Here is a 72,089-nt window from a genome sequence, read left to right as displayed (position 1 = left end):
GTGCTACATTCATTCTAGTATAAAACAGAACAGAAAGCAATTGTAATATATAAATACAAATTTTGTCGGCATTTCATATAATCAGATAAAAAATTTAGACACTTTGTTTTGTCCAAAAATATTGGTAAAATTTATAGAAACTTACTTTACATATATTTTTGTATATAATTAATTGTTTAATTATTTTTATATATGACTAATTGATAACTAAAAAACTTTGAAAAAAGAATCGCTGATGGAATAATGTTGTGGTAAGTAACAATGGTAGCTTTTCTTTAAAAAAAAAAAAAAAAAAATACACATAATTGAACAATATCTGTAAGAGATATGTAGATGAAGTAATGTGAAACTTAGAATACGACCTAGAATGTCAATTATTATGGCAGAAAAATTTTGATCTTGGAGTAAAAAATTAAATAAATCTTAAATCGTAAAATTAAAATATTTTGTTGTCAAAAAAATTAATAGATCTTGATTTTTTTTGTCCCATAGTGTATTTAAGTAATTGAAAAAAGCATATTTGTATATTTTTAATATTGACATAAAAAAAAAAAACATGAACATATATATGCAAAAGTTCTGTGGCGCCATCGTTATTAATTACATCAATCAGTCATCTCAGAGGGGGGTTGGGATAGTTGTGCCGAAAAACTAGGGCGATAAAACAGAACTTAAGTTGAATAACTACAAGAGAGAAATGTGCATGAAATATTACGAGAGTTGGCACCGTGGTGTAAAGAATGATGTTGGTAAAAAGGAATTTGATATAATGAGTAAGCTTAAAAAATAATACATAGTGCGCTAAATTTGAAGCATAGCTTATAACTTTTTTACGCTTACTCATTGTTTCGATTTCTTCCTTACCAACATCATCTTTTATACCACAGCGCCAACTATCGTTCCATTCTATGCACATTTCCCTCTTGTAGTTATTCGACTTAGGCTCTGTTTTATCGTTTTATTGTGTGGCAAAATTCTTTTCAATTGCCAAGTATTGAGATAAATAGATTCATATATATCATTCGAATTACATTTGAATTGAGCGAGAAAAATGACAATCGTATTTATTTTCTTTAAATATATTAATACTTTCATTATTCCGTGACTAAACATGACAGAATGTCACTGAATATAAAGCCGTAAAATTTATATGGCGTTACTTATTCCAAAATGACAGATTTTTATACTTCCTTTTGGTTTTAGGAAGCTTCTCAAAGCCAAAAAAGTGTGCATAGAAAAAAAAAGAATTCATTGACACAGAAATCTTTAGTCGCCTAAAGATAATTTTTACTTACCCCAAGAAATTGTTTGGATTGTGGATTGAAAACAAAAATTCATTTAGAACTAGAAAAAATTAGTTGGTGCAAGGAATTATTTCTTGACTAAAAAAATCTTTTCTTGCTCCAAGACAACTTTTGTATTTAATTGATAATGCATAAAATGTCTTGGTGCAAATTAAAATTTTTCGCGGCAAGAAATCTTTTTTTTCTGCGTATTTTATAAATTTTGTAGTGATTTTTGGACAGTCACGTGCTCGTCTAACTTAATCATTATAAACATTCTATAATTTGATCTTTTGAATCCTTATATGAAAAATCCCTTCTACACTTATTGTTTTATGGTTAAAAGAATTTTTTTTTTTTAATTGCCAGCATCTGTCCAAAAATGGACCAAGCGAAAACTTTTTTTTTTTGTTTTCTTCGTCTTTGAATGTAGTTTTCAGAAAAAAAAAACGAAAAAATTATTCAGAAGGTCCTTCTATTTTTTAACTGGATTTTTCGAATAAAGTTAGAATTATTTCGATAATTACCATTTAAATTTATTGTTTTCATTTTTTTTTATCAAAATTTAAAAGGTCTCTGAAGACTCTCAAAAATTTTAAGCATCGTGTTATGAGGAATAAGGCTAGATATAAAAATTATTTTTTTCAATTGGAAAAAAAATATAAATCGAAAAAAAACCACTCTGAAAAAATTTGAGGATTTGCAGAAAATGTCAAAGTTTTATATAACAAAAAAAATCAAAATTCAAAAATGGTAAACATCAAAACTGTTACGACCTGATCGTAAAATATTCGCCTTTTCTCTCTATGTTTTCGGATATCGATAGATTCCGGGGTTTCCCTATTCTAGTTGCTCGCTTACCTTTTAATCTAGTTGAATTATTGGAATCCCTGTAATCCACTCCTCCAATTGGTCTACCAGGCTCTGGAACGGGGTCTGAATCCCGTGGTGATTTTCTGGCAGTTGAATTAATTTATTTAATTCGCGGAGAAATTCCGGGACTTACTGACTGAAGAGTGAGTACCTCCGTTGATCTGCGACGTTCATATATATTAACAATGCCCGATCAGATTACATCCGGTGGACCAAAGGTGGGATATAGCGACAGTAAACTTACACTTCTTTGATAACGTACCGTGTGAAGATGCTGACTTTATTGTTTTGAATTGTTTAAACTTTTAGAATTTCTTAGTATCTTTATTTGAATAATAATTCTTATTTCTGCTGACGTCGGTACCTCATCCTTGATTCACCATCGAACCTGGTCATGTATTCGTAATAATGTGTAAGTGTATATATGCGTTAATAATAATAATTGTATATGTATATGCATGTACACACACATATATATATATATATTCATATATATATATATATATATGCATATACACATGAACATACATATGTACTATAATAACTAAAAGATAATTATGTATGAATATATAATAATTTTGTGTAATCATATATAATAGTTATGTATGAATGTATAATAATTTGTATAAGGATAATATATAATAATTATGTATGAATAATTTTTCGGGAGTCAGTCAGTTAAGCTTCCACACTCTGGGCCTGCCGGTGAGTAACGGGGAAACTCGTCAGCAGGGCAACTCCCTTTTTTTAACAGGTCTGGAAGGGGTTGAGATCGTAACACCCCCGCCCTTAGTAAAAAACCCCACAGTGACTTAAGGCTGTGTGGTTTTTTGGAGACGTTAAAGTAAGACGGGATCAACGCCTTTCAGTTCAACTGTTGCTGTTTGTAGTTGGTTGCTTGCCTCATCATATAAGTTCCTTGATCTTGGTTTTGGTTGTTTCGTGATGACTTCTTCTGATACAGGATTCAATTGGTTTACTTGTTGTAGATTTTTCAGATGTTTGTGTAAAAGGATTCCTGCCAAGGTGTTCCAGAGAGCCCCGAGTAAGTGCAGGCTCCATCCGTAGACTTGATGTAATGCGTACCCATGCAGTATTGTGTCTGCTACCATCTTCACAAGTTTTATGATTATCATAATCGTCATTAATCCAGCGCTGATACTTCCAAATTGCACAAAACCAAACCAAATTTTCGCTGCTGTGGATTCAGCCAATTTTGTTAGTGCTTCTTCATCCAGTAGGCCAATAATTGAAACCTGTTTGTCAGCCGTTGACTTCCCTGACATTCCCCTAGCGATCGAATTCAAAAGAGCTACTTTTTCCACTGGGAACATGATTTTATCCCGGAGCCGCTCCAAATCTTCCTGCGAATATATACCACTTTTCGCCAAGTGTTCTGGCGTCTCGTAGCTCCACGTTGGCTCGTTGTTTGGCTTCAAGGTCTGCGGTGGTGGTGCTAGTGACGACTTTGGATCTAACTGGTACCACAGACCATCCACATTATATTGAATCGGGAGATATTCGTTACATTCAACCATCGTCCCCTTTCTTACCAACGTTCTTGATTTTGGCATTAGGAAAAAGCTTTGATTCTTGAAGGTGACGGGAAGTTCCTGATAGCATTCTTCTGTTTGTCTCCTTCGAACAGGTACTCCGGTGCACTTAACTACATGGACTACTTCTCCTGCGACAACTGTGTGATATCCCGGTGCTTTCATAAGGGCATATCCAAACTGGTCTGGATCTAGTGCAGATAAAGCTAGACTGTTCATCAGTACGTTACGTTCCATTTCACAGCGATGCATTACGATATCATGATATAGATCTTGAATCTGAGTTCGTATGTGCCTTTCTACGTAGACAAATTTGGAATTAATATAAGCAAAAATGTCCATGTTATTGACTGCTAGCTTTTTTGTCGCTATTGACATTTCGCCTACTACAATAAATATCTTTGGATGTTCTGTGCTTATTACAGTGACTCCACATTTGCTGTGTTCCTTTGATTTTGCCAATGCGAAAGTCACATCCTCGGTTGTGAGTGTAAAGATTTCCGGTTCAGTATCGGTGGCTTGAATATGAGTTGCCAACCCTTCATATAATACCCCAAACTTGTTTCCCCCACATGGGTCGGAGGGTATGTCTTCCCAAACTGCTGTAAATCCATCACCATCTATACAGACACGGTGTTTCAGGTTGCAGCGATGATTTGATCGTAACGTGACTAACCCTGTTTTTACATCAACTAGTGCTGAATATCGGTTTATCGTAATTTGAAGATTAGCGTCTACGACTACTCCCGACCAATCTTCGAATGGATCTGTGTAAGTTGCCCCGTGACATGAGCCTCCAGTGTCTAATGTTCCCGCCAACATGACGTGACGGTGGTTGGTTGCATTCCTCTTGAGCCCAAAGACGTTGATCGTTGAGCCTAGACTGACTGCTCCCATGTTATACATCATTAAACATTGTGATGAATTTATGTCTAACAAGTAATTCTTTCTATAATTTAATACTACTGAGCTGTGGGAGTGCATGCCGCAGTGATGAATTTGCCTGTCTATTTCTATCCGACATTCAGTTACTTCCACCTCGGTGAAATCAATAGTTTGTAATAATTGCAACTTTACGGTTTTTGCTCTAAATTAATTACTCGGCACACCACACTCCTCTACTCCCAATAAAGATATTGTTGTCATGTTGAGCGATCCACCGCTGCAGTCATAGCCGATCAGACAATTGGCGAGCGGAAGAAGTACCACCCACCATAAGATTGTCCTCATTTTGCCGGGTTTCCTGTAACAATTTAGAATCGCGTTTTTCTCAGTCTGTTTATATGGACTGTTTTAGTCATTTGATCTATTTTAATTTTACAATTTTGATTTGGTAACACTTCTAAAACCTCGTAAGGACCCGTATAGTGTGAATCTCCCTTTCCTCGCCTCGCTTCTTTACTCATATAAACTAGATCCCCTATTTTTAGATTTTCGGCATGTACTTTCTTATCATAATATTCTTTAGATTTCAACTTAGATTTATATAAGTTGTCCGCCGCAATTTTCTCTGCTCTATGTATTTTTTTAAACAAATTTTCTAAATAATTAGCGTACGTCTGATTTGGCTCTTCCGTCGGTGGGAGGCTCGAAGGTACCCTAGCAAGCTTACCAAATACTAATTGAAACGGTGTAAAACCCGTCCCCTCATGCTGAGTCGTATTATATGAGAAACATGCTAACCCTAATAAGTCGTCCCAGTCCGTACAGCCAGTCGTATACTGTCTTAGATATTCTGTAAATGTATGATGCGAACGTTCAACCGAGCCATTACTCTGCGGGTGATACGCAGTTGTATGATAGTGCTTGATTTGAAATTTCTTTGCAACCGCTCGCATCAAACTAGATAAAAAGTTAGTGCCTTGGTCAGTCAGTATGGCTTTGGGTGCACTGAAGTAGCAAATCCAGTTGGTTATCAATGCATTTGCCACGTCAACGGCCGTAGCCTGTGCCAGGGGCATCGCTATCGAGTACTTTGTTAGCAAGTCCTGAATTGTTAAGATGTAATGATTGCCAGAGGGAGCACGATCCAGACCCCACATGATATCCAGAGCTATCTTATCAAACGATGAGGTTGGCGTGTCTGTTATTACCATAGGCTGTCTAGTTTTTACCCGTACTAATTTCTTTAATTGGCAATCACTACATCTATTAACGTAATTCGTAATGTCTTGTTTCATATTTTGCCAGAAATAGCTCTGTCTTATGCGTCTGTACGTTTTCCCTATACCCTTATGTCCAGCTGTCGGTACCGCATGTCCTTCGTTCAATATACTATCAATGTCATTTTTCTGAGGTATTTTAATTTCCTGTAAGTGTATTGTAATCCTAGTCCTAGTCTCAAGAAATTGTTCTACTAATGCATTCTGTATAGAAGTCCACGGTATTTCATCAATTTTGTCTGTCTTTGCTATACTAAATGAATTTAAATTTAATTCACATACTACATTATACAATGCTCCAATAGTCTGCTTAACGTCTTCCTCGGTAATTGGATACCATTGTCTATACTTCAAAACACCAATCAAACATTTCTTTGACGTTTTGTAATTTATCCGGTGTACTTTTTGGAACGTTAGTTCCTTCGGTAATCGTATTAATGGCAGTATCTCGAGACTACCCTCATCACATGGTTCACCTGCGGCCGTTACAAAGATAACGATATTGTCTTTGCACATTACTAATCGATCACGAGTCTCTATTGTATTCTTCCCAATCTGCCTTGACAACGAGTTGTCTTTAAACTCCCAATCCGATTCGATATCACTTAATTCATCCGACCCGTTATTATGATCGCCCGACCCGCTTTCTTCCGAGGTATCCATTGGTGATTCCCCCTCCTTCCTTACTTCTTTTCGCGGTTCGTCGTTAGTTTCTTTAATAGATCGCGTATTTGCCCTTCGAGACGTTATTTCATTTTTTCCTTTCGATGCTGGCTTGCATGCTTCGCCTTCGTCATTACTAAAAATCTCGCGCAGGTTTACAACGATTTCTTTCTGTTTTTTTTCTTTATTTTTAAGGCGTTCCGATCGTCTGAGTATCGGTCGGGATTGTATATTTATCGGCCGTGTTTCCTCGAGTGGCTTTTTCCGCACGCGATCTTCTTCTGAGGTCTCTTCCGATTCCGTGGTAGTACTATCATATAATTCTAGTTTGGCGCGTTTCTTGGGTCGTGCCACAAATACTTCGGCAGACCCGACCTCCTCGACCACCAGGATACGGGACAGTGCATCCGCGTTCGAGTTGCTCCGCCCTGGTTTATATATTACCCGGTAATTGTAGTCGGACATACTAATTCTCCATCTCACTATTCGGGAGTTGGGAGACGAAACCGAATTGATCCACACTAGCGGCCGGTGGTCGGTTACCAGCGTAAACCGGTTCCCATAAATATATTGGCGAAATTGTCCGACTGAGGAGACTATCACGAGCATCTCTTTTTCTATTGTAGAGTAATTTCTTTCCGCCGCGTTTAGAACACGTGACACATACGCTATCGGCTTATCCTTGTTAACTTCCCCTTGGCTGAGACATCCGGCGATTCCATAATCACACGCGTCTGTAGTGATTATGAATTCACTTGTAAAGTCTGGATATTGTAACACCGGCGGATTACATAACTGGTCGCGCAGTGTGATAAATGCATTCATCTGTTCTCGACCGAAAACGAATGGGGTATCTTTTAATAACAACCGAGTTAGTGGTTTGGCAATTTTGGCGTAATTATCAATGAATCTTCGATAGTAACCTGTAAGACCTAAAAATTGTCTGACTTTTTTTACGTTTTTCGGAACGGGAAATTCTTTGACTGCTTTTACTTTCCGAAAATCTGGTTTCACGCCATCCCTCGATATTACGTGACCCAAATAATTCACTTCGGACTGAAAAAGCTTACATTTTTCCGGTTGTAGTTGCATCCCTGCCTTCCGCAAACGATCGAAAAGCATTCTTATTTTTCTTATCTGATCCTCAAACGTTACCGAATATACTACGATATCATCAATATAAGTGAATAAAATTACCCCCTGCAATCCAACGAGCACTCTGTCCATAGTGCGTTGGTATGTCGGCGGCGCATTTTTTAATCCGAAAGGCATTCTTACGAATTCATAGTGCTGAAACGGTGTTGAGAATGCAGTTTTATGCCGATCATCAGGATGGATCTTTACCTGGTGAAAACCGCTAGCACAGTCGAATGTAGAGAATATTTCCGCCTTACCGACTTGGTCCAGAATCTCCCTAATGTTAGGAAGTGGACACGCGTCATTTATTGTTTTTTCATTTAACGCGCGATAATCAAGGACCATGCGCCATTTCTTATTTCCCTCAGCGTCAGGTGCCTTAGGCACCACCCAAATGGGTGCGCTATAACCCGATTCTGAGGGGACAATTATTCCTGCCTCCTCAAGTTCGCGGACTTGCTTCATAATTTCCTCCTTATGTATTGGAGGGAACCTATACTGCTTCTTGAATACTGGAACGTCGTCCACAGTGTTTATTCTGTGCATGAGCACATTCGTGCAACTTAATTTTTCACCCTTTAAATGGAATATGTCTTGATATTCCTGAATAAGTGATTTGGCTTTTCCAAGATTTTCCTGATTTAGTTCAGAGGAAAATTGAACTAGTAAAATGACTTAGTTTGCTCTATCGATATCTAATGCTTTTGTCGAAATTTGAAAAATTGATCTGTCGGGCAGCTCATCTATGGCCATTCGGATGACCGGATCCTTTGGCATCATTGCTAGGCCTACCATACGAACGCTTCGTGAATCGACTGAATCGGGGGTGTTCCTGCTAGCGGTACGCCGACATGCACCTTGGAACTGTTCTACCGACTCCGATAGCCATGGACATTCTGAAATTTGGACGACGGGCAGATAGATCTGGACGTCCTTATGAGAATTGTTAATTGCCCTGACAAAGGTTTTATTGTTTGGGAGAGCAATTTCGACGGTTCCCCCGGCTGTAACACCAGGTGAAATTCGTATGGGTGGTATCAGTCCCACAGTTTCTGAATTACTAGCGATTCTAACTAATAATGACGTCACCGATTTTGCAGGGACCGTTACTGATTCCGCGATGAAAAATGGAATTTCAACGTCCATAAATTTAAACATGTTGTCCTCATATCGTAATGAGGCCTTGTATAACTTGAAAAATTCTGATCCAAGTATTGCATTGTATTGTGTTGGAAAGTCGTCGTTGACCACATGAAATAAGCATGTTTTCCCCAAAATGTTTATGTTAATAGTTCCCAAAGTCATTACAGGTAAAGCACTTATGCCTACCAGTTTTAATTTCATGTTTGAATTTATATTTTTAGGATTTACCAATGTGTTCATTTTTATTAAATTGACTTCTGATCCTGTGTCGAGCATTACTACTGCTGTTGTTTTAAAGTCTACTGATTTTACTAAGACTGACGGAATGCATGCTTTTTTCATGTGGACAGTCGCCGTTCCCACTACTCGTTCTGGGCACTCAACTCGTCTTCTGGTTCCAGTGGGGCCGACGGAACTATTGTGTTCACCCGGAAATCCGTCACATTTTCCCGAGTGCCTGTCGCGTTTCCCGACATCGGTTGCAGTTTTTGTTGACGCGTGCGATATAGCCTTTCGAATCGACGGCATACCGTGAGGTCATGTGTATCGACTTTACAAAAATCGCAATAAGTTTTAAATGGTTTGATTTGGTCATTCGACTTATGCATTAGTTCAGTTTGTTTTTGGTTAGTATTAACGTTGTTTTTCTTCCAACAACGTTCGACTGTGTGCCCGATTTTACCACAAAAATCACATTTCAATTTCGGCCTAGCACCGTTAGATGGACCTTGTATAGCCATAACTGCTGCTGAATTGCATGCGAAACGCATATCATCTTTATCACTTAGCTTGTAAACCGTGGTTGCAGCTTGGAATGTTTTTTCCAAAGTGTCGTGCGATTTTAATCGGCATTCGATTCTTTTCAATGGGGGAAGGCCATTTAAAAATGCATTTATAGTATTACCTTCTAATTTCTGTTTTTCGCTCGAAAGTAATTTACCTTTTTCACATAATTCCGCATGTATGATATCCTGATGCAATGCCTGGACTCTACTAATGTAACTAAGAATTGATTCTCCGGAGTTTATAGAAATATTCTCCAACTCGGCTTTATATTGGCTCACCGTACGTTGTGGATCAAAAATGCTTCGCAATAAGGCCTCGAGTTCGTTAAGTGATTCGTATTCGCTATTTTCTACAACCAGCCGCGCTTCCTCCGAAAATTTTTGCCGCATCAATTCTAGAAAAGTTTTTTCCGTTCCCGGCGGTAACATGCCTACGGCCCGTTTACAAGTTCTAGCAAATTGAGAAACGTTCATGTTTTTGCCATCAAAATTTGGAACGTACGCAAGTGCATCTTTTATTGAAATTCTGACCGTCGTCGTAATGTTGGGGTCAGCGGCAAGCCCGAGTTTCAGATTCTGTATTTCCTCAGACAGTCGTTCTAATCGCGATATGGTAGATGCTCCATCTTCCATATTTTCTGACTGAGCAGCTAACGTCTCATCCAGTTCTCTATTTTTCTCAATAGTTAATTTTTCCCGTTCTTTAATAGATTTAATTATGGCTTCAATATTTCCGTCACCGATCGCGGATTCGCGCTCTCTAAGTTCAATTTCCCACTCATCAAGTCTTTTTTGTTGGTTCGTTAATTGCGTTTGTAGCTCGAGTAAATCCTCCGGGCTTAGTTTTGTAAGGTCAGGCATTTTGAATTAATTAAAAAAAAAAAAAAAAAAAAAATCCAAATAAAAGGAAGAGAGACTAGTATAGGAGAACCGCTGTCACCACTTTTGTTACGACCTGATCGTAAAGTATTCGCCTTTCCTCTCTATGTTTTCGGATATCGATAGATTCCGGGGTTTCCCTATTCTAGTTGCTCGCTTACCTTTTAATCTAGTTGAATTATTGGAATCCCTGTAATCCACTCCTCCAATTGGTCTACCAGGCTCTGGAACGGGGTCTGAATCCCGTGGTGATTTTCGGGCAGTTGAATTCGTCGGGCCTTAAGTTGGTCGTACAATCCCTCGGGAGCTGGGACGTCGGAAATGACTCGTGGTTTGCTGAGTTTCGAAAGAATCGCTTGATCCAATACGGTTGAATTTAGAGATTGCCCGGGTATCGGAAGGTCGTCTGATTCCCAATACCGAGTCTCAATTAACGGACGGTGGTAAATTCGCCCGTTCACGTAATCGGAGTGAATTTTCCTCAGTTGGAACCGTAGACCCGACCGACGAGATTTTTTTACCATTCACAGAAACTTGCCCAAGGACTGGTGCTAGACAAAGCACACACTCCTGATTTTGGGTAAGATTGAGTGATAACAGAAGTGTGTCCGAATGAAACACAACTTCTGTGGGTCAAGATCTTTTGGAAGTTCACAGGTTCCACTGATAACCACCACTGTACCGTTGATTAGACGGCCCGTTAAACTACCTTATCTTATTTAGTTAATTTATATTTTATGGAAAGTATTCACTACACAAGGTTTGTCACAATCACCATATATTTTATTGATTAAAATCTTATTTAGAAATTTTACAGTTTAACTTTAACACAAATTTTACAATAAGCACTAATTGGTGGCTTACACTAATAATTTCCGTTTAGGAAGATATATTAATTTTGTTTTACGGTAAATTTTATCGAAAATTTGGATTTATAATAGATTCCGCTAGATTTACTCAATTGTTCCAATGGTGAACTGATTTTTATAATTATAGATATGGTTTACGAAATTTTTATCTTCGTTAACGACGAAGGTCAACGGAAGAATTATTCGCGGAGAAATTCCGGGACTTACTGACTGAAGAGTGAGTACCTCCGTTGATCTGCGACGTTCATATATATTAACAATGCCCGATCAGATTACATCCGGTGGACCAAAGGTGGGATATAGCGACAGTAAACTTACACTTCTTTGATAACGTACCGTGTGAAGATGCTGACTTTATTGTTTTGAATTGTTTAAACTTTTAGAATTTCTTAGTATCTTTATTTAAATAATAATTCTTATTTCTGCTGACGTCGGTACCTCATCCTTGATTCACCATCGAACCTGGTCATGTATTCGTAATAATGTGTAAGTGTATATATGCGTTAATAATAATAATTATATATGTATATGCATGTACACACACATATATATATATATATATATATGTGTGTGTACATGCATATATATATATATATATATATATATGCATATACACATGAACATACATATGTACTATAATAACTAAAAGATAATTACGTATGAATATATAATAATTTTGTGTAATCATATATAATAGTTATGTATGAATGTATAATAATTTGTATAAGGATAATATATAATAATTATGTATGAATAATTTTTCGGGAGTCAGTCAGTTAAGCTTCCACACTCTGGGCCTGCCGGTGAGTAACGAGGAAACTCGTCAGCAGGGCAACTCCCTTATTTTAACAGGTCTGGAAGGGAATGAGATCGTAACAAACTCAAGATTTTAATGGGTTGCGCCGTTTTATTTTTAGGAATAAACTAACTGGTGAATGAATATCGACCACTGGGCGTCTTACAACAATATGTTTATAATAATACTAAAAAAAATAAATACAAAGGTAGGATACGAAATAAAAATGTGAAATAAAAATAAATAAAGAATGGGGTAATAGTGGTGGCACTCCACCCGCCGACTCTTCTAAGCCGCCTCCAAGTTAGCCATCTTGGGATCACTAGGACCCATCTGGTCCAAGCAGTAAACCCGGCGTAAGCGGTCATCATTGGTCAGCCATCCCAACCACGGTAGCTCGCTCAATTGGTCCCCTACGTTTCCATGACCATTTGGGCATGTGCCAAACTGCAATTTTTGGGCACATACCATGTAGCGTCCGCGTGCAGCCAAATGGATCCTGCCATGTGCCCCTCGGCACTCTCCGGTGTAGAAGCACAAACATTCTTCGCAGAATGGGCGATCCTCCAGAGGTTGGTTTATGCACAGTCTCGCCGGGTGTCCAGGTTGACCACATCTGGCACAACCAGGTCTAAGATCCGCCCGGCGTGCTGGACGGCTCGTTATGGCCTTAATTTTCTGTTGAACTAGAAGGGTAAGATGTGCCTTCCAGGTGGCTGAACCTCGGGGTATCATGCCGATACCCATCTCTTCATGGTACGTCTCCACGTACCGCATCATCTGTTGTTTGGATAGCGCCATTCCTATTTAATAAGATCCTTTATTATACCAATTCTTCTGGGTGTATTAATACAATATACACAAGCGACAGTTATAGTCGTAGATAGCAGTAGCGCAATAGTAGACAGTAACAGAGCAGCAATAGTGATAGATAGTAGATAAGCGTATAGGAGAGTCAAGTAGTAGATATAGATAGAACATTTAACCATGCGACTGCGTCGACCTGCCTCTGACGGACATTTTCAGCTCGTTTTACTAATTTTAAAAATTTTACGTGGCTGCGTCCAATATATTTGCCCTCGAGAGTCTCCATCTCAACAATAACTGGAGTTACCACCTTCGAAATGACAAATGGGCCCGCATATCACGGTGCAAGTTTACCCACAACCTGCTCACTCTTTTTCGACAAGACGTGAGTAGGTTTATAGACTTGATCGCCTATCTCGAACAAAATATTTCGACGTTTACTATTGTAGTAAATCGCGTATCGTTCAGACGATCGGCGGATACGCTGATTTACGATATCGCGCAACTCTACCATACGATCCATTCGTTGGATCCAACCACTGCGGTCAGCTTCATTATCAATAACGACGTCATTATCGTCTGTACGCCGAAAATTTCGTATCGGGCATGGGTCCCGGCCCAAATTTAAATATGCCGGACTCACTCCGAGTGATTCATGAATCGCGGTATTATACGCGAACTGGAATTCATGAATATTTACATCCCAGTCGCGATGATCATCACCCAAGTAACTCATGATCATGGTTTTTAAATTACGGTTGACCCTTTCAACCGGATTAGCTTGGGCATGATACGGTGGGGTGGTAGTATGCTGAATACCACACTCTTGAACGAGCTCTACGACGTCTCGATTCAGATATTCACGTCCGTTATCGGTCCAAAACACGCGCGGTACGCCTCAACGGTTAATAACGAACTGTCGAAAACTTTTAGCAACCGTTTTTCCGTTTGCAGCTCGAATCGGTACGCACTCGATCTATCGCGTGTATAAATCCTCGAAAACAAGTAAATAACAATACCCCGCGCGAGAACGCGTAAACGACATAGTAGCAGCGGCCACGACTTCCCAAGGTTCACCTGGTATTCTCGGTGACATGAAACCAATCGGCTTTCGTTGAACCGGCTTCGACTCAAGACAACGTTCACAATTTTTAACATAATCTTGTATGTCACGAAACATTCCAGGCCAATAATATCTCAATATCGCCCGTGCGTATGTCTTTTGGACACCCAAGTGACCTGCTTGCGCGTCATCATGTACTGCCTGCAGTATACGCTCTCGTTGGTCAGCTGGTATGACTAGTTTCCGGTCATGGTCATTTTCCCCGAGTATCTGCCTCATTGAATCAGGTCGTCTTCGATACAGTCTACCGTTCTCGTAATGATAGTCAGGTAGTGCCTCTGGGTCAGATATTAACAGACGGCATTTTTGTCCGTACCACTCGTCATTACCGGCCTCGCCCAGCGCGTTAACTTGACTCACGACGAGTTCCTGGTCTTCACAAATACGAGAGAGAGCATCTGGAGCCTCGTTCTCCGCCCCTTTTCGATACTCTATTTTCATATCGTACTCAGAGAGCTCCATAGCCCACCTGGCTAATTTTCCCGTCGGATCGCGCGCGTTCATAAGCCACCGGAGACTAGCATGATCAGTCACGACTGTAAATTTAAAACCATCGAGGTAATGTCTAAATTTACGTACGGCCCACACTACCGCTAGACATTCCTTCTCAGTCGTACTGTAATTAGCTTCCGCGCTGCTGAGTGCTTTACTTGCACACGCAATCAAATACTCGCGATCACCGTTGCGTTGAACTAGAACCGCACCGAGTCCACACTGACTTGCATCCGTATATAGTGTGAACGGTAATGTATAGTCCAGTGTCGACAAGACTGGAGCTTCTGCGAGTGCTTTCTTTAAAGACTGGAAAGACTCTTCCTCAGCTTCCGTCCATCTCCACGGTACATCTTTACGCGTTAAACGATACAACGGACCGGCTACGCACGCGACGTTTTTTAAATGACGGTGATACCAATTAATCATGCCGTTAAAACGTCGGATTTGTTTAACATTTTTCGGCCGCGGGTAATTCAAAATAGGTTCAGTTTTCTCAGGGTCTGGCCTGAGTCCATCTTTATCCAGTAAAAAGCCCAAAAATCGTACTTGGGGCTGACAAAATTTACTTTTATCGAAATTTAAAGTAAACCCGGCGTTGCGTAATCGACTCAAGACAACATCTAACATCTCAAGATGTTTCTGAAACGTCGGGGTGACAATAATTACGTCATCCAGATATGCAAACACATATGGGGATAAATCTGGTGTAATTATTTTGTCCATTACGCGTTGAAAACTCGCCGGTGCGTTGCATAAACCCATCGGCATACGTTTATACTGAAAAAGATCGCGACCGGGGACCCAAAAGGCAGTATATTTGCGACTGTTTGGATTCATTAAAATTTGCCAGAACGCCGAGTTCATGTCGAGTGTCGTAATATAGTGAGCATCACGACATTTCTCAAGTATTTCAATCATACCAGGCGGTCGATACGTGTCTTTTTCGGTCACCGTATTCACGTCGCGAAAATCAACGCACATGCGGTATGATCCATCAGGCTTTTTAACCATAATCGGCTGACTGGACCATTCCGATGCTGGAGCAGGCTCAATTATGTCATCGGCAAGCATTTTATCAATAGCCTCGTGTAATGCCTGTAAAACCACTGGTGATCGGCGATATACACGTTGTTTAATAGGTCGCTCGTCTTTGAGTCTTATCTCATGCTCAACTAGCGAGGTCAAACCCAAACCCGGTGGCATTAATTTACGTTGCGCGTCCAAAAATTCACGTAACTGCGCAGTCTCAGTTTGCGTGAGCTCGTGTACCGCTGCGACGTTTTCAATACGCGGATGACTTTCAGGTTCGAACGTTAAATTATGCCAGGTACCGCCACGTATACGCCATAATCGGTTTTGTAAATCTAATCCCATATTAAAATAATTTATGAAATTTGTACCGATTAAATTTAAACTTGCCAACCGAGGAATATAATGGACCGGAAATATGACCTCCTCAACGTCATCGAGAGTCATTTTAACATTCACCACGCCCCCACTCACGTCAATCGTTCGATTTGCCATCCCGAAACGTGTCGGCCGAGCTTCAAAGAGACATGGGAACCCGTCATACATTAATTCTCTCGCGAAGTCGCCAAAAGCGGTCGTTTTTGCTCCGGTGTCAATAATTGCGACCTTTTTACGAGTACCAGCGCTAATAACGACTTGTGGGCGGGGTTTACCGTGACGTAACCGCCAAAAATCGCCATTTTCATCACCCGGCTGATTTATCAGTGACATTACAGTGGCTGTTTGATCCCCTACCGCGGTAATTTCATCAAGTGTGGCATCATCTTCACACTTGGCCTCGCACGGTGGATCAGAAACAGCATGAATATCAGCCTAAACAACCATATGACGTAAATTCATCAAAACCCGCTCCCTGGTGATAGTTATTGGAGGGATCGATGAACGCCCAGCACCGCCACCCTCTACTGGCGGGCTGCTTCGTCGTTTTTTGGTAATAGAAACGCGTTGGGACGACTATCTACGTTACACACGCAAGTAACGGCCGTCTTTCCGATTATTCCGCATCTCATGCAGATATCCCGGCGTGGCTGTTGACAATAATACCCCAAATGTTCAAGCGAGCCACAATTATAGCAAAATCGCGGACGCGCGGGTCTATTTTGCCCCATTTGCCCCAAATTACGAGCAAAAGACGAGTTATTATTATTATTATACCCCGGAGGCATTTGATTGACCCGGTTCACGTTCATTGAACCTCTCGGAGGATTATTCGGAAGCAAATTTGACGTCCTCGGAGGTTGTTGTGGCATTCCCGAGTTATTTTTCGGGATTGCGCCGCGGTTCTGCGCACCTGGATTCTGTTGTCGGTCCGGTGGCGGGTTTTGTACGTTCCCGCGTTGATTCGAGAGTTTCACTGCTCCATCAGTGACCACTTTCACCGACTGATCAGATCCGGCGAGTGTGACAGGTGCCAAAGTCTGATCAGCAACTCTCTGTCGGCGAGATCTGCGTGGTTTACGTTTCTTTTTCTTCCCCTGGGCAGACTGTGAACCACTAGTCGAGTCGGTGTGTTCTGCCGTGGTGTCAACCGCATGCATAACGGCTCGATTATCCCTCGGAGGCCGAATGCCAGCAGAATATGAGCATTCTTTTATATTCGCTTCTTCTCTCGGTGGTGGTTGACGGTGGTTTCTCGCTGCTTTCCATCTTTCTTCAACCTGTGTGGCTTTCGTCAACAGCGAATGATAAGTATTAAACTCACCGAGTGGACAATGGTCCCAGTAAGCGGGTAACAACCCTTTTGTTGCCCGTTTGACTTGCGAACGCTCCGATGGTGGATGTCTCAGACGTGAGTATAAATTCTGGAGGCAGATTAAGTAATCCCGAGCCGTTTCCTTCTGGCCCTGATTACGCGCTCGAATATCAGCCCGAATTCCACGTTGACGACCGCCACTTTTAAACCACGTCAAAAATTCGGACTTAAACGAGTCCCAACTTGACCATCGGTGGCAATTGGCGCTGAACCAAACTTCAGCTTTGCCTTTGAAGACTTCTGGCAGCACAGCAAGCCGGTCAGTGCGACGAATTCCAGCACTGCGCGTTAGTACGACCAGACGTCTCAAAAATTCATCGCTGGTCATACTACCATCACCAGAAAATGATAATTTCCAGTTTCTGGCGATTGCACCATGATCTCGAGCAAACACGCGTGATGAATGGCGTTTTTCGCGACCCGAGCTACGGTGGGAGTGGTATTCAGATGAGGAAGACGTATAACTATCGTCTGAATCCGACTCACTCGACGAACTGCTGGGGTGTCGATCCGAATCTCGGCCACGGTGTTGATTCAGCGGTGTTTGGAAGTGGACATGTGACTGAGTAGAAGTGGGAGGGGCACCAGACCTGGTATTTTGCCGTGGTGGTTGATTTGTGTTGCCACCAGGTTGTGTTGCCAGCGGATTCATCGCCTGATGATGTACGCGGGTGTCGTGTATGTTGGCAGACCTCGCGTTGCGTCTAGAACTCGTGGTTTGAGTTACAGCAGGTATTGCACTGAGCTCTGGCAATGTTGCAGGTACAGGTGGGCCACCGTGTGGTGAAGACGCGCGAATTGAGTCAGTTCTCGCGGGTTGACTCAACATCTCGATCAACTGCTGCTGTCCGCGTTCCATCTTTTCTTCCAGCATGCGCAGTGCCTGCACGAGTGTCGCCCCGGTGACATAACCATTCATGCCATTAGGAAATTCAGGTACCTCCGGGCCAACTGGGATCAACTCATCCGTAGCGAGACTCCAGGGTGCCTCGTAATCTCCGTCTTCGCGTCGCAACAACCGTTGAAAACGATCCTGAATTACCTCACGGGTACCTGCTGGATTCACTTGCTGTAACAACAGGTATCGACGAATCTCCTCGTCGGTCAATTCAGTCGCCCGCGCGTCTATATTGCTGGACAACTCGTCTCGAGTTGGATCCCAGGGTATATTCGGAATTCCCAGAGCCCGTTTATGATGACGGTTTAACCGATCGCGTCGTTTATTTCTACCCCCGGCGGTTGATAACCCTAAACCGAATAATACCATACGAATTTCATCATCCGGTCGCAGTAACATCCACGTGAGCTCAGATTCTGGCAGTGGAGTAGAGGGGTCATGTGATTCCACACTTCGGGCCGTCCGTAACGCTCTCCCGCGCCCCCGGCCACGCCTATGCCCAGGGTCAGTCGCATAGGCAAGGGAAGTGTGTTCACCCACGATCTCTACCTCCCGACCAGATCGGTTCGCTCGACTTGGGATGATCGTTGGTATCATATGTTGGGGTGCGAGTCCACGACTGTTTTCGAGTCTTGCGCTCGAAATATCGTCATCGGTTCCACTCACGTGAGAATCCCGTTTCTCATCCACATTCATGTTTTTATCATTACCCGCTTTATCCGCGTACACGTTAATTACCGCGTTATCGTTATTAATCGCGTCGTTATTATTACTCGCGGTAGACTCATCATCCGTAGCGCCACCACGTACCAGTATCGACGACATTAATTTAATTAACCGGTCAGATTCGGCAAAAATTTCTTCCCACGATTCCATTTTAAATGTGAAAATATATAAACAGATTAAATGTGGTAAATGCGTATAAAAATTCAAAATAATATATAATTAATATAAATGAAATAAAACAAATCTTCGAATATTATTTTATCGCCCGATAAAATTTTTATTTAACCCACTCCTCCGTGGAAACTCGCAAATTTTATTTTACTCAAAAATTTTAATTATCAAATTAATGACCCCCTGGCCCCACGTTGGGCGCCATATAACAAATACTAGTTTAAATTTCGCGACGGAGACGCGAATTATCCCAGTACTGTATGCGGTCACCCACGTGTAAATCAAAAAAATTAAATTATAAACTCAAAAGTCCGGAAAAATAAAACGTTGATAAATTTCACTTTAATTAAATTTTAAATTTATAAATAAATAATAGTGTTATTAAGTTGCAGAATAAAAATAGGGTGTGCCTGGACCAGCCCCTCAGGCTGGGTTAGTGCACGTAGGCGCCAGACCGTTTCTCAAAAACGGACAAAATTTTTATCAGGGGGAAATTTGCAAGGGAAAATCCGAGCGATTACAGCCAGTAACAAGGCGGATAAAATCGAAAGAAATAATAAAGAGAGAAATAATCAAGAAAAGAAAATAATATGCACAGTTGAAAACATATATATAAATAATAAATTAAATTAAATAGAGCAGGAAAAGATCCAGGAAAATAAATATAGAGTATTTCCCCGAGAATTGTTGGATACGATTATTTATAAAAATTATCAAAAATTTTTTTTGATACAATATTTCACTGATTACAAATTATAATCTTTACTAAACCCCTGGGGGCTGAATCTATATAATGCAAAAAGAAATTCTGAATTTAAATCCAATATAAAATATAAATTATATTACAATAATGATTTACTTAAACAAAATAAATAAAATGTCGATACAAAAAAAATTATCACCTCCTCGAACCTTGGGTTACCCCTTTACACCTTATAGGGGGAGAAAGATACGGCACACTCACTCTCAATATAAATTTCCATAAATCCTTACATAAATTATTTTACATAAATAATTATCCCTCCGTTTGTAATTATTTATAAATAATATATAATTTAAATTGCTGGACCACTGGGGTAAATAAAAAGAAAAACATAAATAATAATTCGGGGTTAATTAATTAAATAATAATAATAACTGTAATAGATTATAATATAAATAATAAATTAATAATAATAATAATTCCACTTAATAATTATTATTATTTGCCCAGGAATTTTTCCTGTGAACTATTGCGTCGCCGGCTTAGGAATTTATTTCCTTAGCCGGTGTATAGCTATAGCTATAAGTATACAGATATAGGTAGCTATCGATATACGCAGCTATCGATACATCTATATAGCGGACTACCGCAACCGCGCAATTTCCAATATTAAGTCGCAAATTAAACAAAATACGCTTAATTTAGCGTCCCCAACTCCTTTTATATGTAAAAATGTACCATTCAGGGGTGGTAAAATATCAAATCCGTCAAATTATTAGGCTCGCGAATTCCAACAATTCCCGGGGAGGTTACAGGTAACAATGCATGGAGAGAAATCAAAGTACTTACTAATTACTGCTTCACTTCCAAAAAAGCCTCGTAACCACGCACACGGTGAATAAGACAATCTAACAATCTTTACTAGATTGATCACAAGCAATGTTAAACAAAACTTAATTAAGTTGAATTCAAAACGTATCAGCAACGTATTAGTGACACAGCGTCTGCTCAGTTGTACTCTCCGTACCTTTCTGAGTACTTTTTGGGCCCGCCACTTGTTGGCCACCCACGTGGCGCAACAATCGCCCTTAATTATAATTATCATTGTTACCTAGCCCCGGGCCTTTGAATTAATTAAATAAATTATAAAAGCATTTTTACCCCACCTGAATGATACAAAATAAATTAAATACATATATTTAGTATGCATTTATACCAAAATGATAATTGTAAAATATATATATAATTAAATAATAATTATTTAACACTGTATGTTATCCGTCGATATTGGAGGGGAAAATATCGATTTTTCCCCTCCTCTATGGTGACTATTTTCATTTCCACAATACCTGGATATGCAATTAAATCGAAATAAAATAAAGATAATAATTGGGGCATAATGTGACCACACATTATGTCCCCTGAATAACGCCAAATCATAAATATTCCCTTATAAATAATAAATAATAAGTGTAATTATTTTTAAATTGAAATTTAAAATATTAGCACACACGTGCTCTCAGTCATACCGCGCGCATGCGCGAGCAAACGCTGTCTCACCGGCGTGGCAACGAAATGCCCGCGCAACCATTCAAATTTAAACTTAAATACTAATTCGTTACTTATTCCTAATTAATTATTAATTAATTTGAATGGTTACGTGACAAATTGCGTCACTCACGGACGACTAAATCAAAAAGATAACCACCAGAATCTCGGCACAATTCGTCGTAATCGTATTTGAATTAACTTTTATTCGACTGAGCACAAGAACGAAATTTCAATTTTTAATAAGTTAACACGTGTACGTGACAACAAGGTACGATCCAGAATGGCGTCGGTCGTTCTTTTTCCCTCCTGGTAGATCGTAGTTCAGGGCTTCCCCAGTTGGCGGCGCTTTGATCGCTCCTAACGCAGAGCTCGGTTATGCGTGGCGCGGGCAATTGCTCCCCGAATCCCTCGACGTCGGTTCAGTTTCCAATAATAAATCAGTTGTGCATGTATACTATATGTCGTACAAATCTTTGTTACGACTGTTCGTGGACATTGGCCCGTTCGTTCGGGTGTGTTAGTCGTCATACAGGCTAATTCGCTAGACGATGTCAACTTCCAAAACTTTCCGCTGGCGGAATTATATACTCTCCGTACTTCGGGTATTGTCGGCCGTTGTCGTCGGGTCGGGCATGTGGATCGTAGCAGCGAATCCTCTTGGGCTCTGGTGACCAGCAAACGAGTACCTAAATAGGCCTTTTCATCACAAAAATTTTTTGTGTGCATGCGTCAGTGTCAGCCATCTTTTTCGTACTGTTTTTTGTAAATAACCATGCTTAAGTGCGCGCTATTCGTGTATTAAAAATTAAAATATAAATTAAAGTTAATTAATTGTAAAAAAAGTGAAAAAAAAAAAAAGTAGTAACCCAGTAAACACATTGACGTAAATTTGACGTCAGAGTGACGTTACGCTATGTCATCATTTACGTAAGATATAAGTCACGAATGAGTCAGGTGTGACTCATTATTTCCCACTTTTTTACGTAAGATTATGATGTAAAACTAATGACGTATGCATGATGTAAATGTGATGTCTGTGTGACCTTCTATGACGTCAATATGACATATGGGTGATGTCAAAATTATCAATTCGGAAAAAATATTTTGAAAAATAAAAAAATAAAATGAAATACCGAATTTTTGATTTGATTATTACTGCGCGAATGCATTGTGAATTCTGAAACAAGATTAGATAACGTTAAATGATGAAAAAATCCTGGGCGTCTGCTGGGTTCGAACACGGCTCCTCTTGGCTGGTAGTCCTGAACGTTGCTCACTGGTCCACATCACGAGAGTTCAGATCTCGTGCTTAATTGATGTATTTAGAGTGAAATGCCGGAAAAGACAGAGTTAATAAGTTTTCGTGATGGATTTTTACAAAATTTAAAAAACTCCATGAACTTATATGAAATTTTATAGAAGCAATATTTGTCGACCTCGATGATAATTGTATAAAATTTCATTAAGTTTCATCAAATTTTTAAATTTTTTGTTGTGATGTGAAATTTAAAAAATCTTATATAAAATTTTGCGAAACATTAAATAATTTCACAAAATCGTATGAAATTCAATCGATTGAAAAATTGTGATACTAAACTTTAAAATCATAATAGCAAAAGAGTTCAAACTGTTGTTACATTTTCTTTGTCATCCTGAATGATATTTTCGATATATCATTTAAACAAATAAAGTTAATTTTTTTATGCTCACGCTAATGTTTTAATCTAAAACGTCTGAATGATCTATTATCGAGTTGATCGATTACTTTGACCCCAAATATGTTCGACGTTTAGTTGTTATTTTTACACATTTACACATATTTGAAAATTCATTCTATGATTGTTTTATTTCAATAAATAGATGATAAAAAACTATGACTCGGACATTACATCAGCATTGCGTAAAATACTGACTTGTCACTGATGTAAAGATATGATTTAAGAGTGACGTCCACATTACGTATAACCATGACTTTGCTACTGACATAAATGTATGATTTTAAAATTACGTCATTATGATATACGGATAATGACTTTATTACTACATAGCAATGTGATGTAGATTCTATGTCAAACGTACGTAATACATAAGTCATAACTGTGACATCGTACAAGAGTCATGCTTACATCAATATGATGTCACAAGCTTTACACCATATTAAAGTCATATAGAACGTCAGATTGACATCAAATTTACATCAGAAGTCGTGACATTGCTATGACCTACGTATGACGTCAAAATAAGGTCATGTGTTCACTGGGAAGTCAAAATAACCGAAAAAAATTTTTATACTCCATTATAATCATGTTATCTATACGAAAAGGAACAACAAAACGGTGTTGTTATGGAGTATGTAAAAGTGATAGACGATACAAATCATTCAAAACCAGTACATACTATTTTATAAATTTTCTAAAGCCTTGTCTTGAATATCGCAAGAAAATAATCAAAACATCAAACAAATTACATATTAAAGCATGTGCAAAATGTGCGAGATGTGAATTATGGGTGAAAAAATGTGGCAGAAGTGACCGAGGTTTTAGATCTATTGGTGATGTTACCAAGGATACTTATATTTGCTCACTACATTTTCTTGGAGAAAGTGGTCCAACTGAAGAAAACCCTGATCCTTTAAGCTATCAAGAATTTCAACATATTGATAAATCAATCAATAAGGTAAGGTATAAAATAAATTACACAGAAATATGAATAATTTTCGGAGTTATAACCTTAAACCTGTCTATAGTCGCTCAAAACAAGAACCAGCTTATCTGAAAAATACATGAGAGTTGATATGGAAAAAGCAGACGGATCAGAATATAGGAAAATAAATGATATTCTAACAGATGCGCAGGTACAGTGTGAATAATAAAAAATTATAATAATGTATTATTCTTAATGAAAAATTTTCTTTTTTCTTATAGACGATTGGACTTTGATTGGGTGTATTTAAAATATTTAGCCATTTTCCTTTGTCAACTGTTTGGTCCACTGGTACATTATTCCTAATTGCATTTCTGACTCTGTAAATTTTTTATATATTATGTCGTATTAAACACTTTATTTTTGATAAAAATTGACTAAACATATTCAATTCAGTATTTACATTAGTCTAATTAATAATGTCATGTATATAATAGCCTCAAAATATGAATGACTTAATTTTTTAATTACTTCCGAAAGTAATACTCATGTTAACTAAAATATATTTTCGATTATTACAAATTAATTGACATTATTCATAAGAATAAAATTGTAAATATTAATTGTTTTTTATGTTTTTAGATAGTAAACAAATGTCAATGCCCAACCTTTCAATCAGCTCACTTTTTTTCCCTTTTTGCTGACGCCCATGACATTTTAGCCCTTTTTAATTGTTCACAGTTATGAGCTTCAACTGAATCATACATAAGTAAATCACCATCAATGATTTTTTCAAATAATTTATTTGTTTGTGGAGATAATAGTCCTTGCCCAGCCATTGTTGATTAAAACAGTACGAATGTTTTGAATTACCACCGTTTCAACATGGCGGCTACGCTTGCGCTCGTCATATGATGAAAAGGCCTATTTCTCAAATTGCCACGATACCAACTTAAGCTAACTTAATTACTAACGAACTTATTACTATGATTATTATTATCAAATATCGGGTGCCACGACTTGTGCCGAACGGAGGTTACGTAGAAACGCACACTTGCCACAAAAGTAATAGTGTGTAGTGACCCGTATGAATAAACGAAGGACCGACGAAAGTTAGGTTCGAATAAACGTAGGAATGAATAAACGCGGGTAACGTATAACGAGCGGTTAGTATAAACGGAGGAACGAATAACGTGAGATGTGTACAATGAGCGGAACGGTTAATGTGAGGTTTGTAGAAACGGAGGAATGGATAATGAAACGTTTGTATAAACGTAAGAACGGAAAACGAAACATTTGTATAAACGTAGGAACGGACAATGATACGTTTGAATAAACGCGGGTAACGTATAACGAGAGGTTAGTATAAACGGAGGAACGAATAACGTGAGATGTGTACAATGAGCGGAACGGTAAACGTGAGGTTTGTACAAAGTGACATGTGTATAAAATATTATTTGACAATACCGACCGTTAAATTGACTGAATTCAGTTGATGTAGTAGATTCCCATGATAATAAAAAATTATGGAACTCGTTCTTAAGGATTTTAATAATCTAATAGGACATGTATTATTTTTTGGTTTAAATTAAAAATTTATAAATTTATTTATTGTTCAAATGATGGTGATTTAATTTTGTAAATATTTAAATTTTATTGATGAGGCTTAAAGTTAAAAAAAATTATATTTAATATTAATTAAATAACAAAGTATTGACCGTAGAAATTATTATGAAAAATTAGACTCAATATAAAAACTAATTTATGTAATAGTAAAATAATCTAGGATGAAAAACTTGAAAACAATTTTTTTTTTTTTTTAAGGAAAATAATTGATTTATTTTTTCATATATTGATATAAAATTAAAAGTATAATTTATTCATTTTCAATAATTAAATTTAATTCTTGGAAGACTTCCATCCTAAGGTACTCCTCCATTGGTCGAAGAATGATACCTGCAACAGTTTGTAAAATTTTAATTGACATTCTTAATATTTGTAATTTAAAATTATATCGTTTTATTAATGTCATTAACGACATAATATTTATTGATTATTTAGTGAAGATTTACCTTCTATTTCGGAAATTTCTTCCTCGTCGTCTGTTCTACCGTCCATATCATTCAAATTTTCTTGTAGATATGTTGGTGTTAGAAAATAACTAGCATAAGCTAGGAAATTCGGTATATCTAAAATGTTGCTATCATATAGTAGCCAAGCATTTTTAATCGCTTCATCTCTTTTTAAGCTCTCGCTCCGGGGATGACGTATAACTGGTTCACCACTCAATAATGATAGGAGCTCTAGGTGAGTTACAGCCTGTAAATCTCTCAACTTCTCTGCAACTACAAACATTTTTTATTTCATATTTTTATTTTTTATTTTAAATGTAAAATTTTCTTTCTTTTAAGTAATCAATCAGTTGAAAAATATAATATCAAAAAAAAAAATTACAATTGATATTTTATTTTTCAAATTATTAAAATTTCTATAACTCGGAAACTATGGACTTTAACGACTTGACTCATAAGACTTTTTTTTAAGAGAATAAAATTTCCTATAAAATTTCTATTTACATTTTTAGTGTACTTTCATTGGTTTACGTTCTGGAAGCCAATAAAGGTCAATTTCATAAGAAAAGAGACTTCCACAACGGACACAAATGAAACAGCTGGAATTACAGCTAAGTAACTATGGGCACTTTTGAAGAACACAAAATGCCCTACGATTTGCGTCCAAAACCGCGTCGATATCATAAAACGCAGCTGAGTATTAGAAAGTTAAAAAAAAAGTAATTTAATTTACGTGTAATTTTAATGGGAAATCTTTGAAATCAAATGGTAAGTACATAGGATTGGAATTAAGAGCTCAAACTTGGCAGGAATTTTCGTTTCAGCATAAAAAACAATATTTTGCTTGATGAGCAACAAAAAAAATACTTTCGCCGGAAACGAAGCACCCTAATATATATATATATATATATATATATATATATATATATATATATATATATATATATATATATATATATATATTAGGGTGTTTCATATTTAGGCGATATTTTTTTTCTGTCCTACCTGAAAATCTAACAATTTATAGAACAAAAAAAATATTCCCGCTTGAAAAAAAATTCTAAGTCAATTAGGGGCTTAACGCACCGAAAAATTCGATTTCCCATTTAAATAACATGGGAACAAAAATTTTTTTTAGTTTGGAATTTTTTACCTCGGCAATGGCTCATTGTAAGAATAAGCCCAGCATACATTTTTGTAGGGAATATAACGCTCTCCAAAAAAAGTCTCTTATCATTTTTTGATAAATCCATCTGTTCAAAAGTTTTTGGACCTCGAAGTCAAGTTAGAGTGAATTTTGAAATCTTTTTACTTTTCCGGCGAAATCATCGGACTTATCATAAAATGCCATGGATTCTTTTTTGTAGACAATTTTATTTCCTACAAATTATCTCTGATAAAGTTTTTTTAAATTCTGCATTGTTTTCTAGTTATTTCTATTTTAATGCCAAGCTCTTAAAGTATATCAGAACACTATTTTTTTAGGAGCTTGGCATTTTATGATAAGTCCGATGATTTCGCCGGAAAAGTAAAAAGATTTCAAAATTTACTCTAACTTGACTTCGAGGTCCAAAAACTTTTGAACAGATGGATTTATCAAAAAATGATAAGAGACTTTTTTTGGAGAGCGTTATATTCCCTACAAAAATGTATGCTGGGCTTATTCTTACAATGAGCCATTGCCGAGGTAAAAAATTCTAAACTAAAAAAAATTTTTGTTCCCATGTTATTTAAATGGGAAATCGAATTTTTCGGTGCGTTAAGCCCCTAATTGACTTAGAATTTTTTTTCAAGCGGGAATATTTTTTTTGTTCTATAAATTGTTAGATTTTCAGGTAGGACAGAAAAAAAATATCGCCTAAATATGAAACACCCTAATATATATATATATATATATATATATATATATATATATATATATATATATATATATATATATATATATTAGGGTGCTTCGTTTCCGGCGAAAGTATTTTTTTTGTTGCTCATCAAGCAAAATATTGTTTTTTATGCTGAAACGAAAATTCCTGCCAAGTTTGAGCTCTTAATTCCAATCCTATGTACTTACCATTTGATTTCAAAGATTTCCCATTAAAATTACACGTAAATTAAATTACTTTTTTTTTAACTTTCTAATACTCAGCTGCGTTTTATGATATCGACGCGGTTTTGGACGCAAATCGTAGGGCATTTTGTGTTCTTCAAAAGTGCCCATAGTTACTTAGCTGTAATTCCAGCTGTTTCATTTGTGTCCGTTGTGGAAGTCTCTTTTCTTATGAAATTGACCTTTATTGGCTTCCAGAACGTAAACCAATGAAAGTACACTAAAAATGTAAATAGAAATTTTATAGGAAATTTTATTCTCTTAAAAAAAAGTCTTATGAGTCAAGTCGTTAAAGTCCATAGTTTCCGAGTTATAGAAATTTTAATAATTTGAAAAATAAAATATCAATTGTAATTTTTTTTTTTGATATTATATTTTTCAACTGATTGATTACTTAAAAGAAAGAAAATTTTACATTTAAAATAAAAAATAAAAATATGAAATAAAAAATGTTTGTAGTTGCAGAGAAGTTGAGAGATTTACAGGCTGTAACTCACCTAGAGCTCCTATCATTATTGAGTGGTGAACCAGTTATACGTCATCCCCGGAGCGAGAGCTTAAAAAGAGATGAAGCGATTAAAAATGCTTGGCTACTATATGATAGCAACATTTTAGATATACCGAATTTCCTAGCTTATGCTAGTTATTTTCTAACACCAACATATCTACAAGAAAATTTGAATGATATGGACGGTAGAACAGACGACGAGGAAGAAATTTCCGAAATAGAAGGTAAATCTTCACTAAATAATCAATAAATATTATGTCGTTAATGACATTAATAAAACGATATAATTTTAAATTACAAATATTAAGAATGTCAATTAAAATTTTACAAACTGTTGCAGGTATCATTCTTCGACCAATGGAGGAGTACCTTAGGATGGAAGTCTTCCAAGAATTAAATTTAATTATTGAAAATGAATAAATTATACTTTTAATTTTATATCAATATATGAAAAAATAAATCAATTATTTTCCTTAAAAAAAAAAAAAAAATTGTTTTCAAGTTTTTCATCCTAGATTATTTTACTATTACATAAATTAGTTTTTATATTGAGTCTAATTTTTCATAATAATTTCTACGGTCAATACTTTGTTATTTAATTAATATTAAATATAATTTTTTTTAACTTTAAGCCTCATCAATAAAATTTAAATATTTACAAAATTAAATCACCATCATTTGAACAATAAATAAATTTATAAATTTTTAATTTAAACCAAAAAATAATACATGTCCTATTAGATTATTAAAATCCTTAAGAACGAGTTCCATAATTTTTTATTATCATGGGAATCTACTACATCAACTGAATTCAGTCAATTTAACGGTCGGTATTGTCAAATAATATTTTATACACATGTCACTTTGTACAAACCTCACGTTTACCGTTCCGCTCATTGTACACATCTCACGTTATTCGTTCCTCCGTTTATACTAACCTCTCGTTATACGTTACCCGCGTTTATTCAAACGTATCATTGTCCGTTCCTACGTTTATACAAATGTTTCGTTTTCCGTTCTTACGTTTATACAAACGTTTCATTATCCATTCCTCCGTTTCTACAAACCTCACATTAACCGTTCCGCTCATTGTACACATCTCACGTTATTCGTTCCTCCGTTTATACTAACCGCTCGTTATACGTTACCCGCGTTTATTCATTCCTACGTTTATTGGAACCTAACTTTCGTCGGTCCTTCGTTTATTCATACGGGTCACTACACACTATTACTTTTGTGGCAAGTGTGCGTTTCTACGTAACCTCCGTTCGGCACAAGTCGTGGCACCCCAAATATCTCGAGTCTCGGATCCTTCTCGTACCAAGCTGCCAACTGAACAAAAAAATTAACATACGCGGGAAAAGTTGCTCCAAATAGTTATTCGAACTCGTGATCGGCCAAGTCAATATACGGCAACTGTCAAAATACGTATCATTACATTATTTAATAATAACAATGTACGGATTAACAAATAAATGACCACGTGTCGGCGTCGAATTAGAAAGTGAAATTTAAAATGTCACAATATATAAGAATAAAGATTGGTTTTTGTACAGAGAATCCAACAAATACAATAAAAAAATAAAGAAAAAAAAAACCATACCAATGTGAAATAATTCATTAATAGTTCCTATTCGCAAAGGTAAAAATTCTTCGGTGATTTTTCTTTTGATCCCTCGTTGATTTTTTGTGGCTCCAGATAAAAGTAAAATATCTCGGAAGTGATTGTATCTTACGTGTAACCTGTCTTTTGCAAAAAATTTCTTTTTTCCACAACGAAAGTACAGCACGTAATATGTATATACACTGCAAATCCAAGTGTTTAACTCAGTGTGTTAAAATAAAACAAGTTAGTGTTTTCTGCAACTTAAGCGCTTAGAAGTAAAACGGTATAAACGTTTAAACAATCGCATAAATCATTACAAGTGTTTTAAAGGTTCGCGTAACACACTTAAGTGTTTAATCCGAAAACGTTTTATCCGTTTAAAGAAAAAAACACTTCTACCTGTTTCATTATAAAGCGCTTACTGTTACATTAAACGTTTAAAAAAACATCGAGTGTTTTAAATTGAAACAAATATTCCGGAATTAAACACTTTTTCAGAAAAAACGGTTAATCTAAGAAACATGTATATTATAAAACGCTTAAATTCCTTAAACAGTTTAATAAAATTCTATCAATTTTGTCAATCGACAAGTGACACAAATAACAATTTCAAAAAATAAAAGTGTAATAATTTTCAAAAATATTTATGCATTACGATATAGATGTATCAAAATTATTTTCAATGAAGTTCTTGAAAATACCGCATTGTTTTCTAGTTATTTTCATTTTAATGCCAAGCTCGTAAAAATAATAGTCTTCTACTCTATTCTGAGAACTTAAGATTAAAATGAAAATAACTAGAAAACAATGCGGAATTTGAATGAACTTTATTCTAACTAGTTTGTAGGGAATAAAATTGTCTACAAATAAGGTCCTATGACATTTTTTGATAAGTCTGATAGTTTTGCTGGAAAAGTGAAAAGATGTTATTTAAATGGGAAATGAAGAATTGCAAATAGGCACCTCTTAATATTAATATTAAGAGTTCAAATTTTAATAGAATTTTTTTTTCATCATCTCAAATAATATTTTCACTGTCACCAAAGAAAAACAAAATAGTCACTTTTTTTGGCCCACCCTACTGTTCATGTATATAATATATGAGGCCATATAATACTAAATGTACTATCATATATGTGAATGTATGATCCGCATCTTTACGATGCGCGCGCACAGGGGTTACACGAAAACTAAATGTTGAAGTTCCCTTGCGGTTTTGTAGTCACGGCCGAAATACTGTCAATTCACCACGATTTCATAGAAAAGTAGTTGTTTTAAACTCATCATAGTCCAGTATTTTTCTGGTAAAGAACTAGAGTGCATTTGTGCAAAACTTTTCTTTTACATTGCTCAGAAATATTTGGTGATTCGACCGTCGATTGATGAGGTTCCTATAGACGAAAAACGTCGACTTCACGCACAGTCACTGAAGTTTTCATCATAGTTGTATCGATTTTTGATGTGAGAAAAATTGTCTTTAACTGATCAATAGATACCCATTTTACCGACCATTCACCGTGATTTGACGAAATTTTCACTGGCAAACGAACGTAAATTGAGAAAGTTTTCACTGAAGATTGATCGTAAATTCACCAAGTTTTTACTGATGAACGACCGTAAATTTACGACGTTTCCATCGGTAAAATGACGTGAATACACGAATTCACCTTTGACAAACTGACAATAATTCATAACCTTTTTAAGAGGATCATTAATAATAGTCAACGAGGAAAGTGATTTAAATATGAAACCAGTAATGTCATTTTCATTAGCATAAAATTCATTATTTTTATTGTAACTGTAAAATTATTATTTATTCTTGATAGCTTACAATAAACAACATAAAATATGTAAATTTAATAAAATATTTATTAGACACTGCACTATATAAGAAATTACATTGATAACCTTGTTGTTATAAATATATATTATTCCGTTTGGTTTTTTTTCCTGGTGTATCTCATGGACTTCAACCATTCTCCAACCCATTTAATTATGTTTGTCGAAACTCTGTCTTTATCCGTATAAATAGTAATTTTTTTATACTTTTGTGATTCCTCTACAATTTCTGGAAATATAACAGCTATAGTAATAAAAATATTTTTGAATTATTCATAATTGAAAAACAAATCGTGCTTATTAATTTGGCACATTCAGCATTAAAAACTAAGGTCATCTCCGTTTTTTCTGGGTTGTACTTGATGACTATATCGGATCTCTTTTGTGGAGACCAAAACTCACGCATCACTGCTTTTGCTCTTCTACAATTTGTAGTAGCATTTAGTGCACTATAATAGTTATCAAAACTCATTATGAAATCATCGAAAATCTTGACCTACAACAAAAATGATGAATTTAAAATGTTTTAAACTTTTTTTATTTTTTCAACTTGAATTTGACGTGAGGAATTAAAATATTATTTTTGTACTAACATACTTGATTTTCTGCATCGAATAGCGGTTTTTTAAAATCTATACGACTGTTGCTATCGTTTGAGTCATTACGGTTTCAACTACAGTATTCAAAGTTTAATTTAATATATTTTTGGTCACCATATTTTTTTTTAATTGTCCTAGTTCCTGATTATTGCAGTGTAACTGACGCTTCAGATTTTGAATATCTTTTAAAACATTATTATTATTGTTATTATTAGTATTCACATGGATGTTAACATCATTCTCATTATTATGATTATGATCATGAAAATGATCGTCATTATTTTGACGAGGTGGCGACGCAAATGGAAAATCTTGCATTGAAGTAGGTGACTGTGCAGGAGTAATTGGTGGTAGTAAATCTTCATCCTCCTTATCATGTGGTTCCTCTGAGTGGTTATTATTAAACGCGTCCAGTTCATTAAAATATTGATCTCCATCAATATCTCCTTCAAATTCTGGTTTCTTAGCTTTTTTCTGTAATCGATGTTAGAAAATTAACCCAACTATACCCAGAACTATAAGAGATTCCTGTTTCATTTTCCAATCAAGGGGCATATTTGGGTTAATATTAGTGGAGAGAAATTGGCCATAAAAAAATACGCTTGTAAACATAAAAACCGAAGGCGATGGACGCCTAAGTGAAAGTTAGTGAACGACTAGAGTGATTGGACGCATCATCTACACCATTCTATACGAGGCAAGACGAGGACCTTAACAATCTGGAGCAAGAACAAACTGGACAATCGAGAACTAGAAGAGCAGATTTACCTGTAAGGAAAATTGGACGACAGTTGGAGAAATAGCCGGACATCAGCTACAAGTCTCGTCGGGTTGCTGCGGTAAAATTCATCAAGGTAAAATTATAATTAATTAAGGCCGGAATTTATATTCCAATGGCGGAATTAATTGTAATTAATTCAATTAATATCTTTCCGTTGGTTCTCGCGTATATAAATTGGAAGTTGTAGGCCGTTGGCCATTACAACCACGTGCCTCGTCTTTTCAAAAATTTTCGCGCCGCTCTTATTCGCCATCTTGTCTATAAATCTGAATTATTTTATCCGAGGCCTTTGGCTGGAATAAAATAATTATTCCACGTTAATAATTAATTAAATGAATTATTCGATAACGTCAATAATTTAATTGAGGCCGGAATTTATTCCAGTGGCTGAATTAATTCATAAATAAACTTTAATTTACTCGAATCCGTCAGTAAAATTCAAGACCCGAGTAACGCCAACACAATGGCCGAATTTCTAGTCAATTCATAACGTAATTCTAGTCGTGATTTAATTATAAATTAATTTTAAGTTAATTAATTAAAATATCTAAATAAAATAAAGTTATGAAAAGGACGCCAGAATTGTGATAAATTGTTATTGAGTAAAATAGAAAGAAACGGATTGTTTTATTGTGTAGTAAATTAATGTATAAAAATAGTGGGAAAATTATTAGTGAAAATTAATTAATTAATACTTCATTTAAACAACAAATTAATTAATTAATACGTGTAAAATCAGTGAGTTAATTAGAAATTAAGGGAGTGACAAATTGTAATCGGAATGAGTTGATGTGGAAATTTTGTATTGGAATGTTAGTTGAATTAGAGTCATAAAATTTTGGGTAAAAAAGATTGTGATGATATTAAAAGTACAAAAGAAAGTAGAGTCTTAAGTAGAGTCAAAGTAATGTTAATTGAAAGAAATTGTGTTTGTGATGTAAGTCCAGTGGACAAAAATATAAGTTAGGTTTAAGATATGTCCGGTGGACACTAGAAATAAGAAAATGCGGGTTAATGTCCTGTGGACGGTTTTTTAAAATTAGTAATTAAGAAAAATAAGGTTTAACGTCCAGTGGACGGTTTTTTATCAAGGTTTATTAAAGTTAAAGGTTTAACGTCCGATGGACGGTTTTTTAAAGAGTGTGTGTGTGTCTGTGTTACGTCCGGAAGACGCTTAAAATACGTGAGTGTGAAAAACGTCCAAGGGACGATATTTAGTTTGTCATAAGAATATTAGTTTGTCATAAGCATAGTTTGTCATAAGATTATTGATTGTTATTAAGGGAAAATAAATAATAAGCAAGGTGCTTAATTAAATTAAGAAATTGGAATTAAAGTTTTAAATAAATTTATTAATGCCTGTTCATCATTCCTCTCCTCTCTCACAAAATTATAAAATTTACGAACGACCCTGAGCATACAATATAATTACATTAACATCCGGTTCTGAAAGGCCGAGTCCATCTTCCAGTGGCGCAATAATATTCGACTATAATACTTAGGTGCGACCAGACTTGGCAAGCTAATCACTCTGTCATAATATTTTACTAGATAAAAATATAATTAATAATTATGGTACCATTTTTAAAAATTTTAATAAAAAACTTTCAAAATAAAAAAAAAATAAAAGTACAGAGCAATAATATATTTATATGAAGAGTACGTCAATCATAACATCACGGATTTTTTATTTCTTCATCAGTTATTGTTTGGTATCATAATAAATATACTATTTACACTCACGAAATCACATGCGTAGACCAGTGCAGTGGATAGCATCAAAGACTTTGAACTGAAAGGATGCAGCCCGCATGAAAAAACTTTATATGTGAAAACGTATATGATAGAATATATGAATATTATAATGTGATATATTGTACAATATATAAAATCATATTTAGATTTTTGCCGTATTAATATATGATAATATAATGAAAAAAAATATATTGCTATAATATATTACCAATATATTTATCAATATATGACTTTTTTATGTATGTTTTACATATATATTTCAATATATCTTTTTTTACATTGATATGTTATATTAAAAGTAGTATATTAATTAATATATAGTATTTTTTATATTTTTTATATATGTTTTCCAGTATATTGCAAAATATATGGTTTCCAGTATATTGTAAAATATATGGCACTTTTTTTACTTTTCTTAGGTTATTGCGTTAGTTATTCAGTAAATGTAAGGTCAATGAAAAGAAAAAAAAACTAGTAAATTTGACTTTTTTTGTGGATTTGTGTAGGAATTGAAAAAGTATATTGAAAAAATAAAATTTTCAATATATTGCGAAAAATATAAGTTTTAATATATAAGAAAAATATAATTCCAATATACCGCTAACCATATACACTGGTCACAGAAATTAAGGGATAGAAAAAAAATCCGAAATTTTTAGGTGATTTTCAACATGCTGTAACTTGGTGAAAAATGGTCGTATGAAAAATCTAAAAAAAGCAAATTGTAGCCTCAAGTTTCTAGTTTTCAGATCTGGACCTCAAAAATTTTTATCATGTACGGTTCCGGAGTAATCATAAGAAAACCAACGAAAAAAAAATTTTCAAAATTTTTGCTGGTCTTTCAATACCTCTATGGGCGACAATAAATTTTTTTGAATGATCCGACTGTCTGATTTTTCTCGGAAATTTTATGCCCTTTAATTTGGTGGCCTTAAAAAGTCTCTACGACGATTTGGCGCCGAGTTATCATTGATCAAAGCAAAAAAGTCCATTTTGGCTTTGATAATCAATAACTCCGGATGTATTGGTCGTACGGAGAATGGAAGCAGGGTTTTGAAAACTAGAAAACATTCTCTATAAGACAAAATTAGTGGCATTTGATAGAAAAATTTTTTTTAAAGCGAAATTGTTTGGTAAAAAACAGGTCAAAATTCACAAATTTAAGGATATTCGGAAATCTTGCTATAACTTTGGATATAACGGATGAACAAAGGATATCTTCGACTTTTTTTCAACCTCAAAGTGTGCTGAAAAAACCCTGAAAATTTCAAATCGCTGCGATTTTTCTTTCTTAGTGCCCCGAAGCTTTAAATTTATCGATTTTGTCAAAAATCACCATAATTGGTAGTTTCTCGGTTTTTGTTCATTTTTTCGATTTGAAAACGTTTTTTTTACCGATAATCTTCATTTCTTCGATCAAAAAGATCGATTATCGAAAAAAATTGAAAAAAAAAGATTTTGAAAAAATTTTTTTTTTTTCTCAAAATTTTTTTTTCCAAAAATTTTTTTTTTTCGAAATTTTTGTTGTTGTTGTATCTGCAATGATTCATCATTGTCAAAAAAAATTCCTAAAATTTTTTTTACCGCTGTAACTACATCTGCTTTAAATGTCAACTTAACAAACATACGCTTTGGGTAACTCTAATGCCGGCGGTAAAAAAAATTTTAGGAATTTTTTTTGACAATGATGAATCATTGCAGATACAGCAACAACAAAAATTTCGAAAAAAAAAATTTTTGGAAAAAAAAATTTCGAGAAAAAAAAAACTTTTCCAAAATCTTTTTTTTTCAATTTTTTTCGATAATCGATCTTTTTGATCGAAGAAATGAAGATTATCGGTAAAAAAAACGTTTTCAAATCGAAAAAATGAACAAAAACCGAGAAACTACCAATTATGGTGATTTTTGACAAAATCGATAAATTTAAAGCTTCGGGGCACTAAGAAAGAAAAATCGCAGCGATTTGAAATTTTCAGGGTTTTTTCAGGACACTTTGAGGTTGAAAAAAAGTCGAAGATATCCTTTGTTCATCCGTTATATCCAAAGTTATAGCAAGATTTCCGAATATCCTTAAATTTGTGAATTTTGACCTGTTTTTTACCAAACAATTTCGCTTTAAAAAAAATTTTTCTATCAAATGCCACTAATTTTGTCTTATAGAGAATGTTTTCTAGTTTTCAAAACCCTGCTTCCATTCTCCGTACGACCAATACATCCGGAGTTATTGATTATCAAAGCCAAAATGGACTTTTTTGCTTTGATCAATGATAACTCGGCGCCAAATCGTCGTAGAGACTTTTTAAGGCCACCAAATTAAAGGGCATAAAATTTCCGAGAAAAATCAGACAGTCGGATCATTCAAAAAAATTTATTGTCGCCCATAGAGGTATTGAAAGACCAGCAAAAATTTTGAAAATTTTTTTTTCGTTGGTTTTCTTATGATTACTCCGGAACCGTACATGATAAAAATTTTTGAGGTCCAGATCTGAAAACTAGAAACTTGAGGCTACAATTTGCTTTTTTTAGATTTTTCATACGACCATTTTTCACCAAGTTACAGCATGTTGAAAATCACCTAAAAATTTCGGATTTTTTTTCTATCCCTTAATTTCTGTGACCAGTGTATTTAAACATATTAATTTTTTCATATATAATCAATTATATAGAGACCATATACCACTAATTATAGGAGTCAAAATATATGGAAATATATATTAAGTTTATTATATTATACTTATAAATTATATATATACCATCCATATATGACAAGAATATATTGAGCATAGTATGAGATAATATATATAGATAAATACAATACATTATATACAAGTAAATATATTATGATAAATATATAATCCAATATATGTAAAAAACATATTTTTCAATATAGATATTTTTGCCGCTATATATTTATCACATATTCACCATAGATTTTTTTATATACTTTTAACAATATTTAAACTTATCCAAAAAATTAAAGGAACAAGAAAATTTTATAAATTTTTTAGTAATTTTTGGAAGGCTGAATTTTCGTGAAAAATGATCGCATTGAAAAAAATAAAAAAGCAAATTGAAGCTTGAAATCTGTAGTTTAAAGATCTTCCAGCAAAATATTTTTTTGAGCCACGGTTTTTGCGGAATCATAAGAAAAAAGTCGAGACAAAATTTTTCTGATTTTTTTTGGTTTTGTTTTTTAGGTCTACGGGGCTGGGAAAAATTTTTTCAAAAAAACGAATTCATGGCTCGTTTAGGAAATTTATTTAGCTACAATTTGCTTTTTTTGTTTCTCTGTACGACAATTTGCTGGTGAGATATCAGCCTTTAAATGAAAAAGGAGCCTTTTGTCTTTGATTATTGATATCTCAGCAAGTAATGATCACACAGTAATTTAAAGGGCAGTTTAATAAACTTGAGTAAATTCCCTACAAGCTCTATTTTCGATTTTTTCAAAAAAAATTTTTTCTTCATCCTTGAAATCCATTTGAAAAACCCACAAAAAATGGCCATTTTCTGGTTTTTTAGTCAACTCATCGCAACTCTGCAAATATTGATAGAAAAAATAATGTTGCCAGGTAATTTTACAGCTTAATGTACCCCTAAATACCCTGGAAATTTTCAGATTGATCCATCGAACCGTTTGCCCGGTCCAATTGCTCAAAGTTTTGCAAAACAATTAAAGGAACAAGTTTTGTTCCTTAAATTGTGTAATCATTACCAAAATGAAAAAATTAATTTTTTTTGGATTTTCTTTCATTTTTGCGTTAGTTATTCAGTAAATGTAAGGTAAAGAGGAAAAAAAAAAAACCCCCGAATGAAACGTAAAAAATAAAAATTGTAAAAAAATTCTTGTTTGGTCACGTTTTTTGGAAAATTTTTTTTTTTCCTCTTTACCTTACATTTACTGAATAACTAACGCAAAAATGAAAGAAAATCCAAAAAAAATTAATTTTTTCATTTTGGTAATGATTACACAATTTAAGGAACAAAACTTGTTCCATTAATTGTTTTGCAAAACTTTGAGCAATCGGACCGGACAAACGGTTCAATGGATCAATCTGAAAATTTCCAGGGTTTTTGGGGGTAGATTAAGTCGTAAAATTACCTGGCAACATTATTTTTTTTATCAATATTTGCAGAGTAGCGATGAGTTGACTAAAAAACCAGAAAATGGCCATTTTTTGTGGATTTTTCAAATGGATATCAAGGATGAAAAAAAATTTTTTTTTGAAAAAATCGAAAATGGAGCTTGTAGGGAATTTATTCAAGTTTATTAAACTGCCCTTTGAATTACTGTGTGATCATTACTTGCTGAGATATCAATAATCAAAGACAAAAGGCTCCTTTTTCATTTGAAGGCTGATATCTCAGCAGCAAATTATCGTACAGAGAAACAAAAAAAAAAACAAATTGTAGCTGAATAAATTTTCTAAACGAGCCATGAATTCGTTTTTTTGAAAAAATTTTTCCCGGTCCCGTAGACCTAAAAAACAAAACCAAAAAATTTAGAAAAATTTTGTCTCGACTTTTTTCTTATGATTCCGCAAAAACCGTGGCTCAAAAAAATATTTTGCTGGAAGATCTTCAAACTACAGATTTCAAGCTTCAATTTGCTTTTTTAATTTCGTCGATGCGATCATTTTTCACGAAAATACAGCCTTCCAAAAATCACTAAAAAATTTATAAAATTTTCTTGTTCCTTCAATTTTTTGGATAAGTGTAGCTTTTCCATGCGAGAGGTTCGAGCTCAGCAGCCACCGGGATTTTTTCATCAATCAAAATCATGTATACTTCCTCTATGTAATGATTCTAAAACATTAATCACATTTCAAATCTAATTACAAGTGTCTTATATTTTTTTTCGCAATATAATATTTTTTTTCACCGATGAAAACAGTGGATTCCCATATTCACTTTTCAATTTAGTGGATTCTCATATTCACTTATTAAATCGGTGAATTCCAATATTCACATATTCATTTAGTGAATATTCACTAATTTTGCGTGGTACGATTGTAGAATTGACAATTAGTGAATATTCACTTGATATTAGTGAAAAATCACTAATTCATATTTAGAAAGAAAGAATTTTCTATTTTTTTGTCATAGGGGTTTATTCCCAAATGTGCTGCATATAGTGTAGAACAGAATATTGGTAGTACGAAATTTAAAAACTGAAATTAAAAGTATTTACAAAATACACCATACTGTTCATAAATTATTTTTATTGCATAGGAAATTATTGCTATTGGTGCTGAACCAATAAAGTCATAAAAGTTTAATCTTACAGCGAATGTCTTAGTTTAACATTTAGTAAATATAATCAATAAATTAAATTTCTTTCAATATTTGCTTAAATAAGTTCGTCACCTTCAAGTTTATTATTTGTTTTAAGCATTAAATAATAAACAAAATGTTAGAAGTTTTGTGTATCATAATATCGCAATAGTTATTTATTTACAATTTTTTTACTATGATAAATTTTTAATAAAATAGATCTCTTTGATAAATAAATATAATAAACTTAAAAAATCACAAAAACAAAATTTGCGGCACGTTGTCCCGTTGGAATTAAGAGCTCAAACTTTGAGGGAATTTTTTTCTGTCGTAATTGAAACCGTTTGTGAGGTGATCGTAATAAATTCAAAAAATCCTTTTAAGGAACACTTTACTGCACACTAATGCAAAGTTCCTGATTACTGTATTAGTGCAACAAAGATATACCGTTCACCCACTTAGTTGCGAGAATGAAAAAAAGTAAGAACTTCTGATAAGGATGCAGACTGATTTGATATGTCATTTGAAAAAAATTTTAGCTAAAAATAAAAAAAATAATTTTTTTCTTTTTTTTCATCATGCTGTATCCCCAAAATTATAGTAGCTGAAAATCTGTAAAAATTCTGAGGAGTAGCTGCTGATATAAGGATAAAGTCTACAGAGTTTCAAATTTTTCGAACAATTACTTTAGCCGGAATAAAAAATTAATTGTTCAATGCCAAAAACCCTGTGTTATTTAAATGGGGAACTTACATCGCTGTGCGGCACGGGTTAAAATTGAGATAGAGACCTGAAACTTTGAGGATATTTTTGGAACGAAGTTCCTTATGGCGCGTTGCGGAGGGGTATCCTAGCCGGCAAAAAACGTCCGTAACGCGAGAAAAAAAATCGTAACCTTTTTATGTATAGACTATGTATGGTGGCTATACACTGTCTAATGTATAGTCTATGGGATAACTGTTATTATTATTGCCGATTGCTATTGTTATTATATCATTCGATAATTACACCATCTGGTGGTTAAAAGTGGAACCATCTGATCATTACTACTACGTTAAACGCAGGGAGGCTATACACAGGGTTGCGAATTCTTTAATGAGAATATTTGCAATCAAAAATTGAATTTTCAATCCGTAATTGAAATCATATCGATTAAAATTACAAAGTTAATTTTTAATTCAACAACTTGAATTGAAAAATTGGAAAATTAATTTAAATATAAACACGTGGGATCAAGAATCGAAAAACCAATTTTTAATAAGAGAAGTGAAATTAAAATTTAAAAAAGTAGTTTTTAAATTGACACGTGGGTCTAAAATTTCAAAAATTAATTCTAATTCAGATACATAGGATTAAAAATTAATAAATTATTTATTAATTCAGATTCGGTACGCAATCAAATAAGTAATCAAGACAAAAAATTTGACAGCACTTATAACAGGAAAGAATACTGTTTTACTTGCTCTTCAAGTTTGAATATTTTTAAACTTATTGTTGATCGTCAGATATAATAGAATTTGAATTAAGAAGATCATGCATCGTTAAGACATTTGAGCATTAAATTTTTTGAATAATTTTCAGCGTAAGCAGAGAATTTAAAATTAAACCTACACCAATCCGATGTTCAGAATTAAAAATATTTTATTTAATTTTTTGATTCGAAAATAGAAAATTTAGAAACAGAATGTAATTTTCTAATCCCCTTAAGCTATGGCTAATTAAAATTTTTGATTGACTTTTCCATTATTAGATATAGAATTAGAGATTAGAAAGAAATTTTTTAATCTGGTTTTCCGGATTGAAATTTTTTATTCAATGTTTTATTTGAAAACGTAGATTTAAAAATTAAGCCATTACATTTCAACGATACTTTACGAATTGAAAATTTGAAATTTAATTTTTAAATGAAAAATGTTGGATTAAAAATGAAAAAATTATTTTCAATTCAAAGATATTCAATTCGAAAATTACAAAATCATTTTTAATTTGTTGTTTTTGGATTATGAAATATAAAAAAAAATTCAATTGATACACTAATGCAATTATAAATTTAATGCGCTATTTGCAACTCTGGCTATACACTATGTATAGGAATGTATTAGACTGGGCCAAAAAAATCGACTATATTTTTTTTTTTCGATACTGTGAAAATATTATTCCTGATGACTAAAGAAAATTACTGTGCAAGTTTGAGCCCTTATTATTGATATTAAGAGGTGTATCGTTACGACTATTAGTTTTTTGACAGAAATTTCATTCCTTACCCAAAACTCGTAAATCATCCATCTGAAAAATTTAAGCAATGTATGTTCTTAAAAGAAATTGAATTCCCTACAAAAAATTTCTCTTAGTAAATTGACGTCAAATAAGCCGTTTCCTTGTAACCATGCCTTAAACATTGATTTGTTTTTTTAATTCTTTGATTCTAGTTTGGATTTTTGTAACTACTAGAAATATTAAAATTTTTTTTTACGCAAGATTCATATTCTTGAAAAAAATTTAATGCTCTACAAAAAAGTTCTTCTAACATTTTTTGCTAAATTCACTCCTTCGAACGTTCTTCAGGTTATTGACCTCGTTTTTACTCAACTTCAACCTTGAATATATATTGTAACGAATGTGAAACTGATCTTTTAAATATTTGAATAGCTAGAAAACAAATGCCTTCTTCTCTTGTTTTTATAGATACGCGACAAAAGTCAGTCAGTCTTATATTGACAACTAAATAGCAAACATTGTATCTCAATAAACTATATTGCTCTCTCTTGCTTTTTTTACTGCTGTTAATTGTGGTGTTGTTATTTATAATTTAAGTGTGTTATTATTGTAGTGTATAAGTGATATTAATTTAAGATACCAATCACGACAATATATATATATATATATATATATATATATATATATATATATATATATATATATATATATATATTGTAGTGATTGGTATCTTAAATTAATATCACTTATACACTACAATAATAACACACTTAAATTATAAATAACAACAATAAATTTAAACGGAAAACTAAAATCTTACAACTAAAAATACAAAATAAAATAAAATTGCTAAGTTTTATTTTAGACACTACATATATATTATAACACAAAAACTAGACGCTAATTTCTGCGCTATAACTTCGTTCTCTGCCTTTAGCCTCCAGTCTCAATACGGATAGGGCGCCAGGTAATTTTTAATCACTGGAATCACCAAACCAGTAAATCATGAAATTTTGGATAATTTTTGATCTGTGGAATTATCACCAAAACCACGCATAAACAAAACTAAAACTAAAACTTAACAAAATGCTCAGAACTTATTAGCAAAACAAAACGGAGACTGGAAAACTAAAAACAGAGTTACGGTATGCCATGGTGTCGCTCAGTGTGTAGGTTTATGGAGAGAGGGAGTGGTCCGGGTTACATCATTCCCCAAAGTCATGTAGATCCATTTTTAATTTGCAACTTTTATTTAACAACAATAATTTCAAACTCTATGTAACAATAAATAAAATACGGTAGCTCAGTACAAATAATATTTTTCTCTATAACAAACGTTGAATATAATAAAATTAATCTTAGTAGTAAGTAAATTGACATCTATATGATACAGATCGATATTTTATGAATAAATTAGTTAATTAACTAGAACTAGATTATAATCAAATAATATTTGGTAAACTAGAACGATAATTATAGACTCGATACTCTAGAACATTCTTTTTAGCAAAATCGTAAAACTAACGTACATGGGTCTCATTTCGATGTTAATTACACTAATTGGTTTAACAATCAAACATATTTCTTATAATTCTTTTATAAAATAATATTAACAATGGAACATGATCGTGACTCTAGAAATGTAACATTATTCTCTCAGATATTGAATCTTTTCTTTAATTAAAACAGGAGCATAATACCTCAAGATTTTTGATTCGAACTCGATTAATTATTTATAATAATTATTTCATACCTGATGTCTGGTGAATAAATATCAAGTAACGTCTTACACTGTTTCAAATAATACTTCTGTATCAATAATCTCAATCTGTAGCTTTCCACAATGCCTTGAACTGTAGCGCCATTACTGCACACGTCTACTCGCTTCAAGCGACTAGAGTCGAATGCCCACGTCCGTACTCCTCGAAGGTCTCCCTTCGACTTCTTTCTCTCAATTCTCAATTCTAAAAACCCCAAACTCAATCCTATCGTTATCAATAACTGACCTCTATATTCTAAATTCTCAAATCCAACCCAATCTTTACTATAACGGTAACTGGAGGCTCAAGTTCTCACCAAACGTACTCACTAACCCATTCTGAGTATGGATATCCTTGGTAGTTGCTCTCCTGGAACAGACTTCAGCTGGGATCATAAAACTTATAAACTAAGTGACCAATGACTTCCTCAGCGGTACAAGTGGTCATGACTTGTCCTCTGAGGCCTGTCAGACTAATAATTTAAAAATGACCAAACGGCTTCCACAACAGCAACGGTCACAAAATTACTGTTGAGGCCTGCCAAACCAAAACTCCAAACTGATCCCATTCAGCATCCGTCAAATTCCTTATATACTGGAGCACTAGCATCTCAGCTAGACCTCTGCAATCAACCAAGAAGTCTCAGAGGGATAGAACTAGGTTCTATCATCAGATGATACCGGGTGACTAATTTAAGTCCCGCTCCACGGTAACACTGACTCGTCCACATACTCAAAATACCAAAAATCCAAAACTCAAACAATCATTTTCCCAAACTTTAATCTCAAACCATATCCCATACTAATTTTCAATAATTCTGATTTTAATTCTTATTTTCTTTATCCCAAAATTCCATAACTGTAGCCAGACGTTACTCCATATTTAATTCTTAAACTATAACTTAATCAAAAATCTGTATAAAAATCGTAAATTACTGTAAGCTAAATTATAAGTCTTGAATTACCATGCTCGTAAATACAATAAAATTCGTTGGTGTTTGTGACGTTCACTTTGATTTGACCCCCATACGAAAAATAACGTCACAATATATATATATATATATATATATATATATATATATATATATATATATATATATATATATATATATATATATATATATATATATATGTAGTGTCTAAAATAAAACTTAGCAATTTTATTTTATTTTGTATTTTTAGTTGTAAGATTTTAGTTTTCCGTTTAAACTTAAAATTGTAAGTTAAGGATTAGGACGGTCGTAAAGCAATTAAACAGTCGGACAGACCGTGCCAGATGTCGAAGTAATGTCGAGTCCTTTAGTTATATCTTTTGCAATAAGTAAATATAGGTGTTCAGTGAAGACCAAACTCGCTACCACCTGAGAACGCCGAGCCTCACCAATAGGTCGGCAGCACTATCGCTAATTGAACTTACGCGCGAGATCTTAGCCAATGAGAAAAATCCATCATTTGAATAAATTAGTTCCAACTATGAATAAAAGAGTGGCGACATGAAACGCACTCATTGGCTTAAGATCTCAACGAGCTACGTGGATTTTCTCTATTGGCTGAAATTTCGTCAGGGTCGTCTACCAAATTTCCTATTGGTCTACCGCTCTGACGTCACAAGGAAACCGGTGTGTGGTTTCATATACGACGCTTTTTCAATGTATTCTACAACGTGCTCTAGTACAGTTCACCTCGTGTTCTAAAACCGCTTCTTATTTTACAAGTATTTCTTTGTGCTAATTAAAAGTAAACCGCTCAGCTAATTACTCTCAATATTTAGTCAGTGAATTAAGGCTGCTATTTATTGAGAATAAATAAAGCGTTTATTCACGCGTAATTCACACCAGAGTAAATTCCGTGAATCTAACCGCTACCAACCACGTGTTGATTTTTATACGTGCGTTTTCGTTGCATTCGCTACCCAGTAATATTTGTCGCATTCGGTATAAAGTATTTTCTTACAGTTTAAGGGTAAATAAGTGTAAATAAATCTATAATTTATATTTAATAAATCTTGAGTAATTTTTAATTGTTTTAAACCTTCACGCCATAACCAGATCCATTTTAGTTATCCTCTCACTTTACAATAGGAATATTGTAAAGAAAGGAATAGAAAAAAACAGTACGCAGTATGAAGTATGAGCATGAGGGTGAGAAGGGGCAAACAGGCCCAATAGTATTAAGAATAGTTGTAACTTTAGTGTTAGATGAACCACTCTGAAGAGCAGACGTGCTCACTACCGATGTAACCCTGATTTAAATAAATCGTTTTCTTATTTCTTAATCTTACCTTCTTTTTCAACCTGCGATCTCCTATAAACTTGATAATATTCCTATTAAAATATATTATCCTACATTTTGGGGGCTCGTCCGGGATCGCAGCGGATTGAAAGATCTTAGAAGATAAGAAACGACATTCGAGACTAAGGACGAAATTAATCAAAGTAAGACGTAAAGACGTATCAGTACAAAGTGTTTTTATTCGGGCTAGTGAAGTGCGTGAAATAGTGAAGTGTGATAACCCAGAGATCAACGAAATCGCAGATGGTGTAGACGCAGTGGAGCTTAATGACGCAGAGCTCGCGCGGATGAGAGTTGCTGACCTCAAAGAGGAACTCAGGCGACGGCACCTTCGTACAACGGGTCGTAAAGTTGAGATGTTGGCCCGACTAAGAGCGGCATTTCTGGTCGAACGAGAACGCGTTGTAGATAAAGAAGACGATGATTACGACAATGACGAAGATGAAGAAGAAGACACCGCTCGGGAAGAGATTGCTCCGCTTAACGGTGGCAATATTGAAGGAAGAGATGTTAGACGTCGACAAGAAGGAAACCCTGACGATGGTGATGAAAATGAACAGAGTACACCTATGATTCGGCGCCGTCGAGCTGCCCAGCAGTGTGTGTTATTAACGTTTAAAGATGTTGAAGGAACCCTGAAGAAATTCAGTGGTGACGATCATACGGATGTGCGACGGTGGTTGAAAAAGTTTGAAGAGATGGCTGCGCTTTGTGAATGGAACAACGTGCAAAAAGTTGCATATGCTAAGCGGCTGCTGGAGGGATCCGCGGAATTATTTATCGAGTACGAGGATTGTAGCAAAACATGGGAAAAACTGAAAAAAGCGCTGACAGAGGAATTTGAGCAAACTGTTGATAGTCTGCAGGTACATCGGGAGCTCAGTAAGCGGAAAAGAAGAGCAGATGAGACACTCCAAGCTTACACGTATAAGATGTTGCAGATTGCATCTCAAGCCAACCTTGAGATGCGTGTGGTCATCCAATACATCATTGAGGGTATACCAGACGAAGCTGTCAACAAATCAGTGCTGTACGGTGCGAAAACAATTAAGCAGTTAAAAGAAAGGTTTTGTCAGTACGAGAGCATGAAACGCGAGGCAGTGAAACCCAAGCTAAAATCATCTGAGAGGAACGACAAACCTGGACGAACAGATGATAAAAATAAGAAGAAGGTCAGTATGACTAGTCCGGCGACAAAAACAGTGAAACGGTGTTTTAATTGTGGTGCTGATGATCATTTAAGTTCAGGATGTCCTGAAAAAGAGAGAGGTAAAAAGTGTTTTAAGTGTAGTAAGTTCGGTCACATCGCTGCTGAGTGTCAAGAGAAGCCGAAGGACGTCTACGTTGTATCCCGACCAAGGAAAGAGAAGTACCAGAAAATTGTAACAATTAATGACAGTAAGAGTTTAGCTTTAGTTGATACAGGGAGTGATTTGACGTTAATATGTAAGAGTGAGTACGAAAGATTATGGTCACCGCCACTCAGAGAAAAGCAGGTATGTTTTGAGGGCCTTGGGTCCGGTATGAATGAGACAATGGGTGAGTTTACGGCAAGTATGAGAGTAGCAAACGATGAATTCATTGTAGATTATCATGTTGTACCTGACAGTATTTTAAAACACCCTATTCTTCTTGGTACAGACTTTTTAGATCAGGTTGAACTCCGTGTTCGACGCGGGGACGTTACGTTTTTGAAGCTAGAAAATGATGACAATGTTAACGTAGATGAATCGCAAGGATCTCACATTTTTAGAATTAATGTAGTCAATAAAGCAAACGAAGTTGATTTGTCCCATATTGAAGACGAGTTCTATCGCGAAGAAATTAAAAAAATCGTTACAAATTATAAACCGGAAAAGACGCGTGATATCGGCATCAAAGCAAAAATAATATTGAAATCAGATGAGCCGGTAGTCTCGCGGCCTCGAAGATTATCTCCGTCGGAGCGACGAGAAGTGAATGACATTATGAACGTATGGATTGAAGAGGGAATCATTCGACCTTCAACTTCAGAGTATGCGAGTCCGATTGTCCTCGTGAGAAAGAAAGATGGGTCGGCGCGAGTTTGTGTGGATTTCCGTAAGTTGAATCGACTTATTTTAAGGCCACTCTCGCCCCTGCCGTTGATCGAAGATCAGCTAGATGCACTGGCGGAGGGGGTATATTTCACAGTGCTTGATTTGCAGAATGGATTTTTTCATGTCGATGTTGATGAGAGCAGCCAAAAATATACAGCTTTTGTGACACCAGATGGACAGTTTGAATTTATGAAATTGCCGTTTGGATTGTGCATCTCCCCCGCGATTTTTCAGCAATATATAAATTCCATTTTCAGGAGATGGCTTCAATCAGGAATTTTGGTAATTTATGTGGATGACTTGATTATAATAGCCAAAACATTAGCGGAAGCTCTGGAAAGATCAAAAATAATATTAGATGTTGCATCACAGTATGGTCTGGTAATAAAGTGGGAAAAATGTCAATTTTTGAAAACCAGAGTTGAGTATCTCGGGCACATTGTTTCTGAGGGTACCGTAAAACCCTCTGAACAAAAAACAACGGCAGTAAAGAATTTCCCAGTGCCAAATACTGTCAAGAAAGTACAGAGTTTTTTGGGTCTTACTGGATATTTTAGAAAGTTTATACCTGGATACTCACTGATCGCTGGACCCTTGACAGACCTACTGAAAAAAGAGACAACTTTTCACTTTGGTGCGAGAGAGACGGAGGCATTCGAATCACTCAAAGCCTTGTTAGTATGCGGTCCTGTTTTAAAGTTATATAGGGTAGGAGCCGAGACTGAGTTACACACTGACGCTTCATGTTTGGGATATGGTATGATTTTAATGCAGAAAGACTGTAACGATGGTAAATTTCACCTGGTATATTTTGCTAGCAGGAAAACTACGGAGGCTGAAGCAAAATATTGTAGCTACGAATTAGAGGTATTGGCAATAATAAAAGCATTAGAAAAGTTTAGAGTCTATTTATGGGGAATACATTTTAAGATAATAACCGATTGTCAGGCATTTACGGCTACAATGAAAAAAGAAAAGTTGTGTATACGGGTAGCTAGATGGGTATTATTATTGGAAGACTTTGATTATGAAATTTCTCACAGACCGGGAAAAAATATGGCACACGTTGATGCCCTGAGTAGGAATCCGTTACCTACAATTTTGGTTGTGCATGAGACTGAGGATGGGATGCTAGCGCGGTAGAGAAGTGCACAAGAGAAAGATGATGATTTGAAAAGGGTTTCTAATTCACCGAAATGTGGTGAAATGAATGGATATGTTGTGCGGAATAATTTAGTTCATAAGTATGTACACGGAGAAATGTTGATTGTAATACCTAAGTGCATGCAATATCAAGTAATAAGGCGAGCACATGAAAAGGGACACTTCGGGGTAAACAAAACCGAGGCAATTGTTAAACGAGATTTTTGGTTTAAAGGGATACGGGCTAAGGTCGAGCAGGTAGTCGAGAGTTGTGTTGACTGTATTCTGGCGGAGAAGAAGCATGGTGAACAAGAGGGTCTATTGCATCCCATTAGTAAAGGTGACGACCCTCTGGATACTTATCACATTGACCACGTGGGGCCCATAAATAACACGCCAAAGAATTATAAACACATATTGGTAGTGGTGGATGCATTTACCAAATTTGTGTGGCTTCATCCAACGAAATCGACGGATACAGCTAGTGTACTTAATCGACTACGGAATCAGGCGGCTATTTTTGGAAATCCTCGAAGAATCATCTCCGATCGGGGAACAGCCTTTACATCTAACGATTTCAAACAGTATTGTGCTGAAGAGAAAATCGAACACTCGCTAATCGTGACCGGAGTACCACGAGGAAATGGTCAGGTTGAAAGGATTAACCGCACCGTCCTACCTCTCTTGACCAAGATGGCGGCTCCGACCCCAGATAAGTGGTATAAGCACATCGATGTGGTGCAGCAATATCTTAATGCCACGCCAAGTCGCAGTACCGGCAAAACACTGAGTCAGTTGTTATTTGGTGTTAATCTACGTCTCAAAGAAGACCTGAATATACCAGACTTACTAGAGTATGAATGGGCGGTGCAGTTCGAAGAAGATCGGGAACAATTACGACAAGAAGCCAAAAACCAAATCGCGAAGACTCAAGAAGAAAATCGTCGGGAATTTAATAAAACGTGGAAGCCAGCCAGAGGATATCAAGTTGGAGACTTAGTGGCCATTCAGCGGACGCAGTTTGGTCCTGGCTTAAAGTTAAAAGGCAAATTTCTGGGGCCGTATCGCGTTACAAAATCCTTGCGGAATGACCGATATTTAGTAGAGAAGGTGGGCGAACATGAAGGCCCACAAAATACATCTACCTCGGCAGACCACATGAAGTTTTGGGCCATGGAGCCCGAGGAAATTGATAGCGGCAACGAAATAGATGCAATCAACGACATATGAGGACAGATGTTAACGCAGGATGGCCGAATGTAGTGTCTAAAATAAAACTTAGCAATTTTATTTTATTTTGTATTTTTAGTTGTAAGATTTTAGTTTTTCGTTTAAACTTAAAATTGTAAGTTAAGGATTAGGACGGTCGTAAAGCAATAAAACAGTCGGACAGACTGTTTCCAGATGTCGAAGTAATGTCGAATCCTTTAGTTATATCTTTTGCAATAAGTAAATATAGGAATATTGTAAAGAAAGGAATAGAAAAAAACAGTACGCAGTATGAAGTATGAGCATGAGGGTGAGAAGGGGCAAACAGGCCCAATAGTATTAAGAATAGTTGTAACTTTAGTGTTAGATGAACCACTCTGAAGAGCAGACGTGCTCACTACCGATGTAACCCTGATTTAAATAAATCGTTTTGTTATTTCTTAATCCTACCTTCTTTTTCAACCTGCGATCTCCTATAAACTTGATAATATTCCTATTAAAATATATTATCCAACATATATATACATATATATATATTAGGGTGATCCAAAAAATAACAAACTTTTTTTTTTTCTTCCAAACAGGTTCAAAAGTTTTATTTAGATAAAAAAAGGCGCCTGTGAAAATTAGAGCTCTTAAAATTAACATTGAGAGGTTCCTCATCGCACTTTTCTATTTCCCATAAGAATAACATGGGAAAAATTTTTTTTACGTCTTCTGATTTTTATAAGTAGCTAACGATGCGGTATAGGAATAATTGGCAGGCACATTTTTGTAGGGAATTTAATGCTCTACAAAAAAAGATTCTTATCATTTTTTGAGGAATCTATTTGTTCAAAAGTTATTTGAGGTTGAAGACAAATTCATATTAAATTTTGAGATTTTCTACTTTTCCGGCGAAACTATCCGACTTTTTACAAAATATCACCAAATCTTTTTTGTAGACAATTTTATTCCCTAAAAGTTATTTCTAATAAAGTTTTTTCGAATTTCGCATTGCTTTCTAGTTATTTTTATTTTAATGTCAAGCTCTTAAAATCGATCAGAAGACTATTTTTTTATGAGCATGACATTAAAATAAAAATAACTAGAAAGCAATGCGAAATTCGAAAAAACTTTATTAGAAATAACTTTTAGGGAATAAAATTGTCTACAAAAAAGATTTGGTGATATTTTGTAATAAGTCGGATAGTTTCGCCGGAAAAGTAGAAAATCTCAAAATTTAATATGAATTCGACTTCAACCTCAAATAACTTTTGAACAAATAGAGTCCTCAAAAAATGATAAGAATCTTTTTTTGTAGAGCATTAAATTCCCTACAAAAATGTGCCTGCCAATTATTCCTATGACGCATCGTTAGCTACTTATAAAAATCAGAAGACGTAAAAAAAATTTTTCCCATGTTATTCTTATGGGAAATAGAAAAGTGCGATGAGGAACCTCTTAATGTTAATATTAAGAGCTCTAATTTTCACAGGCGTCTTTTTTTTAACTAATTGAAACTTTTGAACCTGTTTGGAAGAAAAAAAAAGAAGTTTGTTATTTTTTGGATCTCCCTAATATATATATGTACACTGTAAAAAATAAGGTACTAACATCAAACTCCCTAAGAGTTTGACAAATTTCCTCTTTAGTGGAACCAAATTCGTTTGAACTAACGAAAACTAGTTTGTCTCAAGAAAATCATTTTTATTGAATGAAAATCTCTACTCGATTATTAGAAATCGATTAAGCGTTTATATTAAAGTTTTTAAGTTTGACCGTAATTAAATTGATATTCGAACGAATAGTAAAATATATTTTAATTAAAGTTTGGATGTACTTGATTTAAAAATAAAAAATTGTTGAAGCAAACTTTTCAATTTTTAGAAATTTAACTGAAACTCTTGAAACGTTGAGTATGATAACTTCACATGTTTCAATGAAACAAAAGTAGTTTCCTATAATACCGAACGTGTCGTGTCAACCGACGAGTTTCTTGGAGAGAAAATCCAATGAGGTTGTAGGAATAATTTGACGCACTCACATTAAAACTGAAAAATATTCGACAAGAATATAAATGTAATCGTTACAAAATATCGAATTATATTTGAATGAAAGTCTTTATACTATCGGTTAAATAAAAAAATTTATTTATAAACAGAGTCACATATTTATTACGTTTAGATCAATGTATAAGCAATTGACTGTATATATCCATTCAATAAGAGAACAAAGTACTAGAAGCACAACTAAACTCAAACTTTCCTACTGGTCCCGTAGCGTAGCGGTAAAGCGCCTGACTCTCGCGCGTAAGGTGCTGGGTACGATTCCTCCGGATACCAATTCTACGATTATTTAATTTTTCAATGAAAACTGAGTATGTCAGAATTATTTGCAAAGTGTAATGTATATAATATAATAATAATAATAACATAATGTAATTGTCCCAATACTTAAAAAAAAAAATAATAATAATACTAATACTAATGATAATAATAATAAAAATAAAATAAAAAAATACGTAAGATGAAAAATTTTTTTTAAAAGTAATTATTGATGAAATAATTTAAAGCAGTATTCACTTGATGCAGATTACTGTTTTTTTGGATCAATGCAATACAGCAACTTGAAACAATTCGATTTTTTATTGAATCAAATGCAAGGAGAGTTTCAACGGACCTACAAAAATATTACTTTCAACACTTAAATTCATTTGCTTTAATAAAATTTTGACTTAACTGAAAATTCATACTTTTAATCACCTTACAATTTACTTTGAGTGAAATTTTTAATTATTTTATATAAAACAAAAATCATTATTGTATCAACAGTTTCAATGACTTGAACTAATTTCTAATTTTTTTTAAATGAAAAAAGTTATTGAGTTATATCAAATCCTATAGAGTTAGTTCAAACGACTTGGTACCTTACCTCAAGAAACTCTCAGTTGAAGCAAAATATACTGGCAAACGTAGAGGGCGGTTGACTCAATCGCTTGACGCGCTTGGCTGTATCCAAACGCACGGAGTACTTGAGCCAAACGAATCTGGTTTGACGTCAGGAATCTTTTTATACAGTGTATATACATTAGGGTGATTCAAAAAACAAACGACTTTTTTTTTTCTTCCAAACAAGCTCAAAAGTTTCGTTTAGATAAAAAAAGATGCCTGTGAGAATTAGAGCTCTTAATATTAATATTAATATTGTCCGCATTGCACTTTTCTATTTCCCATAAGAATAACATGGAAAAAATTTTTTTGCGTCTTCTGATTTTTATAAGTAGCTAACGATCCGTCATAGGAATAATTGGCAGGCATATTTTTGTGGGGAATTGAATGCTCTACAAAAAAAGATTCCAATCATTTTTTGAGGAATCTATTTGTTCAAAAGTTATTTGAGGTTGAAGTCGAATTCATAATAAATTTTGAGATTTTCTTACTTTTCCGGCGAAACTATCAGATCTATTACAAAATATTATTCAACCTTTTTTGTAGACAATTTTACTCCCTAGAAGTTATTTGAAATAAAGTTTTTTCGAATTCCGCATTGTTTTCCAGTTATTTTTATTTTAATGTCATGCTCATAAAAAAAATCGGTCTGTCAGTTGACCCTGCGGGCCACCCCCAAAACTTCCCGCTGTTTTCGAGCTCAAGAACCTCGAAAACAGTATTGTGAATACATTTTCGAGCTCTTCGAGCTCGAAAATACGTTTGTATGCTGTTGTTTTCGAAAAAAAAACGTTTTTTACCATTTATTCTCCAACGATATCTCTCAAACGAATTAACCGATTGAGACGGTTAAGGTGGCAATCGACGCGTTTTATCAAGTTCTAAAGCTGATCAAATTTTGAAATTGATTTATCAAGTCGATTTTGAGATATTTCAAAAAAATTTTTTTAATTCTTTCGACAACGGTTTCTCTTGAACGAATAAAGCGATTTTGATGGTTGAAGTGGCATTCGACGCGGCTTGTAAAACTCTAGAGCCCGGTCCATTTTGAAATCAATCCATCCAGCACATTAAAAGTTATCCAAAAAAAAACATTTTTGAAAAAACTTTATTTTTGGAATATCTCTGAACGAACACTACCGATCAAGCTCAATTTTCTTTCAGCTTCAAGGTATTGACAAGCCGTGTCGAATGACACCTTAAAGTTCAAAATCGGTTCATCCGTTCAAAAGATACAGGTATTTACACACGTAAATACGTACGTACGTACATACATACATACATACACTCGGACATCATCTTGAAATTAGTCAGAATAGCTACCTAGGACCTCAAAACGTCGACATCTGATGAAAATTCGGGTTTTGTAAATCGGACCGAAACCAATAACTTCCTGAATTTTGAAAATTTACAATTTTCTTAGCGGGAAGTTAAAAATAGTCTTCTGGTCGATTTTATGAGCTTGACATAAAAATAAAAATAACTAGAAAAACAATGCGAAATTCGAAAAAACTTTATTCGAAATAAATTTTAGGGAATAAAATTGTCTACAAAAAAGGTTCAATGATATTTTGTAATAGGTCTGATAGTTTCGCCGGAAAAGTAAGAAATCTCAAAATTTAATATGAATTCGACTTCAACCTCAGATAACTTTTAAACAAATAGATTCCTCAAAAAATGATTAGAATCTTTTTTTGTACAGCATTCAATTCCCTACAAAAATATGCCTGCCAATTATTCTTATGCTGCATCGTTAGCTACTTATAAAAATCAGAAGACGTAAAAAAAATTTTTTCCATGTTATTCTTATGGGAAATAGAAAAGTTCAATGCGAACAATGTTAATATTAATACTAAGAGCTCTAATTTTCACAGGTGTCTTTTTTTTATCTAAACGAAACTTTTTTGGAAGAAAAGAAAAAAATTGGTTTGTTTTTTGAATCACCCTAATATGCATGTATATTAGACTGTTTCAAATTAAGCGACTATTTTTTTTTTTCTGAAGAACTTTGAAAAATCGAAAGGGTACGTTAAAATATGTTGATAGTTAAGATATGATCTCTTAATATTGATATTTAGATGTGGCTGTTTATAATTTTCGGTTTTTCATTTAGTAACATGGTAAAAAATACATAACTTCCGAAAAAATCAAGATACAGAACATTTCTCTCTGAACATTTTGTAGCAAATTTACCGACCTACAAAAAAGGTCTTCAATGATTTTTGCATAAATTCAACCATTCTCAAGATAACCGACGTCAAAGTTTGATACAATTCGAAGAACTTGTTTTTGATCGTTCTGAATTCTATACCATGTCGACTAATGAGAATTCAGGAATTCTTAATACAGTTTTTTGTAGGAAATTGAATGCTCTACAAAAAAAGTCTCTTATCATTTTTTGATAAATCCATCTGTACGAAAGTTATTGGAGCATGAATTCAAGTTAGAGTAAATTTTGAGATCTTTTTACTTTTCCGGCGAAACTATCGAACTTATTATAAAATGTCATAGGATATTTTTTGTAGACAATTTTATTTTCTAGACATTATCATCGATAAAGTTTTTCGAAATTCTGCATTGTTATCTAGTTATTTCCATTTTATTGCCAAGCTCTTAAAATCGATAAGAATTATTTTTTTTTCGGTGCTTGGCAATAAAATGGAAATAACTAGAAAACAATGCAGAATTTCGAAAAACTTTGTCAATGATAATTTCTAGAAAATAAAATTGTATACAAAAAATATCCTATGACATTTTATAATAAGTCCGATAGTTTCGCCGGAAAAGTAAAAAGATCTCAAAATTTACTCTAACTTGACTTCATGCTCCAATAACTTTCTGAATCTTGAGAAATTTTCTGTATCTTGATTTTTTCGGAAGTTATGTATTTTTTACCATGTTACTAAATGAAAAACCGAAAATTATAAACAGCCACCTCTAAATATCAATATTAAGAGCTCATATCTTAACTGTCAACATATTTTAACATACCCTTTCGATTTTTCAAAGTTCTTCAAAAAAAAAAAAAAAATAGTCGCTTAATATGAAACAGTCTAATGTATATATATTAGGGTGCTTCGTTTGAGATGACTATTTTTTTTTTTTCCAAGTCCCATGTCAAAATATCATTGTACACATTAAAAAAAAAATTCTCACCAAAAATGAGCTCTTAATTTTAATTTTAAGTACTCGCTAAATGAATTTGAAATTTTCCCATTTGATTAACACGTAAATTTTAATTTTATTTTTTCAATTATCTATAGCTTTACGGCATTTCAAGATATTTGATCGACCATAGGTGGAAATCACAGAGGAATCGTTCCTCTTTGAAAGTGCTTGTAGCTAATTTATGTTTTCTAACTGACCTCACCGGTAAAAAATCTTAAAGCCAATTTTTTCTCAAATTTCATGGTTTCTTTTATTTTACTCACAAACCATTAACTTTACGACAAAATTGTACAGGACTTTTTTTTTAGGGAATTAGATTTCCTACAAAAAAAGTTATGTAAGCCATTACCGAAGAGCTAGTAGTTTTCGAGATAAATCCAATTAAACATCTCAAAATTTGAAAAATCACTGTTTTATCCAAGATTTTACTTTTTGGTAAAATCATTGCTGAAAACACAAATAATGTATAAGAACATAATATAAAAATACATATTACACATTCATATGTAAATATAACAAGTATGAAACAATTATCTTTGTACTGAGAGAGAAAGTGATTAAAAAAGCTTCCGATAGTCAAACAGAGGCGATTGGGTTAAGTGAAGAAAAAACGGAGGAAATGTAGTAGGAGACAGTTTTGTTTTACATGACATATTTTCGTTGATATATTAACCAGGATATGTTATATATTTCTTCGGCCATAATTTTATCAAATAGTACTCAAATCTTGGATAAAACAGTGATTATTCAAATTTTGAGATGTTTAATTGGATTTATCTCGAAAACTACTAGCTCTACGGTAATGGCTTACATTAGTTTTTTTGTAGGAAATCTAATTCCCTAGAATAAAGGCCCTTTACAATTTTGTCGTAAAGTTAATGGTTTGTGAGTAAAATAAAAGAAACCATGAAATTTGAGAAAAAATTGGCTTTAAGATTTTTTATCGGTGAGGTCGGTTAAAAAACATAAATTAGCTACAAGCACTTTCAAAGAGGAACGATTCCTCTGTGATTTCCACCTATGGTCGATCAAATATCTTGAAATGCCGTAAAGCTATAGATAATTGAAAAAATAAAATTAAAATTTACGTGTTTCTCAAATGGGAAAATTTCAAATTCATTTAGCGAGTACTTAAAATTAAAATTAAGAGCTCATTTTTGGTGAGAATTTTTTTTTCAATGTGTACAATGATATTTTGACATGGAACTAAAAAAATGGGAAAAAAAAAATAGTCATTTCAAACGAAGCACCCTAATATATTGTAGTGATTGGTATCTTAAATTAATATCACTTATACACTACAATGATAACACACTTATATTAGAAATAATAATACCACAATTAACAGCAGTAAAAGAAAGCAAGAGCAATATATAGTTTATTGAGATACAATGTTTGCTGTTTAACTGTCAATATAAGACTGAGTGACTTTTGTCGCGTATCTATAAAACAAGAGAAGAAGGCATTTGTTTTCTAGCTATTCAAATATTTAAAAGATCAGTTTCACATTCGTTACACTACCCCCTTCTCAATAAATTATCGTCCCGATAAAAATTGTGTTGGAAGAATCGAACTTAATTGAAATTAAAACCATTTGCAATCTTCGTTCGATTCCGCTGTGGTCCCAACACACCCTATCTATCACCCTACAGGGAAAAAAATACCATAGCCAAAAAATAACCTTGTAGGCTAACGCAACGATACTTAAAAAAATAAAAAAATTGTCTATAGTTTAATTGAGCTAAGAATTGATAATAAAAAAATAAAATATTCTGCTAAGAAGTTAATCAGTACACGTGACTCTATTTTTCTATTCACGAATCAAAAATAAATAAAATCTAAAATGTAACCCTCCTCTTGATTAAATGGACCTTTAATGGAAATGGGATCAGGTACGGAATGGGAACAGGAACTCCATCCTCTCCTCCCCCAATGAAGTTGGAAATATTATCTGCACATAATAAATGAATAAAACGAGTATCTCCAACATTTTATTAAATTTTATTTTTAAACATATTTCATCATTACATTCTATTATCTATCAGTTATTAATTATAAACTTTTAGTGTGATCAATTCGTTACTTTTTCGATCTTAAATGCTCAATGTTCTACCGTTCTATCCATTCAGCTCATGAGCCGATATGTTATCTATAGCTTACATATCAATGATTACTGAATAATACACGTTGCAACGAATTTCAATTTTTCCCCCTAAAAGTTCCTCGAAAACTCTCCAGGGTATCCACCTATCTCCCAGAAGTCGTGCACTACTTAAGAGAAATGTTGACTATTCCAACTCTGGATGGATCCCAAAGCTCCCGTCAGGATACTGTTGACCAATGATAAGCCCTAAGAATTCAAACTTTTGATTTGAGCTGAGCTCACTTAAACCAAAAGAAATATCCAGTCTCTCATCAAAGGCCCAAGAATCCTGGGAACTCCTTACAACGACTAATCGTTCAGGGTCCTCAGACGGACTTCCCTCAGCTAATAACCGAACTTAGAACATTTCAGTTCTTATAGAATCCTGGGAATCCCTCGAACAACGTTACCACCGAGATCGTTCAGAGCCCTCAGCCAGACTTCTTTCAGAATCTCGGGAACTCTTCAACAACGTCTACAGTGTGGCTATTCAGGGTCCACTGTCAGACTTCTCCTAAGGACTATACCAGTCTTTAGCAGTCGTTCAGACATCTTCAATTCTATCAGTTTGCAAGATATCCTAGACTGACTAATTGACTACAGAATCCCGGGAACCCTTTACAACGTCTACACTGAGATCGTTCAGGGCCCCAGCCGGGCCCTCATTTATTTTTCTTATTGATCACAGTACGGTGCAAGACGGTTTACATGCACGATTTTATATTTTCCTTTGGGGATTTTTCTGATTCTATAAACTACGTTATTTAGCCTATTTTCAATTTCATAAGGACCTTCACAATCGCATTGAAGTTTTGGAGATTTCCCCTTGACTCTATGGGGGAAACAGAGCCAAACTAATTCTTTTTCCTTAAAAGTTAACATATTCATTCTTAAATCAAAATTTGATTTCGCTTTGTTTGACTTAATTTCAAATTTATTTTTTGTAATATTGTGAATAGAATTCATTTTCTCTTTCAATTGACTCACGAAATCAGACAGTGACTCAGATTCCCCCGAATTCTCCAGGCTTAATGGAGAACCTCGAAGAAGATCTAAAGGAATCCTGAGTTCACGTCCCATCATGAGCATTGCAGGAGAAAATTCGGTAGTTTCATGTTTAGAAGAGCGATAAGCTAAGAGGAAAAGTGGTAACCATTTATCCCAATCTTTTCGATTTTTCGAGATAAATTTTGAGAGGTATTAAAGAATCGTCCTATTTAATCTTTCTACCAAACCGTTTGATTGAGGGTGCAAAGGAGTTGTTCGAGTTTTCTTTATTCCCAAGTATTCCATCAATTCTTTAAAAATCGAAGATTCAAATTCTCTACCTTGATCTGAATGAATTTCTAACGGAAGACCGTAACGACAAATAATATGACAAACTAATGCTTCAACAATTGTGGATGGTTGGTGATTTGGAAGAGGTCATCTAGTGAAATAATCTGTGACGACTAAAATAAAACGATTCCCCGAAGAAGATTTGGTAATTGGACCGAGAATGTCAATTGCAATTCTTTCAAATGGTGACCCTACATTATAAATCTGATATTCTGCTTTAGTTTTACGATGAGGACCTTTTTTCGAGAAACAGACTTTACAATTTTTACACCATAACTCAACGTCCTGTTTACAAGTTGCCCAATAAAATCTTTGACGAATTTTGTCAAGGGTCTTATTGATTCCAAAATGTCCACCAGATGAAGAGTTATGTGCTTCATGAAGAACATCGTTAATTTTACTTTTTGGAACAATAATTTGCCAAACGAATTTTGAGAGATTTGGAGATTCCCACTTTTTATAAAGTATATCGTTTTTTAACTCTAAAGAATCCCACTAGAGTAGATAAACTTTAAAGGTGGAGTTGAGGTGAGAAATGGACTGCCAATCTGGTATAAGATTTTTTTTCTTAAAATCAATGACAACTTTCAATAATTCGTCTTCGTTCTGGAGTTTGCTCCAATTAATAGGATCTGCAAAACCTAAATTTATTTGTTGGATATAGAGACAATCTTCTGAAATTTTCGAATTTAATTTTTGACATTTTTTACAATCACAAGGACGGCGAGACAATGCATTAACATTTTGATGATTTTTACCAGGGTGATGAATACTCTCAAAATCAAATTAAAATATAACCTCTAACCAACGAGCCATTTGACCAGCAGGGTTTTTAAAAGATAATAACCATTTTGGTGCGGCATGATCTGTTCTAATGATGAATTTTCCCCCTATCAAATAATGACGAAAATGTTCGATTGATTTTACCACAGCTAATAATTTTTTCCTAGTTACACAATACTTTCTTTCTGCTTTGTTTAATATTTTGTTATAATAAGCTACTACTTTTTAAACTTCTTGTTCTTTACCATCAGGAGTTTTAATTCGATGAACTTGAGACAAAACTGCACCTAATTGGAAATAGAAAGCGTCAGTATCTAGAATGAAAGGAAGATTCGGATCTGGAGGTGTTAGAACAGGGGCAGTACTTAAAGCTTTCTTTAAGTTTTTAAAGGCTTGATGAGCTTTATCATCCCAAATAAATTGTATTTTCTCCTCGGTTAATTTATGAAGATCCTTAGCGATTAGGGAAAAATTTTTTACAAATCTCCTATAATACGAGCAGAGTCCTAAAAAACCTCAAAGATCGGTTTTATTTTTCAGAATAGGCCAATTGGTGATTGATTCAACTTTCTTTGGGTCCTTCGTACGGTAATACACCATTTACATACAGTGGAAACCTAAACATGCAAACCTCTCAATAAGACAATTCATAGATAAATTGAGAAAAATATAGATAGCCCGAACTGGGAATCGAACCAAGACCAATTCGGTATCGCGCCGAGTGCTCTACTAGTTGAGCTATCCGGCACTATACTATATTCCGTTCAATTTGATCTATAACTTATTGAGCCACACCGTCCTTTTTACGGTAATACACAATTTAAATATAGTGGAAACCTAAACATGCAAACCTTTCAATAAGACAATTTATAGATAAATTGAGAAAAATATAGATAGCCCGAACTGGGAATCGAACCCAGACCAATTCGGTAACGCGCCGAGTGTTCTACCAGTTGAGCTATCCGGCCCTATACTATATTCCGTTCAATTTGATCTATAACGTATTGAGCCACACCATCCTTCGTACGGTAAAACACCATTTAAATATAGTGGAAACCTAAACATGCAAACCTCTAAGTAAGACAATTTATAGATAAATTGAGAAAAATATAGATAGCCCGAACTGGAAATCGAACCCAGACCAATTCGGTAACGCGCCGAGTGCTCTACCAGTTGAGCTATCCGGCCCTATACTATATTCCGTTCAATTCGATATATAACTTATTGAGCGACACCGTCCTTCTTACGGTAATACACCGTTTTATAAAGTGGAAACCTAAACATGCAAACCTCTCAATAAGACAATTTATAGATAAATTGAGAAAAATATAGATAGCCCGAACTAGGAATCGAACCCAGACCAATTCGGTAACGCGCCGAGTGCTCTACCAGTTGAGCTATCCGGCCCTATACTATATTCCGTTCAATTAGATCTATAACTTATTGAGCCACACCGTCCTTCGTACGGTAAAACACCATTTAAATATAGTGGAAACCTAAACATGCTAACCTCTCAATAAGACAATTTATAGATAAATTGAGAAAAATATAGATAGCCCGAACTGGAAATCAAACCCAGACCAATCCGGTATCGCGCCGAGTTTTCTACCAGTTGAGCTATCCGGCTGTTCGGAAGTAACTCATCAACTTTACGACTCGGATCGGACGTCCGCATCTTAGGATGCTTCTTCATGGTCCGCGCCTTCTTCCACCTTACCAACTGATGTCTCATTGGTCAACTCTTAAGATTTCCCTTTCTCCTCGAATTCGAGACCTCTCATTGGAGCGCAGATACCGACGTCTCCCACTCCTCGGAGAACCTTCTCGAACCCGGCTCTCGGGTATAAAAAAAGGAACAATCAGAGTGGCAGCGCATTAATTCTTGAGCAGTCTGACTGGCAAGAATATCTCAACTGATAGCGTGCAAGGCTATTGTGATTTAAACTTACTAACTAATCAAGTGCGCAAGCTTGGTTAGTCTCCAGCTCGACTCTCAAACCAAATCAGATCTTTCTAGAACTCTCTACCAGTTGACTAGCACTGTTCAGCGCTAGCCAACCAAACCTCCGGCTTTCGTAAGAGACTTCTCGTTGACGAGTTCTCCGGCTAAGTTGACTAGCACTTCTCAGCGCTAGCCAACTCGACCTCCGGGTCGAGTAAGAAAACTTATCATACCAGTTCTTCTCAGGACTTCTCTGCAACTAACGTAAAATTCAAATCAACGGTCTCTCTCAAGACCAAATCGGCCTTTCTCAAGGCCACCACATCTCTCGTTCGTAAGAATTTCTTCTCAACACAAACCAATCTACCGGCAGACTACTCGTCTGAACACCGGCAATATACTATATTCCGTTCAATTTGATCTATAACTTATTGAGCCACACCGTCCTTCGTACGGTAATACACCAAATAAATATAGTGGAAACCTAAACATGCAAAACCTCTCAATAAGACAATTTATAGGTAAATTGAAAAAAATATAGATAGCCCGAACTGGGAATCGAACCTAGACCAATTCGGTATCGCGCCGAGTGCTCTACCAGTTGATCTATCGGGCCCTATACTATATTCCGTCCAATTCGATCTATAACTTATTGAACCACACCGTCCTTCGTACGGTAATACACTATTTCATATAGTGGAAACCTAAACATGCAAACCTCTCAATAAGACAATTTATAGATAAATTGAGAAAAATATAGATAGCCCGAACTGGGAATTAGACCCAAACCAATTCGGTAACGCGCTGAGTGCTCTACCAGTTGAGCTATCCAGCCCTATACTATATTCCGTTCAATTTGATGTATAACTTATTAATCCACACCGTCCGTCGTACGGTAATACACCATTTTTATATTGGGATAAAATTGGGATAAAAATTTTTTGAATTTCGAAAGACTTCGTCCACAGAATTTTTTGAGCAAATCAGCTAATTATTACATGCTTTGCAACATTTGACATCGTGTTTGAATAAAATTATTAGTTAGTTTTCAGGAATTGATCAATAAAATTACGTAAAAGTTATCACTCCAAAATAACTTTATAGATAATTTTATTCGTGAGGTCTTTGAAAATCAACGAGGTAACGTTAATTATTATTTACAGAAAGTTGGACAAAAATAAAGTCTTATGATTGCTGCATCATATTTTAGGTTAATTAAGTCGATAAAAAAATTATGTAAAGTATCTCCATTATTTATACATACTACAGTGGTCCAAAGAAAAAACTGCTTCTAGACAAATAAAAATTTCCTTCAAAGCACAGCTTTGTATCTCAGTTCTTAATGAGATTCAATGAATTTCTATTTTTCCATTTGAATTACACGCGTACAAAAATTCATTTTACGTTTTCATCCGGTAAAACTACGGAAAAAATTTTTTTACTTGAGTTAGATTCTTAGAAACGTCTTCATTTATCACTATTTCAACTGAAAAATTCATGTCAAGATCTCGCGTCAAACCACGGAAAAACCACGGTGGACCCACGGTGGATCCACGGTGGATCCACGGAAAAACCACGGTGAGTCCACAATGGGTCTACTGTGGATCTACTGTGGATCCACCGTGGTTTTGTCGTGGATTCACCGTGGATCCACCGTGGTTTTGTTGTAGATTCACTGTGGATTCACCGTGGATACACTGTGGATCAACTGTGGTGAAATGTCACGAAACCACGGTGGATCCACAGTGGTTCCACGGTGGGTCCACGATGTGGTGGTTTCACCGTGGATCCACGGTGGTTGCAGGACCGCGAGGGGATATATGAACTTTAGAATTATTCCTTAGGCTAACGAATCACTTGTGTTTCCTTTACATTTTTTGTGAATGGTGTCATGCTTTGACGTTTCATGAGAGGAATTTTTTTATCACTGATATGTTCATTTTTTTTATGCAGCTCATCAAGATCGTCTGAAACCGACTAATATTAATCCTATTTTGTTAATTGTTTATAAGTGTTAAAATATGGATTACCATGGGTGTCAATAATTTAAAATGCTTTTATTTCATCGTCGACATCAGAAAAAAGAATATTTTCATTATTTAAATCCTCTGAATCTTTTACTTTGTGCAGACCATTTTTATTCCAAATATATATCATCGACCTCTGTAAAATTTTATATATCGGTTTATCCTTCTATATATATTTAATAATAGAAAATTTAGGAATCTCGCTCATAATTTGATTTTACTGAAATTAAAGGTTATCTATAATATATTCACATGGATAATTTTTTACTATCAACAATCGAAAATATAAATTATGACATAAAGAAGTACTTGTACACTACACAATAGTAATTCAAACCCGAATATTATTTTATTGAAATATCATCACATTTAAATTAATTACAACTTTTATAATGCTTCAGTCACCGTAATAACGATAGAAATTGTGACTGCATTGAAGTCAGCCTCATATTGAGAGGGAAATGAGACTTATCGGATAAACACTTATCAGGATTTAGCTGTTTTTAAAATTTTTTTTCTGCTACGGTAATGTCCGTACAGTCAATGCTTATCATGTAAATATTAATTAATTTATTTATTAATATTTATTTGTTTGAACGAAGGATAAGAATAAGAAGGCTAATGAGCAACCTGGTGTAGTTGATAGATTGGCGGGAAATTCGAATGATGGTATTTAAAGTTTCTTAATTAAGTTAAATATAATTGCATTGACAACTTTAAATAATGAAGCCCATCGTTTGAATAATTTCATAGAAACAACTTTATGACTGTTCATATGATTTTTTGCTTAATTAAAAAATTTATACAGTTATTATCACAGCGATGATTTTTTTAATTTTCCCGCAAGTAAACCGGCAGAGGAACATACGATTGCCAGCCCCATTTTTATTTCAATAATCGCACTATATATATATATATATATATATATATATATATATATATATATATATATATATATATATATATATATATTGTAACATGAGGAAAATTCGACATCGACCCATGGTTTAAAAATTATTTGAAATAATAAATAATTACCCGGTGAGCAACTTTTGATGACATCTATGACGAAAAATTCCGACTTTGACCGAGCAAACGATCCAACGCATGGATTGAAACGAGAGATCCGGGAGAGACGCCGAACGGAACGGCCACGTTTATTTTTATTTGAACAATTCGACCCGACCAAATGAACAATATTCGATTCCGACGTTTGAACGATTTGATTAACGACATTTAAGATCAATTCGAGTTTGATCCGAATAATGAATCGCGAAAAATAACTTCGACCGACAATAACCGACTCCTGTGAACAAGTAAACAAGCCGAAGCATCGGCGTGAATCGGAACCAAGTGTACGACTGAATTGTTTTGTTAATAAACGAGTGAAGTGCCATAATGATTAATTAATGAAATAATTAATTTCGCGTAATAACGGTGTGATAGTGAAATTGAACGCGTTACCGAAATAAAATATTATTTTATATTTTATTTTATTTCATCGAGCAATTCTAAGAATTACGGATTATCCGTGTCTCATTCGTACCGAGTCGAGTCTTACGTTTACAATACTCTGACGTCATTCGGCAAGTATTTTGTGTGGAAAATAAAATGATTTTATTTTAATTTCGTCAACCGACTGTGTTTTCTCCGAGCAATGAACTAATCGTGTTTTTCGATCAACTACGACTTTTTTTTGATAATTTTGTTTATATCGAGTCAAGCCGACAACGGCAAATTATTATTTTGTTTGAAACCGATTAATTTTGTGATACCGATCAATTACTTTCTGTTTAATATACGACTAATTATTTTGTGTTAATTCTGATTAATTATTTATCGTAATCTTAAGTGCCTGACCTTTCCTCGATCCGCCACCCTGCCGATTTCGATAATTGTTTATTTGGTGATATTAAAATCACCTGGCGCCCAACTTAATGATTTTGAACAAGGTTGCCAATAATCGTAAGTGTATTCGGACTTCACTCCGGTAGATCCCCGGTGGTGAAAAACCCGTTACAATATATATATATATATATATATATATATATATATATATATATATATATATATATATATATATATATATATATATTAGGGTGGGTTGAAAAAAAACTTTTTTTTTGTTTTTCTTAGCATGGGGGTAGAATTTGTACCTTGTAAAAAAAAAATTTTTTCAAGAAAAAAAAATTTTTTTACTCTACATTTTGAGGTGGCCCACTCGTTTTTTAAATAAATAATTGATTAAACGGGGTAGTTCCAACAAAAAAAATTTTTTTTTGTCCAAAATCGTGGAAAACATCTAATAATTGTCGAATGTGATTTTTTTTTCTTCACTTTCATTTTAATTCAAAAGAAATTGCTTTTCATTTTTGGATTTTTTACTTAAATTACAAAAATAATAGGAAAAAAATTTTTTCAACTTTTGACTTTCAATTAGCTTTCAAGGAGACACCCTACAGATTCTAGAACACCATGTAATTTTTTTCGTTGGGACGACCCCGTTTGATCAATTATTTATTTTGAAAACGAGTGGGCCACCTCAAAATGTTGAGTAAAAAAATTTTTTTTTTCTTGTAAAATTTTTTTTTTTTACAAGGTACAAATTCTACCCCCATGCTAAGAAAAACAAAAAAAAAGTTTTTTTTCAACCCACCCTAATATATATATTGTAACGGGTTTTTTACCACCGGGTATCTACCGGAGTAAAGTCCGAATACACTTACGATTTTTGGGAACCTTGTTCAAAATTATTAGTCGGGCGCCAGGTGATGTACTAATCACCAAATAAACAATTATCAAAATCGGCTCAGGGTGGTGGATCGGGGAAAGGTCAGGCACTTAAGATTACGATAAATAATTGATCAGAATTAAACAAATAATCAGTCGAATATTAATTACACAAAATCATTGATCGGTAAAACAAATCAAAAGTAATCGATTACAAACAGAATAATAAATTGCCGTGGTCGGTTTGACTCGATATAAACAAATTATAATAAAAAACGTCGTTGATCGAAACAAAATCAGTTCTTTGCTCAAGGAAAACACAGTCGGTTCACGAAATTAAAATAAACTTATTTTATTTTTCAAAAGGAATACTTCACGAATGACGTCAGAGTATTGTAAACGAAAAGACTCTACTGCCGTACGAATAAGACACGGATAATCCGTAATTCTCAACAAATTCAACGTTTCAAACGTAAATTCAACGTTTTCAACGTAAATTCAACGTTTTCAACGTTTTGAACTTAAATTAAACATTTTGGACAGTGACCGGCCTATGAGAAAGAAAAGAGATCGGGAAAAGAAAGCACCAAGCTTTATCGCAAAGTTTTCCAGACTAATTATCAAAAAGATAAGTAGTATCCTCAAGGTCTTTCTCCAAAACACAATCTATGATGCTGTCACTTCATCTAAGAACATTAAATTGAAGACTGACACTGCCATTAGACTGCCCGATCAAAAATGATTTTAAATTATTATGATTGAGTATAAATGATTATATATGGGATATCATATATAATTACATATAATTATACGTGATTATACATGGAATTATATACAATTATATATATGAATCTATATATGTATAATTATGCATATGGGGCATTCCACGCCAAATCGGACGGTTTCAAAAATAGATTTTTCCGATTTCCTTAATTTTTTTATATTTTTTAGTACCCCTCAAAAGAGGCTTCCTGGTAAATTTAGAGATTTTTTTGATCAATGGTTCAAAAAATATTAAACTTCAAAAAAACCGCTTTTTTATGGTTTTTTGATCATAACTTTCGTAATAATGGTCGAAATTCAATGGTTTTTTTTTTTTTTCAAAATTTTCGTTTTCAGATGGCCTTTATAGAAAAAAATACAAAACAAATATACGAAATGTTGTTAATCGAGATATTTGAATTATAAGTTTTCATCCGTGTTTTTAAAAAAAGATGTATCCTTCGATTTTCTTGAAAATTTTCTATCTTAAACTTCTATCCATTTTGCAACTTTTAAGCCCGGTCCGGTAGTGGGCCTTCCATAATCACTATTTTATTTAGATTTTTGAAAATTGAAAAAATTTTTTTTTCGCTATAAATTATTATCAATACCGATTTTTGACATTGTACACTTGTTTTTCTTGTATATTATAAATTGATTTCGATATTTTTTTGTTCTGAGTAGGGATTTAAAAGCAGTAAGTAAAAGTTAATGCTATTTATAAGCAGTTATGATAAATGTTTTTATTTATTAAAAAGCAACTATTTCGAAGCAAAACAGACATTAGATTTGCTATACAATAAAGTAAGACCATTACAGGAGCTCAAAAATTCCATATAATTCTTCGAAAAAGCGACGGAGCTATATTTGCTTATGAGTACTCTAGTTTATAAAACAATCGGTAATGTAAAATTTTCGAAAGAACACGAAAATAATTAAAAACGTTTGTAATACAGTTTCGTAGCTTTTTCGAATAATTATATGGAATTTATGAGCTCCTGTAATGGTCTTAGCTGTATTATGTAGCAAAACCAATGTTTCTTTTGCTTCGAAATAGTTGCTTCTTAATAAATAAAAACATTTATTATAACTGCTTATAAATAGCAATAACTTTTACTTAGTGCTTTTAAATCCCTACTCAGAACAAAAAAATATCGAAATCAATTTATAATATGCAAGAAAAACAAGTGTACAATGTCAAAAATCGGTATTGATAATAATTCATAGCGAAAAAAAGATTTTTTCAATTTTCAAAAATCTAAATAAAATAGTAATTATGAAACGAAAATATTGTGGAAATCGATAATGTTGACATTATGTTTTGTTTTAAAAAAATTCAAGGATCACGTTTTTTGCTCTGAAAAGCTCATAATCTTTAACAAGATGAAAACAATCATTTTTTCTGAGCTTTGTCCACAATTTCATTGCAGACAGTTCTTAAATTTCCAAAAAAGAAAAAAGTTTTTTTTCAAAACAAAAATTTCAAAAAAAAAATTTTTTCAAAAAAATTATTTTTTGGAATAACTTAAGAAATTTACAAAACCAACACCCAATAATTTTTAACACGTTTACGTCGCTGCATTCCGTGATTTTACTGATCTCTCAGTCACTAAATTCAAAAAAAATTTTTTTTTTTTTTAATTTTTGTTTCGAAATAAAACTTTTTTCTTTTTTGAAAATTTAAGCACTGTCTGCAATAAAATTGTGGACAAAGCTAAAAAAAAATGTTTGTTTTTATCTTGTTAAAGATTATGAGCTTTTCAGAGCAAAAAACGTTATCCTTTAATTTTTTTTTTCATTTGATCGCGTGAAACGAAAAAACGACTGGTTGGATTAATCTGGCTCTCTGCAGGGTTTTTGTGGACATATTGAACTGTAATATGCACAGTTAACATTATTGATTTCCACAATATTTTCGTTTCAGCCCTTGATTTTCCAAAAAACCACAAAAAGCCCTTTTTTGTTGCATTTTTAAATTCATGTGACGATAGGAAAATTTTTTTTTTTCGAAAAAGCAATGGCTAATCGTTGTAGGGAATTTACTCAAGTTTTTAAAACCCACCATCAACTTTCTGTGCGATCATAGGTTTCTGAGATATCGATAATCAAAGACAAAAGGATCCTTTTCCATTTGGAGACCGATATCTCGGCGAGAAGTGGACGTATCAAGGTCCATAAAAAAAGAAATTAAAGCTGAATAATGAAGGTATCCTATCTTTATAGTGGTTAAGCAAAAATAATTTTTTCCACGCCCGGAAACCGAAAAAAAAAAATTAAAAAAATTTGAAAATTTTTTTGTCGCTGGTTTTTCTAAGATTACTCTGAAACCGCTGACGCTAAGAAATTTTTATGTTCTAATCCAAAAAGTAGACACTTGGAGCTACAATTTCCTATTTTTTTATTTCTTGTACGACCATTTCTCTCAAAGTTAGAGCCTGTTGAAAATCGCCGAAAAATTTCGAATTTTTTTTTTATCCTTTAATTTTTTCCATTAGTGTATATATATATATATATATAAAATTTACGTGTCACGTTGTTTGTCCGCGATGGACTCCGATTTTACTGAACTGATTTTAAATTTGATTTGCACACCGTGTGCAATTTGATCCAACTTGAAAGATAGGATAGCTTACATCTCAATTTATAGTCGCAATACTATTTTATTGCAAATTATTTGTCTATTATTTGTCAGTCACAATTATCTGTAAGCTCCAAACGATTCTAACAGATAGGGAAGAGAATTTACCAGTGAAATAAATATTTTACTTATTTTACCAATTTTCAGCAGGTTATTTACCGGATAAATAACCAAGGTAGTTAATTTTGTTCCGTGGGTGGCGTTGATGTGCGATTGAAGATGTGTACAATGTAGACTAAAAATTATTAGCAATTATCTATTATCTTTCAATATTATTGAGTTAATAAATAAAAAGTTAAAAATGATAAAAGTGAAACATTGATCAAGGTTATTCGTGGATCTTGTCAAAT

General features: G+C 34.2%; 2 protein-coding genes across 11 annotated transcripts; one reads left to right on the top strand and one right to left on the bottom strand.

Moving 5' to 3' along the window:
• Positions 1–25,184: 25,184 nt before the first annotated feature.
• LOC130669909 (uncharacterized) lies at positions 25,185–29,211 on the top strand. 5 transcript variants are annotated; one of them, XR_008990279.1, is made up of 3 exons: positions 25,185–25,465; positions 28,684–28,950; positions 29,067–29,211. XR_008990279.1 is itself a non-coding variant. In XM_057473059.1 (3 exons), exons 1-3 carry the CDS (start codon positions 27,702–27,704, stop codon positions 29,144–29,146), a joined length of 447 nt encoding a protein of 148 aa, XP_057329042.1. In that variant the 5' UTR covers positions 27,611–27,701; the 3' UTR covers positions 29,147–29,210. The 5 variants fall into 5 exon arrangements, 1 of the variants encoding a protein (XP_057329042.1); XR_008990278.1 differs by having other exon boundaries at positions 25,185–25,401; positions 29,067–29,207; XR_008990280.1 differs by having other exon boundaries at positions 25,187–25,272; positions 29,067–29,207.
• On the bottom strand, positions 25,848–41,450 carry LOC130669911 (uncharacterized). Of its 6 annotated transcripts, XM_057473061.1 has the most exons (4): positions 41,393–41,450; positions 27,268–27,355; positions 26,115–26,381; positions 25,848–25,998 (listed from the first exon to the last, which is right to left on the bottom strand). In XM_057473061.1, exons 2-4 carry the CDS (start codon positions 27,305–27,307, stop codon positions 25,919–25,921), a joined length of 387 nt encoding a protein of 128 aa, XP_057329044.1. In that variant the 5' UTR covers positions 27,308–27,355; positions 41,393–41,450; the 3' UTR covers positions 25,848–25,918. The 6 variants fall into 6 exon arrangements, 2 of the variants coding, with proteins under 2 accessions (XP_057329044.1, XP_057329043.1); XR_008990283.1 differs by lacking the exons at positions 27,268–27,355; positions 41,393–41,450 and adding an exon at positions 29,601–29,881; XR_008990285.1 differs by lacking the exons at positions 27,268–27,355; positions 41,393–41,450 and adding an exon at positions 26,497–26,636 and having other exon boundaries at positions 25,849–25,998.
• Between the last annotated feature and the right edge of the window lie 30,639 nt (positions 41,451–72,089).

Source organism: Microplitis mediator, chromosome 6 (assembly GCF_029852145.1).
Source record: "Microplitis mediator isolate UGA2020A chromosome 6, iyMicMedi2.1, whole genome shotgun sequence".
NCBI classification, from domain to species: domain Eukaryota; kingdom Metazoa; phylum Arthropoda; class Insecta; order Hymenoptera; family Braconidae; genus Microplitis; species Microplitis mediator.
Note: the sequence above shows the minus strand (reverse complement) of the source record. Positions and strands in the feature narration are given on the sequence as shown.

Bases quoted from the DNA above. Each gene is read 5' to 3' on its own strand.
- LOC130669911 (XM_057473060.1), bottom strand. From the start codon at position 27,367: ATGGATTTATCAAAAAATGATAAGAGACTTTTTTTGGAGAGCGTTATA. The intron at 26,382-27,267 runs GTAAAAAATTCC...TTGTAGTTGCAG, and splicing joins TACAATGAGCCATTGCCGAG to AGAAGTTGAGAGATTTACAG. The intron at 25,999-26,114 runs GTAAATCTTCAC...AAACTGTTGCAG, and splicing joins AGAAATTTCCGAAATAGAAG to GTATCATTCTTCGACCAATG.
- LOC130669909 (XM_057473059.1), top strand. From the start codon at position 27,702: ATGGATTTATCAAAAAATGATAAGAGACTTTTTTTGGAGAGCGTTATA. The intron at 27,802-28,683 runs GTAAAAAATTCT...TTGTAGTTGCAG, and splicing joins TACAATGAGCCATTGCCGAG to AGAAGTTGAGAGATTTACAG. The intron at 28,951-29,066 runs GTAAATCTTCAC...AAACTGTTGCAG, and splicing joins AGAAATTTCCGAAATAGAAG to GTATCATTCTTCGACCAATG.